The sequence below is a fragment of the Podarcis liolepis genome (assembly GCF_965112155.1).
Source record: "Podarcis liolepis genome assembly, chromosome: 3".
Classification (NCBI taxonomy): domain Eukaryota; kingdom Metazoa; phylum Chordata; class Lepidosauria; order Squamata; family Lacertidae; genus Podarcis; species Podarcis liolepis.
The window spans coordinates 76,504,799-76,576,887 of record NC_139557.1 but is presented as its reverse complement, the minus strand read 5'-3'; the positions used below and the strand labels follow the sequence as shown (position 1 = coordinate 76,576,887).

Below are 72,089 nucleotides of genomic sequence, written 5' to 3'. Positions count from 1 at the left end.
TGATTTAATACAACTGAGCATGTGCCTTAACATCAATACACTGCATATTGCTCCTCTTCTGTTATTGGTTGCTAGAAGCATACATTGAGAAACACTCAGCATCATGACATCAGGATATGATGTCACACGTTATGGAGGGAAGACAGAACTTTACATGGGGTTGCCATTTTCTGTATCAGCCCTTTGTTTCTTAGGTCATATGCACACCATAAAGCACTTTTATACCGTTTTAATTGTAATGGAGCGTCCTGTAACTATAGTTTGTTAAAGGCACTGGGAATTGTAGGTCTGGGAGGTCAGCACCTTTCACAAACTGCAGTCCCTGAATTTGGGAGAGGGGAGCCACGACTGTTAAAGGGGTATGACAGGGCTTTAAATATGGTGTGTTTGTGACTTTAGAATATGCACTTAGTTTTACACTGAGATAATTCAAATTCTCTTTACTTTCAGTATTTAACACACTCTCCCCAAATAACAAAGCAGTTCTTTCATGAATAAGCTATTTAAGTATTATATGCAACCAAATTATTTTTAAAACATGTTGTGAAAGCGGACCAGGTCATTAATATGCATGAAAAACTTGTGGATTATTTATTCTTTCCAAGCCTTAGCAGGTGTGGCTAAGAGAACATTATCTCAGCAGGCTTAGTTTATTTGAAATGTGAATTCTATTGCAATGGGCAGCTGTTTGTAGCAGAAAGCTAAGCATTTCCTACCTAGAAAATTGTTTTCACACATAAATAATGCAACAAACTGCTGGTTTTATATTTAGACGCAAACTACATTACCAAAACAAGTGTGAGTGAAAATATGTTAGCTTAATACTTTAGTCAGAGGGAAAGTGTTTCCTATATAGCAAACTATTTTGACCCATAAATATTGCAAAACGTACAGATTTTTATATTGGCAAGAAATATGCACCCTCAAAGCTAACAATGAGTGCGTTTTTGTGGGTTCAGTCCTTAAAAAAGGAAAAAGATGTGTTCTTGACCTTTTATGTAATTGATGATGCAAAAGCATCACTAAAAATCTCTCCCTAGGTTTTCTTATATTTTCTCACTGCCAGCTGGAGGGCATGTGAATAGAAGGTAGTTTAATTGTAGTTCAGCTGTCACCTCCCTTGAGAAGCTTTGATACTATAACAAAGCACTTTCTTATGTCACTATTTAACCATCTCTTTACTTCACAAGTGGCAATATTGCCAATATAAATCTCTCTCTCCCTCCTGAAGAAAAGAAGAAGTTGCTACTGACAGTGAAATCCTATGTATGCTTACTGTGTTACTCCTAAGTAAAGTTGTGATCCTGACCCACCCCTTACCTTAAATAGCACTTACTTCCGAGAAGACCTCTTTAGGAGTGCACTGTAAATTACAACCATACCTAATGGAACTTTAGGCTTGTGCAGTGGGTTAAAGGGCTCTGTCACTCAAGTAAAACAAATCCGCTTTTAAAAAGAACTTGCATGTATGACTAACGAGAAGATGTATAAATACCCCACAAGCAGATCAGGATGAATGCAGGAAGAATAGTCATTGTCATGTCAATAACTCAGTCAGTAGAGCATGAGCAGGGGTAGGCAACCTAAGGCCCGGGGGCCGGATGCGGCCCAATCACCTTCTCAATCCAGCGGCGGACAGTCCAGGAATCAGCGTGTTTTTACATGAGTAGAATGTGTACTTTTATTTAAAATGCACCTCTGGGTTATTTGTGGGGCCTGCCTGGCAGTGGCGTAGCGTGGGGGTGCAGGGGGGGCCGGCCGCACCGGGCGCAACATCTGGGGGGGGGCGCGCTCACACTCGAAGCTCTCTGCCCCTAGGGCAGAGGGGGTGCAAATTACTTGCATTGCCCCGGGTGCTGACAACCCACGCTACGACACTGCTGCCTGGTGTTTTTACATGAGTAGAATGTGTCCTTTTATTTAAAATGCATCTCTGGGTTATTTGTGGGGCATAGGAATTCGTTCATCCCCCCCCAAAAAAAAATATAGTCCGGCCCACCACATGGTCTGAAGGATGGTGGACCGGCCCACAGCTGAAAAAGGTTGCTGACCCCTGAGCACGAGACTTAATTTCAGGGGCATGGGTTTGAGTTTCATGTTGGGCAAAAGATTCCTGCATTGCAGAGGGTTGGACTAGATGACCCTCATGGTCCCTTCCAATTTTATGATTCTATGCCCAGAAGGAAGAACAAATGCTCAATAAATATGGGATATAATCTAACCGCCTTGTAAGCTTTGTGCAAGTGAATGAGGACGAGTGCTCAGTCAACAGGCCATATGGAGGGGCCCATTGAATGCCATTCCACATCTAGCAAACGCATGATCTTTCCATTTGCCGTTTGTTCCGTTTGCTTCAGTTTCTCCCTTTGCGTAGGCGAGGGTCATACAGAAGTGGGGTTCATTTGGCCATGCAGCTTCATCCTGGCTCCGAGCCTCAGGGTGATTGAAATCTTGAAATGGCTGATTGTGTCAGCTCAGACAAGAGATTCTAATTACACAAATGCTTTTAGATGTGGAGCTGTGAAACATGTTTGCTTTGCATCAGCAAGATCAACACGGTCTGATTCTACAGGCTTGTATTTTAGGGCGATAGCAACCAAATATTTGAAAAGAGGGTGTGTTGGCAGCAGAGTCTGAAATAACATTCTAAAATCTCGCATTTTCTACAGAGCTATGTGTGGCTGTCAGCATGGATGCCACTGTTACTCAAAGTAAGGAAGCTGGCTCAGGCAGCAGATACTAGAATTCACTCTGCCATAGAATCATAAAGTTGTAGAGTTGGAAGGGACCCAAGGGTCATCTAGACCAACCCCCTGCAATGCCGGAATCTCAGCTAAAGCATCCATGACAGATAACCATCCAGCACCTTAATGAAGGTGCCAGGTGAACCTCCCTGAGGAGTGCATTCCACAAATGGGGAGCCACTGCATTTTGTGATGCAGTTTTCCTTAAAACGTGAAGGGAAAATTGGCATGAAAATGAATGTATTAATGAAAACATACATGCAAGAATTCATTTTATTAGGAGAAAATGTGTAGATTAGTCAAAACCGCTTACAAAATGTATTTATTAAGGAAATATAGACTAAAATGCCCAAGAATTTCTATGAGGATTTTTTTTAATTACTGTACACATTGCTGCAGAAATTAGGAGAATGAATTTCAGATTAGAAAAATGAGAAAAGCAGAAAAATGAAATTTGCAGATGTTTCCATTTCTGCTGATTCTTACTCTATCGATCTATCACCTTCACTCCTTACCTGTACCTAAAAAAAGAAATATGCTCCTCCTAAATTATATATTAATTAATTAATTAATTAATTAATTAAATACAGGCAGTCATCATTTTAGGTGCATCTGATATGCGTCCAACCATGCAAATACCTATGTAGAATTGTACTGGAAATTATTGTGGAAGCATCTCTCTGGTGACTTTCTGTGCTCTTGTGTTGAAAAATAATAAGAAGAAAAACACACACAAATCAGTTACAGGTAGGTAGCCGTGTTGGTCTGCCGTATCTGAAGAAGTGTGCATGCACACGAAAGCTCATACCAATAACCAACTTAGTTGGTCTCTAAGGTGCTATTGGAAGGAATTTTTTAATTTTGTTTCAACACACAAATCAGCTAGCTTTAAATATGCCACAGGACTTTCCCCATTTTATTGTGTGCTTGTGAGGGGTTCACCTACAGCAACTTCCTGGTGACGCTTAAAGCACCAGTTGGGAGCCATCGGTTTACATCACTTCCTTTTTCCTGTTCAGCCAGTCCTCAAGCAGGATGTTGTGCATGATAATTGCTGGAACATGTTTGCTTAACACAGCCTCATTAATGTTAATGTTAAATGAATAAATAATGAAACATTTAAGGTGTTAATGGAGCATTAATTATTACTGAACTATGGTGGGGTTCCTGTGGAAGGGCGGATGACATCCGCATTAATGCCTAATGACATTTTTTATGACTAGCGTAATTACTGTGAATGTTAAATGAAGTATCTCATGATGGGGGCTGTTAACTTTAATTATCTTATGTGCATAACATGCTTCATTCCTGATATTGTAGCAACACAGGTTAAAAAAAATCACAAGAGATGAATAAGATTTTATGTATTTATTTATAAAAGTACTTACATGCCGTCTCTTGGAGCATAGCCCACTTAAAGCTACTCATAGTATCATAAAAGCACAATACAGTGCAATGATTCAAAGTAATCAAAGTTAACAAAGTTTGCAGCATTCATCATTATTGAAACGGCTAATTAAATCAGTGACGTAGACTAATAAAATAACCAAGCAGAGTTACCGAGCTTTGTAGAAAAAGCCTTTATGAAAAACAAGGTAGAAAATGGGCTTTTAGAACCTGTTTGAAAATCTGCAGCATGGAAGCCATGAACACCTCTGGTGAGGCACCTGGTTCCTGGTTTTTGTAATTGTAGTCGACGCCCCCAGCTGGACCAACAGGGAGATCCTGGGAGACTCCTTCCTGCTACTGGACTCCAGAGCTGGGGGTTTCCTTCATTCTCTGAGATGCTTGGAGAAATAAGTTATGTAGAGAAAGACATTGTATACAAGGAACAGGCAAAGTGCATTGGCACAAATAAATGTGGACAGCATTCTTACAGTGGCTAGAACAGAGGTAGCCAACATGGTGCCCTCCAGATGTTGCTGAACTACACCATTCATGAACCCTGATGACTGGCCATGTGGACAAAGGCTGATGGAGTTGGGAGTCCAGCAACATCTGGAGGGTGGTACCATGTTGGCTATCCCTGACCTAGAAGAGAATTCACCTTTTCTGCAGGGTGTTTTCTGCAGGAGTTGTTTCCACTCAATAATGCACCGAAGAAATGAAGGCATCTCTCACCCTGTCTCTTGAAGTGTGCAGGTGATGCACAAAGAAAAGCAATGGTTGGATTTCTGCAAGGCTTTTTCATCATTCTTATTGTAATGCAAACTTTAAATGGGGGGGAACTATTAAGAGGGGTGAAGGAGTAAACCACTTTTAGAGCATCTCATCCTCTGGTCCGAACTGGGATTTGAATTCAAGCCTCAAAGGTCCAGGCCTTTTGAGTTCCAAGCTAGAAGTAAATGCATTTCAGAAAAGCCATTTTTATTGTCTCATGGAGACTGCATTTATCTTTCACACCAGGGATGTCAAGAGTCCAGAGAAAGACATTTGAGCAAGTGCTGTGTTCTGTTCTATTAAAGAGCCACCTGCATATCATTGCCTTGATAGTGATACAGTGTGGGACTGATCATTGCCTTGATAGTGATACAGTGTGGGACTTCCTGGATAGAAAAAAGTTTGATATTGAACTATGTAGAAGTATGAGCACAATATTTTATTAAGTCTCCATTTGATCATTTCATGTTGACTTAGCCCAGGAAACAATACCCCATGGGAATAGTTATAGCAAACTCTATCCTATTCCAATGCACTTTCTCCACGCATGGACAACTCCATCAACAGATTTTATTCAGTTGATGTTACAGTGAGATGTAAGCATAAACCTTGGACTGCCATTTTTGGCTGCTTTAAAGCAGTTTTTTCAGTACCTCTTTGTGTTGGCTTAGTCTTGTGTTCTTGGTGACTATACAAAATACAGTGGTACTTCTGGTTAAGAACTTAATTCGTTCCGGAGGTCTGTTCTTAACCTGAAACTGTTCCTAACCTGAGGTACCACTTTAGCTAATGGGGCCTCCCGCTGCTGCCGCCGCACGATTTCTATTCTCATCCTGAAGCAAAGTACTTAACCTGAGGTACTATTTCTGGGTTAGCAGAGTCTGTAACCTGAAGTGTCTGTAACCAGAGGTACCACTGTACGTTCAAATGTGGCAGGGAAGTGATGTCCTCAGACCATTGCGTAACAGACAATAGGCATGTATCCTTTCAGTCTCTTAGTAGCCATAAGGACTCACAAAATCCACCTTTGTTATCCTAGCATTAATCCCCATACTACATGAATGAATGCAATTTATAAGTGCATGAACATTTGCCAATATCAAGGATTTTGACAATACACAATTGATGCCGGAAACATCTTACCAAAAATGACTTACTACTAGACACGCCCACATCGTAAGCCACAATGAGGCATTACAATTCCAGCTACTATCTGTAGCGAACAGTGCCTTCCTATGCAAATTTTTTACAGTCCAATGCACTTTTTCCACAATACATCTGCAATAGTTTTTAAGTTGCAATTGGCTACAATCTCACCTGAGTTGTGCATTTTTATTCTCTTGAGTTTTCAGTTTGCTTTTGTTTTCTTTGTCTGTCTTTGACTTTAGATGAAGCTGTGTTGTTGTGCTGTTGATGAATAAAAAAAGTTAAAAGCTTAAAAAATTCAAAGACTGTCACTTGCATCTTTTTATATATGTATAAGCCTTGTCATCCACAACCTGGTGGTAGAAGTTTTCTGACAAACTGTCTCCTGGGCTATGTAAAAGAGCTTTCAATATTAATCTCTGATTTATATTTGCTAATTCACCACTAGCATGATACAGGGCTTCTTAGTCTGAAACCTGTCTCTCGCTCTCTGTGATCCTGCCTTTGATGTCATAGTCCATGCCTCCAGGAAGCAAGGGCCGCTTTTCTGAATGAATATATACCTTCAGGCACATCTTGCTCTCAACCTCACCAATTGCAGTGCCCAGAGTATCTGCCCATGCAACACCAAACAGATTCAAATCATCCAATGCAATTTCTTGGTACTTTAGGTAAAGATAAAGGGACCCCTGACCATTAGGTCCAGTCGTGACTGACTATGGGGTTGCGGCGCTCATCTCACTTTATTGGCTGGGGGAGCCGGCGTACAGCTTCCAGGTCATATTGCCAGCATGACTAAGCCGCTTCTGGCGAACCAGAGCAGCGCATGGAAACGCCGTTTATCTTCCCGCCTGAGTGGTACCTATTTATCTACTTGCACTTTGATGTGCTTTTGAACTGCTAGGTTGGCAGGAGCAGGGACCGAGCAATGGGAGCTCACCCCTTCGCGGGGATTCGAACCTTCTGATCGGCAAGTCCTAGGCTCTGTGGTTTAACCCACAGTGCCACCCGCGTCCCTTTCTTGGTACTTTAAAAGGAGCTTTATACCAAAGCTACTGATGCTGATGAATCTAACCCAGTTAGTCCAAGATGCTGTAGGATAGGGTGCTGCAATCAGCAATGTAGTTTTAAATTTTGAAGTGCAGCAGTAGATCATTCATGACAGTCCCCATAGCCACAATCCCAATAAGAGTTCATAGACATACCCTCAAGTAGAGTCCAAAAATGCAGGCAGCTATAAAAAGGTAAAAGGGTAAATGTTGTGTATGTGCACTTCTTTGGCAGACTATGTTTGGGGCACCTTTTCTAGCCCCTCCCCTTTTTTGGGGTGAGCAGAGTGGATTCTAAATAGGACTGGATACAGCTGCCATCCACCCAGGTGTCAAAAAGGGTTATTTATGTATGTCACAACTGCAGCTCATGTTTTGTAAGACCAAAAATGGAAAACTAAAGAAGAATGGCAACATAAACTGATGGAATATGCACAGCTTGCAGGTCTAATTTATAGAATAAGAGAACAAGAAGAACATACGTTTAAAGACGATTGGAAAATGTTTATTGAATACATGGAGGAAAATTGTGTATATCTGAAAGATAAATTCATTAAGATAAATTCAACAGTGTAAATAGGTTTTGATGGATGTAACAGTAAATGGAATACTGAATGGTTTAGTTTACATAAAATATGCAGGGTTTTATGTTGTGCAAAATGAACCATGGAAAGAGAAGAGGTCTTTGATATTTTAAGGTTGTTTAAGTGAATTTTCTAAAATATAATGAAATTTAATAAAAATTATATATATAAAAAAGATACAGCTGCCGAGCTACTCAACTCATTCCTTGAGTCATAGCGACTGAATCTGTATAATACCCAATTTATTACAACCCACTGACTTCTGACTGCATAGGCCCAGCTTGTAAAACACACTGAGCTGTAACAAGAGGTCTCCCGCCTGCTGAAATGCAACCTTTCACTTTTGATTAGAAATGCATACGATATTGCAAAGAAATGTTACCATTTAAAGTTCTAGCGTGCAGTCACAACCCCATTCAAAGGAAAGGTGAAGGCCTGTCTCTGACTATTTTCTTCATTCTCTGTCTTCCTCATGCTGCTGCAATCTGTCACAAGCAAACTTGGAAGCCTTATTAACACCTCATTCACTTGCCAGAGTCAGGAAGGTCCATCAGTGACCCTGGTGCTTCTGCAGATGACATCATCGAGGCTGCAGAGCTGCAATCCTTTGTGTTCCCCCTCCACTGCACCATGGATTAGAATTATACGTTCCTCCCCTGACGTATGGAACGTGGGTGGCGCTGTGGGTTAAACCACAGAGCCTAAGGCTTGCCAGTCAGAAGGTTGGCGGTTTGAATCCCCGTGACGGGGTGAGCTCCCGTTGCTCGGTCCATGCTCCTGCCAACTTAGCAGTTCAAAAGCACGTCAAAGTGCAAGTAGATAAATAGGTACCTGACATATTAGACTGAAGGAGGGTATTTTTTGTTTCAAGCAATCAGGTACACAACTGTTTATGTACACAAATGGTCCATGTTCTAGTCTGAATGAACATTTGGCATGCATCTGGCTCTGTCTGAGCGAAAAGGAAGTAAGAAGGTGCCTGTTTGCATAATGTGCCATTAACTCAGAGCCATTAGACCTCTGAGAGTGTTCTTGTCTTGGGGAAAGCCAACATTTTGATTGTTCTTCTCCTTCCTAATGGGGAAAACTCCCCCCACCCCTATGATGACCTGGGTTCTAAAAACAGATCTTGTGCAAAAGCACAAAGGGATTGTGGTTTTCTTGCCATCTGGACCTTAAAACATATTCTCACCTGGAAACACACAGTAGTTACATGGATGGTTTACAGAAGCAGAGCCATGTTATTCTGCTGCAGCAAAAACAATCCAGAGACCCGTAGCACAGTGAAGGCTTAACAAACTTTACTGCTTCATAAGGCTTATGCCATATGCTTTCATCGACAATAGAAACACCTGACAAGTGAAGTTTAATCCACAGGCTTCCACAAAAATTTAGGCCTGATGAGTACCCAACATGGTGCCCTCAAGTTGTTGGGACTAGAACTCCCATCATCCTCCCGCCATAAGCCCCAGTTCTAAAATACATATCTCCTGCCAACCTAGCAGTTCGAAAGCACATCAAAGTGCAAGTAGATAAATAGGTACCTCTCTGGCGGGAAGGTAAACGGTGTTTCCATGCACTGCTCTGGTTCCCCAGAAGTGGCTTAGTCGTGCTAGCCACATGACCCGGAAGCTGTAGGCTGGCTACCTCAGCCAATAAAGCGAGATTAGCGCTGCAACCCCAGAGTTGTCCGCCACTGGACCTAATGGTCAGGGGTCCCTTTATCTTTAAACTACTTCTAGACTTAAAAATGAATGTTTTGTCATTGTTGTGTCTGCCCCCCTGGGCTCCTTCAGGAGGAAGGGCAGGCTAAAAATCTGATACTTCATCACTGGCCAGGCCTGACATGAGCTGGAGTCCTGTAACATCTGGAGGCTACAATGTTAGCTACTCTGGCTTACAGCATAATATGATTTGTCAGCCTTTAAGATGAATAGAGGTGGGAAATGTTTTTCCACCCAAGGGTCCCATTCCCATCTGGGCATGAAGTAGGATGGGTGAGGGGAGTGGGGAGAAGGGGTGGCAGCTGTGGAGGGAGTATGGTCTGGGGAGAGTCCCAAAAGCCAGATGGAAAGGCTTGGAGGTTGCATTTGCCCCTGGGCAAATCCCTGGGGGATATCATCAATTTGTCCCTTGGCACCAGGACATTCTCAGGGGAACTGAAGGAGGCAGTGGTGCGCCCGCTCTTAAAGAAAACATCATTAGATCCCTTAGATCTATCCAATTACTGCCCGGTTTCGAATCTTCCATTCCTGGGTAAGGTGATTGAGAGAGCGCTTGCTGAACAGCTTGGTAGGTTTCTGGATGAAACATCAGCTCTGGATCCATTCCAGTCCGGCTTCCGCGCTGGTCATGGGACCGAGACAGCTCTGGTCGCCCTAACAGATGATCTCCGCAGGCAGCTGGATCGAGGCGGGTCGGGGCTGCTGATTCTTCTAGACCTGTCAGCAGCCTTCGACATGGCCGATCACGAACTCCTGGACCACCGCCTTGCCGATGTGGGGATCCAGGGCACAGTCCTTCAATGGCTGCGCTCGTTTCTCTGTGGTCGGGGACAGAGGGTGGCGCTTGGGGGGGAATTGTCATCGCGCCACTCCTTGGTGTGTGGAGTGCCCCAGGGTGCTCTCCCCAATGCTTTTTAACATCTTTATGCGCCCCCTCGCCCAGCTTGTCCGGAGTTTTGGGCTGGGCTGCCATCAGTATGCTGATTACACCCAACTCTATCTGTTGATGGATGGCCATCCTGACTCGGCCCCAGACACACTGACCAGATGCTTGGAAGCTGTGGCTGGATGGATACGTAGGAGCCGGTTGAAGTTAAATCCTTCGAAGACAGAGGTCGTCTGGCTGGGACAGGACGATATGGGATTGAGGGGGCAACTCCCATCTCTTGTGGGGGTGCAATTAGTGCCAGCACCGTCCGTTAAGAGTTTGGGTGTAATCTTCGATACCTCCCTCTCCATGGAGGCGCAGATTGCAGCTATAACAAAGGCGGCATTTTTTCATCTCCACCAAGCTAAGCAGTTGGCTCCTTACCTCTCTCGCCCTGACCTAGCCACTGTGATCCATGCGACGGTCACCTCCAGACTGGATTATTGTAACTCGCTCTATGTGGGGCTGCCCTTGAGACTGACCCAGAAACTCCAGCGGGTGCAGAATGCCGCGGTGAGACTCCTTATGGGGTCTTCGCTGCGAGATCACATTCATCCGGTGCTATACTAGCTGCACTGGCTCCCGGTGGAGTACAGGATCAGGTTTAAGGTGCTGGTTTTAACCTTCAAAGCCCTATACGGCCTAGGACCCTCGTACCTACGGGACCGCCTCTCCTGGTATGTCCCACAGAGGAACTTACGGTCTTCAAATAAAAACATCTTAAAGGTCCCAGGCCACAGAGAGGTTAGGCTGGCCTCAACTAGAGCCAGGGCTTTTTCAGCTGCGACTCCAACCTGGTGGAACACTCTGTCACAAGAGACAAGGGCCCTGCAGGACTTGACATCTTTCCGCAGGGCCTGCAAGACAGAGCTGTTCCACCAGGCCTTTGGTCAGGCGGAAGCCTGACTCCCTCCTTTGGCAATCTTTACAGAACTTTAGTATGGTTGCCATCAATTTTGATTTTAATTAATTTTTATAATGTTTTTAGAATGTTGCACTATTTTAGTGTTGTTAGCCGCCCTGAGCCCTGCTTCGGCTGGGGAGGGCGGGATATAAATAAAAATTATTTATTATTCTTATTCTTATTAGTATTATTCTTATTCTTATTCTTATTCTTATTATTATCTGAAAACCTAAGAGTACAGTGGTACCTCGGTTCCCAAACACCTCCGTTGTCGAACTTTTCGGTTCTCGAATGCTGAAAACCCAGAAGTAAATGCTTCTGTTTTTGAACGTTTTTCCAAACTCGAATGTGCGACGCAGCTTCTGCTGAGTGCAAGAAACTCTTGCAACCAATGAGAAGCTGTGCCTTGGTTTTCAAACATTTCAGAAGCCGACGGTCTTCCGGAACGGACTACGTTTGAGAACCAAGGTACCACTTGGTACCTTATATATTTGTCTGTGTACAATGATTACTTTGGTGCTCGGTTAGTAGCCCTGGGAAAGGCCTCTTCCACTTATCAGAGAAGATAGTAGTGGGCTGGATGATCTGAATTTGAACAAGGCAGATGTGTATCTTCTCCTTGGTTGGGCACATCTTATGGCAATTGAAAAACCCATTTTAAAAAGTGATACATTTCTTGCTGCATGCTTTACATTGTGAATTTACCTTCCATTTCCTGCAGTTGTTTTGGGGGGCTTCTTGGCACATAAAAACAAGAGACACTTGATGTTGACAGTCTTCATGTTGGTTTTACTTAGCACACCAAAGTGACTGAATGGAACAGAGCAGAGAGGATCTGCTAACGGGAGGGGAGGGGAGGGGAGGGGAAGAGCCCAACAAAGCAATTAGGAAATGGTTGGGCTCTGTGTCACTTTTATGCCGTGCCTTGTACTAATAAACACAGCTGCTGCTTCGGAAGGAGCCTCTGAATTTGCTAGATGTGAGCAGTGACATTCGGCTCTTGCTTTTGCAAAACGAGCAAAAATAAAAGCACGTTAATAAATAAATGGATGTCTGCATCACGCTGCAGCTATGTGCGTTTGGCTCGGCTGTGTTTGTGAAGAGTGCTTTACAAGAGTCAGATGTGAGATTATTCTGGGAAATCTGTGGGGCTCATCGTGTCATCCTCCCTAACACGAGCTGCAGCCAGATCAATCCCAGATCCACTGATGTCAATGGGAGGTTTCGCAACTCACTTCAGTTGGATCCAGAACACATTATCTCAAGGACTGTGCGTTCTGATTCATCTGTGGTTTATGGGTTTATCACGGTGATGTGCTTTCAAGCACAATGCTGTAAGGCAGGGATGGGCAAACCGTTTAGGCCCACGGGAGCATTTTAATTGTTGAGAGGGTAGTCTTGGTGCCACCCCCTGCGGTTACTTCTCAGCCCTCTTCCCCAGATTAGCCTCTCCACCTCACTGAGAGACAGAAAGAGCGAGACTTTGCTTTTTCAAAAGATCTGGGTAAAATTAAGATTCAACAGAATTATTGTGAGCCTTGAAAAGCACCTGGAATTGAAAGAGGAATTGGGAAAGAACAATTTTATTAAATTTTCTGTTTTACAATTTTGAATACCTTATTTAAACATCCTTAAAATATCTTTCCATGGTTCATTCTGCATACCATAAATCCCTGCATATTTTACATAAACTAAACCATTCAGTATTCCATTAGTGCATCCATCAAAACTTATTTACACTGTTGAATTTATCTTAATGCTGCCAGCATTTTCAAGTGTACACAATTCCCCCCCCCCCATATATTCAGTAAACATTTTCCAATCTTTTTAAACGCATGTTCTCCTTCAAGCTTCTTCTTTCAGCTCTATGTACATTTCAAGGGAGAAACATGGAATCACCTCATGACCACTGAGTGTGTGGCAGGGAGGTTCAGAGGCTTCCTGGGCACCAGGGGAAAATCTCAAGGGTGCCATTACACCTATGGGCACCATGTTGGTGATGACCTCTGCCATAAGGCCAAAATCTCTCTTGCAGCGGTTTTGTGGTGATTTGGATGAGTTGATGCACTATCGTGGCTTGGCACATGAGTTATTTCAGCCATAAATTCACTAGGTGGTCTTAGGAAGACGGGTCAGTCTGCAGGCACCCTGCCTGCCCTGCTACCTCTGCCAGTGCATAGCTGTCAACTTTCAGATTTGAAAATAAGGGATCAGCAGCCTCACCTGTCCTGGGGACAGTCTACGGGATATCTAACAATCTAGGTTAGCAGCGGGAAACGGCGCTGGAATAAGGGAATTTCCCGCAAAAAAAGGGAAGGTTGATAGCTATGTGCCAGTGGTGCCAATTTCAGGCAAGATCTCACAGAAATTGCATGAGATCTTGAGGAGCGTGTGAGGTCTCACCCTCCTAGTTTGGTCAGAATCAAGTATACACCTCCAGAGTTAATGCTAAATACGTTACTTCTGGTAAATGAGCCACATACCTGTTAGAGGGCCATGAAATTTTGTGTCCCTGGCTGTTTAGACTTGTCCACCCACGTACTTTCTGAAACCAAAGGGGTGCATTGGTTGCTGGATGTGATTCCTGCCCCCAGCTCTCCTTCGTATGTCTGCCTTCCTATGTTCTTATGTTCTCATGCTGCAAGTCTGCTCCCTCACAGGAGCGCCACATTGCATCTGCTTGTGCTCTGTTTGTATATAAGCTTGTAAATAAAGCAAATAAATATATTTTTTTAATGTCCTAAGTCTCAGAGCGCTCTCGTCTAAAGAAAACCAAACCTAATAGTGTTGCCCTGGGATTATTATTTTTTTAACCACCTGAGCAAGCTGGTGGCCGGCAACAAAGCATTATTCCTGCACTGTGCATGACCTTTGTGTTCGAATTGGCTATAACTTGTGCCTGGGGCTTAGTGAAGCAGTTACCCTAATTTGAAAAAAAGAAGATATTCGGTGCTTTAAACAGAAGAACATGGAGGGTTGGTTTACAGTGAAGAGAACTGCATATTTTTTTTTGTCAAAGCAGATTTAAGATTCTCATGAATATGGGTAAGAACATCCCATAGGTCTCCCGGACTCTTTTCTCTGAGAGAAACTGATCCTGCAAGGGCTGCTCTGAACTTCCCACTGTGTAGGGAAAAGGAGAACAAAACCTCACCAACTCTGTGGCCTCTTAAATCCCAGCTCCTTCCTTCTATATGTACCTTGCTGCTTTGTGCCTTTGATAGTTGGTTGACACACATAATGCATTTCAGAGCAATCCATGTCCTCTCTTATTTCTCTGTTATTACTTCTGATAAGCCAGAGTCAGGAGAAAGAGACTATATTGTTAAGAAAGGAGAGTGCATTCAGGCAAAATCAGCTGGAAATGAATGATAATTATGCTTTGCAGAGTTTTTCCTGTAGGTCTAGGAGAGATAATGAAGGCCTGTGGGAGAAAATTAGCCTTTTCATTCGCCTCAAACAGTGAATTACAGAGTAATGGGCCTCCTGTCTGGCAATTAAGGTAGTTGGAGCAAGAGAGGAAGGAGAGATACAGAGATCCGTCAAGGCGACAAGATGAGTAACTTTTGGGTCTTGGATATTCAAGTGCCCCAGAAGTTTTAAATCGACAGATTTGACAAGCAAGACATGTGTCAGGAAAAGAGAGCACCAGCCTATATTAAAAATATTTGAGCTCAGGAAGGCAAGGCTGCAAAGAGGATGAGATTGCTCAGGAAAGATTTTTATTCTCTCTTGAGAGGCTTTCTTTTCCCCATGGAAGCCATTTTACATTCATTTACAAATAAATAGGGAGGCACTTATGCATTGAGGAAAGGCATCACCAATAAAGAAGGGCAAAAGAGGATGTGAATTGGCACAAAATTTACAAGTGAAAATGTGTATGTGTTGATGCAAATTTAGAAGCAATTACTACAATTTAAAGTACATCTCACCATACTGGGGGAAACTGTGGCTAAATCACCTCTGTGTCTGCTTTGTAGGTGCTTTGTGTTGATGGGTCAAGACCCTTGGTTGCCCTTTTTAGGGGGGTCTATCTTTAAAGCCGACTTGGGACATGGGTGGCACTGTGGGTTAAACCACAGAGCCTAGGGCTTGCCGATCAGAAGGTTGGCGGTTCGAATCCCCGCGATGGGATGAGCTCCCGTTGTTCAGTCCCAGCTCCTGCCAACCTAGCAGTTTGAAAGCACGCCAAAGTGCAAGTAGATAAATAGGTACTGCTCCGGTGGGAAGCTAAACGGCGTTTCCGTGCACTGCTCTGGTTCACCAGAAGCGGCTTAGTCATGCTGGCCACATGACCTGGAAGCTGTACGCCGGCTCCCTCGGCCAATAGAGCGAGATGAGCGCTACAACCCCAGAGTCGTCCGCGACTGGACCTAATGGTCAGGGGTCCCTTTACCTTTATCTTTAAAGCCAACAAACAGAGGTGGTCCCTCTGATAGCCCTCCAAACAGAGAGATCTCCTCTGTAAAGTCGGACAGCTGAAAGCCAAACACAAGTACAAGTAGATTATTAGCTAAGCAGCCACTGACATGATTGACATACCTGTTTTAAAGTGAGTCCCTTTGGGTTACTTTGTAAGAAAAGCAACTAACTAACTAACTAACTAATAATAACAACAATAATAATATCTAATAAAAATAAGAACAGCGATAACAACAATAACCTCATTTTCTATTTATTTACTGAATTTATATCCTTCTCTTTCTCCTGAAGGGGCTCAGGGCAGCAAACGGATACACAATTCCAAATCAAAAACATTCTAAGATGGTTAAACCACTGCATTCTAAAAAACAATTACAATTAAAAACATTCTAAAAGCTGTTACAGTTAAAACGTCATTCCATCCAATGATCTCTGGGTTGCCAGGAACAGCATTCTTCAGCCACCAAATGTCTGAGTAAACAAGACTATTTTCAAGTTCCTCCTGGAAGTTAGTAAGGATGGGAACAGGGGCACTTCCCTAGGGAGGTGAGGGCATTTGCTGAAGGCATGGCTCTGTTAAGTTTTCTACAGGGGCAGATCTACTATGAAACGAATGAAGCTTCAGCTTGAGGGCCCCTAATCCCAGAGGGGCCCCAGAAGCGACTTTAGGCCACACTGCTTAAAAATATTGGGTCTAGTAGCCCTAATTTGAGTCATACGACTCAAATCGATAATTATTTTTATTGTTGTATATACAGTCAAACCTTGGCTGTCGAACGCAATCCATTCTGAAACGTTTGACAACCAAGGCGTGGCTTCCCACTGGTTGCAAGAGATTCCTGCACCCAAGTGGAAGCCGTGTCAGACGTCTGGCTTCCAAAAAACGTTCAAAAACTGGAGCATTTACTTCTGGGTTTTCGGCATTCAGAAGCCGAAACGTTCCAAAACGGAGCCATTCATGAACTGAGGTTTGACTGTATTTTTTGCATTTAGTTGGGAATGATTAAAAACAGCTCCAAGGAATAAATAAAAAATAAAAAATAAAAAATGGAAATATCTCTGAACTCAAAAGACCTTCCTTTTTCACCAAATGAACATTTTGTTTAACAACAGTGCAACAGTTGCAAAAACTGCCTCTGTGTTTTATACAATTGCATTCTGTCCCTCTCTGTCTGAACCAATTTTTCCATCTAGCCTTCAATTCTTGTTTCTTTCACACTGCGGACTGTGCTACCTCTTACTCAGTTTCTCCCCCTCCTTCCCCCCCTTTTTTCTTTTTTTTTACCATAGTCATTAATCTCCAGCCTGGAATCCTGTCTGATGCTTCTGGGTAATCAAAATATTCTAAATCCACTAAACTCCCCTTATCTGTCAGGGCAGGAGTATCTTCAAAGAATTCCAGCGGGCCGGTTAAGCACGACATGACCTTCCCATGCCTTAATGTGTGCTGCTGGCCCTTACCTTTAATCATAGTGAGATTTCCTAGATGGTCCCCCATCATGACTCTTAAAACCCTTTCACAGCAGCCTTTCAGAGCAGATGTCAAGCTCATTGGCTGGCCTTTCCTGGTATATCTTTTTTTAAACTGGAAATAGGAGCAAAAAGCAATGGGGCAGACAAAAGAGATATTTATTATTCCAGTGCATTTCAAACCCTACTGGTCCTTCTTTGAGGAAATTAAAAGAAATAAAGATTCAACATTTAGATGTGCTGTGTTCTCTTTGGCGTGAGGGGGTCCTCACTTTTGTTGCACTGTATATCTTTTTAAGGCAACAGAGACACATCTATATCCCCCTTCTTCATTTCAAGTATTCATGCTTTTCACATTTAAATATCTGTTTCATGTATGATGCTGTGGTTTAGGTTAGGCAATGGCTTGTTTTAGACTAGTGCATCTTACCTATTTTGCATCTCTTATTCTGGTGGGTTAAGATGCAGCAGGGAGCCCAAATCTCAACATATTCATGAACTCACCATTCTTTTGAAAATAGTCTGCAAAATGAAAGGAACAACACTGACCTACCATTCAGGATTGCTAAAAGCTTCTTCAAATAATCTAGGCAAAGTGCATCGAACACTTGAAAATATGTAGTGCAGATAAATAAATAATCACACTAGCTATCACCACCACCATTATTATACTTTGTTGTTTTTCATACAAGACACCACAACGTGCATCTGTGAAAGTTTCTAATACTGGCCCAAGCAGAAGAGCTATAAACACTCTAGGTTTCCAAACTGGATAGAGTCACTTGGTGATTTACCATGTGTCTGGTGGTTGTTCTGATTTTCTTTTACTATAAATCTGGTTTTGAAAGCCACTTTTGTGGTTCAACAGCAGTTTACAAATATAGACAATAAATAGTAAATAAGTGAGTGTGTCAAATGCTGTATGGATCCACTCAAGTCTTCTTCTCAATGCTCCTGTTTATTTAAGAAATGGTTACATCAACTATTTTAAATAGAAAAATAGCCTATAAATGTTTCAATACATGGCTAGAGTTGCTGCAGAAAACAGCATCCTAGTGTTCAGATCCTCCTTCGCACCTACATGCTGTAGAATTCACCTGAAGTGTCACATTGTGATGTCACAATGCGGTTTCTCCATGTCTGTCAACGGCAGCTAATCACATGGAGCAGGGTATGGAGAAATGTTCCATGTCATGGTATCATACCTTGGAGTAATGGCACTTCCAGATGTCCTTTTTACTGTGCATTCATGATGATTTGTGCTGTTGATGCGACTGGGGCAGTCATACATACACAATCTCACTTTCGATACTACTTGCATCTGCAAAGGTTTTGGGGTGGTCATATAGCTTCATTTCCAAAACACGCACAGCAATGTATATTCTGTAATTTCCTGTTGAAATCCTATAACTTTTCACACCATAAATGTGCTGTGGGTAGGAGGTTTTGTTGTTGTTGTTGTTGCTGCTGCACAATAGTCCTTCCAGGCAGCAATAGTGTGGTAGTACTGGGGAATGATTGCAACACAACTAATAAGAAAATAAGAAAAACCCACCACCGATGTACCATTATTCTGCCAAGAACATGTTGCAGAGCATACCTAAGTAATGGTATCTATGTTACAGAGAGAGGTGTTACAAAAGCCTGTGCCTGTCCCTCTCTCTGCCAAGACATGGCAAGAGTGCATGGGATCTCAGACACCCCCACAGGGTCTGTGTCCCTTTTGACACGGCGGAGGCTGTCGTGCTTTAAGAAATATTTGCCTATTTACACCCTCAATCTGCTTGGAGGCACTGGTGGAGGAAGAGGAGTGCAGGGGGAGCGCACCGCCCCCGGAAGCGCGATCCCAGTGGGGTGCCATTGCGGCTGCCCCCCCGCCTACGCTGGGTGCCATGCCCCAGGACATGCGCCACGCCCCTATGGGTGGTGTGCCACGCCCCTGTGGGCGGCGCACCATGCCCCAAGGATGCACGCCACCCCTGCCCCCACCTGCTCTCCGCCCACCCCCACCCCCCGGTGCTGGAGCATGAAGCTCTGCCACTGCTTGGAGGGGGTCCAGATCTTACAGCATAGCCCAGAGCACTGCAGGCAGTCCTTCCTTCACCCTTGCCAAGGTGGATCTCCCCCTTTCTTCCTCATTCTTCTTCCCAGAAGCCCCTTGCCCTCCCCCAGAGAAGTTACCCTGGCAACCTTCCAAATATTCAGTTTTAGGTCACACCTGGGACAAGGAGTTGTTGATGACCCTCCATGGCTCTCTATTGTAACACTAACAGCTCTACTCTTCCGTCAGCCAACCAGACTGGTTTGCATAAGGCAGCCCAGGAATCCCCTTGCAGCTTATATTCTCTCTTCATATCACAAAGAACACAAAATCCTAGCATTTATTAATTTCCACGGTTTACCCCAAATCTCTAACAGAGGGAATAAAATGTCTGTATAGGGATGCAGCTCTTGGAGGTGGCCCCATGTCTCCCCCGAAATCTAGTTCCTCCTATTAAACGAAAGCAGAAGTTGAGAATGGAATATAGGTTGGCGAATTGTGCAGTAACAACATAGAAGGTCGTGAAGATCTGGATATAATATAAACTTTCTCAAAGTTGCTTAATTATTTGCCACAGATTGCCTTGGATCCATGGCAGAGTCATCCCAGATTGAAGTGAAACATGTTGCTCCTCAGTTGCTTCAAAATCTTCCCCAACGAACATGGATATTTGATCTCTGACTGCTCCACTGAATGTTGCACTGAGCCATTTGTTTCCTTCTGGTTACATTTCAATAGGATCAGAAAAATCCCAGCTCTCTGGCAAACAATGTTTCAGCACATTTAAACTATTAGTTGGAGGATCAAGTATGCCATTTTTGACCCAGATTCAAGTGTTAATTAACCCTCTGTATAATATTCTCATATCTATAACTCTTCTGCTTCAGTTTCTCGCCCTAGGAAGGGTTGACCTTGATATAAGCACTTAATATTTAACTGCAGCAAGAAAGCTGGTGTAAAACATTTATGAATTCTGGATAAATGAATGTAAATACAGGCTCTCTGTTTGACTCATGTTTATGCATTATGCTAATAGGGGATTTAGCATGAATCTCTGTGGGGAAAAGCTGAATAGTCAATATCAATATCTAGTCTGACGCTAAGATCCTTGCAGCGGTTCTGGCAGACAGATAGGTACGCTGAGCCACCCAAACCAGGTCGGATTTGTATGTCACCGACAGGTGGCAGATAATCTTCATCTTGTAATTGACTGGGCTGAATAGGTCCAGTACATCAACTTCTGCTCTCCTTTCTCTGGATGTGGAGAGGGCAGGGTCCACGGTCCCCATCTTTTATCTACACTCCAGCATTTTGTATACCTTGGGAGTTTGTGCACTGGGTGCGCACTATGTATTTCATGCCCAGATCCAGAATACAGCATAATGGGTTCTTCTCCGCTTTTCCCCTAGTCAGGGTTGTCCCCTCTCTCCATGGATTTTTTTATCTTTGTTTGGAACCACTGGCAGCTACCATTGGAAAAACCACCCAGATTCACAATTTGCGGTAAAGGAAACTCCCCATTTACGTGCATTCAAGGCATGCATGACTACACGCACACACATCACCATAAACCTAGAAGTGGCACGAAAAGGGGCAAAAATGGCCCTAAAATAGCACAAAAATGGTGCGAAAACAGCACCTAGCAAGCCCAACTACTTTGTTTGGACCTGAAGCACTAAGCACCTCAGAAATATTTTCATCGATGCGTGATGTAAAGGCTTCTGAGCAACATCCTCAGCCAGATGGGTGGGGTATAAATAATATATTATTATTATTATTATTATTATTATTATTATTATTATTATTATTATTATTATCCTACACCACTGAGACATCATTACCAAGCCCTAACAAATAAGCCAACATGAGATTGATTTCCAAATCTCTGGCAATACTTGTGGAGTAAGCTGCATGGCACACCAAGCTCTGCCCTCCAGGGGTGTAGAAAGGGGGGGGGCGGTGGGGGCGGTCTGCCCCAGGTGTCATCCATGAGGGGGGTGACAAAAAGGCACACCGCGGGGGGGCTCGCCCTGCCACCACACCATGTGCCGGCGGATGGTCCCACTGCCACCACCACACATGACAGATCACCCCCCCCACACACAGCTTGCCCTGCCCCCCCCCCAGGTGCACGGCATGGTCGCGCTCCGGGCACTCATGCAGCTAACTCCACCACTGCTGCCCTCAAGCACCTCACCACTGCTCTATATCCACCAGCGCCTGCAGCCCGAAGCAGCTGTGTCACTCTGCCTAATAGCAGGGCTGGCCCGATTCAGTCCATGGAGAACTCTAGATTGATGCCAAAGTCCTGACTCTTCACTTCCCTTTTTCCTAAACATCAGTGAATACAAGAGATCTAGTTGTTAATGATATGAACATATGCCATTCTTTTCTATGGGGAATGTAAATAACCCTTTCATGCTGATGGATGCTTTGCTAATCCAAGTGGGGGGAAGTAAACAGTGTAGTAAAGCTTGGGAATGGTTTGCTGGTAAGCCTCAATGTACAAAAGAGCTAGTTTTGGCAGAGCCAACGGGCTGGATGCTTGCATTCCAGAAATCTTAGTTACTATTGTCACTGTGGGTCTTTGGAGCTGTTGCCACATCATATGCATCTGCCATATTCTTTAATGCCGTGTCAAAAGAACCAGTGCAAAAATCAATATATTTCCTTCACTCAAAGTGGCTTAGATCACTGCACGTAAGCTTCCTTGTACAATTACTATATTTCAACCATCCACTTCCTTGTTCCATGTAAAGTCATGGTGCTTATTTGGGTAGTTGGATGTGCTTGTACCGAAACCATTGAAGAACCACGAAAACACTAATTTTCATATTTAATAACTGAATATCAGTCCCACCTCAGTCTTGTTTGGATTTAATAAATATTCCTTGTGACATCTTTTCCTTTGCATTCATAAACTTTTATGAGATTTAATCTAGGTTGTGATTGCTTTCATCCTTTCACCACTTTTAAAGAATATTAATGGCAGAGCTATGATTTACTGCTATTACAAAGGCATAATCTAGCAAAAGTTGCCCTCTGGTTTTAAACCATTATGTCAAGTTGTTTCTATGGTTGGTCTCATTAAGGTTACAGTTTGGCAGCCTTTCATTATAAATTATCAATTTATAATTTCAATTAAATATGTAATATGCAGATGCAGCTTAGTAATTGCTATGAGTTTGTGCCTCCCCCCTCCCCCCCCATTCCCAATGGCATGCCTAATCTCATATTCCATGGGTATAGTCACACATTAGGAACTCAATCTCATGTTGGCTCACACATCAGGGCTTCAGGGAATGAATTAAATGCACTATTTTGTTGTGTAGGAATTTTGTTTAAAAATTGTTGTCTTGGCCCTTTGGTGTGTTGCTTGGCTAGCTTGCTCAAGCCACCTTAAACTATAGATGTACGGTACAATTGTCTTCTGATGGTGGCACATGAAGCCAGATTGTGTAGTCCGATCAGAAGGTGAGAAGGCTGCTGGATGGTCTTGGGTTTGAGACAGGGGGTGTCAGGGTTGGGCCAAAGGCAGTAGTCTGGGCTGTTACAGAAACTGAGAAGCAGTCAGAACTAAAGTATAAGTAAGACTGAAGGAGAAAACAGAAGCCAAATATCAGGAGCATGCCATGAATAACCAAGGTACAGGAACACGCCTGAGCTCAGAAAGAACTTGCTGCTCAAGCTAAGCTCAACTACAACAGGAAAAAGCCGTTTTATACACCTTCCTGCCTAGGAAGATCTAACAGGCTGCCTGATAGGCAGTCTGGGGTCTGAAGGTAGCAGCACATGGGCCCAGAGGTTTCTGACAGACAAGCTAGAACTGTGAGATCTCATGTTTCTGAAATAGTGAAGACAAGGAGGCACAACAGAGCCAGACCCTCACAGGATTTGAACGCTCTGCAATCCCTCCATCTAGGTGCAGGTTGTATATATACATAAATAAAACCTTATATCATAAAGACAGCACAGTCTCTGCTGTGCCTCATTGTCCCAAAAGGGAACACAAACCCTGGTCAACTGCCTACAACCCCTGGAATCTCGCACCGCTCATGGAGATACGAGTGGCATGTAATAATATTAAAAGCTCGTATTTCCCACCCCCCTTTCAATCTCTCCCCTGCTTGCATTCTCTCTCCCTGCCCCCATGTAATGAGTGTGATACACTAACACACAATCCCACACTGTTTTCACTCCTGTTCCGGCCCTTTCCTTGGAATGCTGGGTGAGGGTTGCACATGTCTTTGGGGCCAGAGGTCTGTGAGGTCCAGAGATATGGCTTACTTCAGAGGCCACCTCAAGGCCACATCTTCTTTGTCCTCTCCTTCCCAGATGCTCTTGTGCCTGTTCTGAGGTGAAAGCAGGCAGGGGAACTGCAAATGAGTGCCATTCTGCTTTTTACCTGCTCTGGAGCAATTTGAAGCATTCTTGTTACGGGACAATAATTTCATCTGCTCTTAGGGTTGCACTTTTAAATATATGAACAAACTTCCTCTCTGCAACTAGATTCATGATCAAACAAAACTTTTAAATTAATCTCCTAGATTTCCTCTCCATTCTGGAGTCGTCTTTCCTCTGACAACACCAGGATGCTGAAAAAACAGGGACTCGAATGTTCACAGAAAAGAGAGACAGAGCAGAGGCCTTGGCAGCTCTGTAGTGCCCTTCTCAGGTTTCTGTTTCCTTTTTAATGGCTCACACACACCCCTCTCAAGGCCTGTCTCTGATTTTCAGGGCATGACCTTGATTTTACATCAAACATTCTCCTCATCCTGCTGTTGTCTGGCCAGATTACGGATGTTAAAGCTGATCTTTCATTAAAACATTTTGGGTTTTATTGTTTTCCTAAACTAAGACTCATCTAAAACTTTAAAACCCCTATGTTCATCCTTTCCAAAATCTCCCAGACTTTGCTTCTTTGTCTCTGACTTAATTATCAGACAGCTGCAAGGTATGATGGTGAAGAGAGAATTTAACTCGGGGAAGAAGCATCCGGTTTAAATCTATCTGAGGAACTACAGCAAATTAATAGCTTTTTTTATATATGCCCGTCTTTTCGTTCATAAGCTAACAGAAACTATTCTAGTTTTCTCTGAAATGATCTGGTTTATTATGACTGAAGCAGCATTTGTGCCGCTATTTGTTTGATCTGTCTACTCACTAGGCCATTTGCTAGGCCAATTCTTGCACATCTATCCACAACTTTATTAAGACAGACTTTTGCTGAGGCCAGATTCTTAAGCCCCCTCCAATCAGGATTGGTTTGGGGTGGGCAGCCCTCCTAGCAGTTTTTTGGATTACATGGAGCTCATCCCAAAGAACAACATTGTAAACAGACACTGAACTGTTGGCACACATAATCCACTCTATTTTATCTTGCTCTCAACACTTCAGCCTGAAATAAAAGAGGCTTGCATTGCTTAAGAGCATTTTCCATGTTAACTGGGTAGCGCTTGTTCCTTAAAGCACAACAAACAATATGACAATTATGACAATGACAACAGGTTCTTCCCTTAATGCCCTCCCAGATGACCTGCTTATTGAATGTTAATCCTGACTTGCTTGCACAAACTTTATATGGAGCTTATTATATAGCATCACTACTTTCCTCCTAGACTTAACTAGGTCAGGCCCCCTCAAGTTGGAAGGAAGTTATTAAGTTTCTCCACCACATGAACCTGACCAGACACCTGAGCTTGATTGCTTCAAGCTCAGACCATGTGCTTGAAAACGTTTTACCATATTTTGTAACCCAAAATTTCTGCCTGTGTTTTCTTGCTGCTGCATGGAAAAACACATGAATCCGACATTTGGAAAGTTTGTAAGTAAAAAACCCCCACCATGTTAACTTACCAAACTGTGTTGTCTATTCTAGGGTAGAAAGGGGAAGCATTGTAAGCAAACTAAAATAGGGTATTTTAAAGGTCTAACAGCCTCTATTCCCATGCTTTGCTGCATGTTTTGTATTTTAAAACCTCTGTTATGGCTCTCTCTTACTGGAGAATATTCTGCCCCATGTTTGTATCTAGGGATCCAGCAAATTCTTCTTTATTTAACCAATCATAACTGACACATTTTAGTACCAAGTGCTGGTAAAAAGAAAAACGAAAAACCATACCCATTGGCTGCCTGTTCCCTGCCAAGTGTGCTTCAAAGGGAAGTCAAAGGTGATGTAAGAGGAGTGAATCACATAACACTAACAGAGACAACATTAAGTATCAGTAACCTGCTTGGTTTGAATATGCTAGTAAGAATTGAGCAGGGGACTTTTACACATGCAACCAATAGGGATGAGGGAGACATTTGATGCAACACACTTTTAAAGGCAAGCCTGCCTAACTCATGCTTTATGAAACTATATGCAGACCAAAACAGAGTTATCCTTCAGGGCTCACATCTCTCTGAATTTTGAAGTGCAGTTCTCCAGCCAAGTGCCAATGGAGTTACTATGTCAGCCTGAATTACTGCTAGGTAGAAAATGGACTTTATTAATAAAACTGAGGAATGGTAGTTATTAATGAAGTTAAAAAATTATGACCACTTTTGCCTGAGCTCAGTGGGATTTGCATCTGAGTAGACCTGCTTATGTTTGCACTGTAGAACTCGGACATATCACCTCGCAGTGATTCACGCAGCCTCTTCTTGGGGTTCTCTCTCCCTCTCTCGACTCCAGGCTTCAACATGCTGTCACAGCCCCCTGCTAATTGGATACATCTGACATGCGTCGGCTTCTTTGAAAGTTCTCCAAAGGCACCGTTGCAAGGAGCCCATTTGTTTCACACTGAATTTACAGAGTGAAAGTTTTACCAGCTGGAAATCTCTGAACCAAAGCTGTTCTTCCACAAAGAACAAACAAATAGATTGGATCCAGACCATGGAGACTTTCAACTTTTGCGTTAAGGTATCACACTCATTACAGTGGGGGGGGGGGGGGGAGACAGAATGCAGGCCGGACTTGTTGAGTTTCAGTAGCAGATTTAAAAGCTGAGACCATACAAGCTTTTAATATTATTACGTTTTCAGCTGTACTTTTCGCTTAGCTTCCAAAATTGGTTCACATTTTCCCAAGGCTTTGCCTTCTGAAAGGAAGGGACTGGAGTTCAGTGGCAGAGCACATGCTTCACCCAGAAAAGGTTCCAGGTTCAAGCCCTGGTGTCTCCAGACAAGGCTAGGAAAAACTCCTGACTGAAACCCTGGAGAATCACAGCCATTCAGTATTAGGGATCATTGAATTGTAGAGTTGGAAGGGACCCTGAGGATCATTTAGTCTAACCCCCTGCAATGCAGGAATATGCAGTTGCCCCACACGGGGATCGAACCAGCAACCTTGGCATTATCAGCACCACGCTCTGACCAACTGAGCTGTCCAGGCACACACAAAGGAGACATTCATTTCAGTTCACATTTATCATTATTATCTTGATTTATTATCTGTCTTTCATCATAAGATAATCTGTCCTTCAACAAACATAGTCAATGTGCATTTTCCGAAACAATACGCAAAGCGAAACATAGCCACCCATCAAAATTCACACTTCTCGTTGAATTTTTCAATGCAGTTCTCTAGTCATTCAGTGTAGTTCCACGCGCCACCAACTTCATTTATTTATTGCTGCTCCAGATGATCAATTTATTGAGCATTTGTCCTGATTCGCTTGCACAAAGTATACACAGAGGTAAGAATGTATCCCATTTTTATGGAGCGCTTGTTGTTATTTGTTTGTGGGGCAGTTTTGCAACGATTAGCATTCATCCTGATTTGCTTGCAGGGTGTTAAATCGTTCATTCCTCCCACACTGTTCGTTACATTTCCTGCAAAGTCCTGCAAAGTCTGTTTCTTTTTTAAAAGTGGATTTGTTGCACTAATCCGCTTGAATTGCGCAAACCTAAATTTCTGGTATGTGCTTGAAGCTCTCCTGCAAAATACTGGAGGCACTTTTTGTTCTCTCTCAGACCTTCAGCAATCATTCATTTTAAGGTGGCTGAAATTGTGCTTCCCTGCACCTGGCCACTGTCAGTATAGCTGCCTGCCTCTTAACTGATTCAGTACCAGCTCATAAAAGATGCACGAACTTTACAAAATTTAGACCGCCTCTCATTTATTCCAGCTACGAAAGAGAGACAGTGATAGTTTTGTAACTCTCCTAGGATGGGAAAAAGCAACCTCAGCTTCAAATATATTGGTAGCATATTCAATATACGTAGTACTCATGTACCTGATACCTACCAGAAGACATTGTTGAGTGGTGTGTGGAGCAGCACATTTTAGCAACTGGGAACAAGAGCAGAAAGATCAAATCTCTCTCCAAAAAGTTCATTTGGTTCAGCGCCTTACTGTCTCATGATCTTTTTAAATCACCTTATTTTTTGCAGTCGAGCCTGTAAACAGTGTAGTAAATTCATTACCATCTACAATCAACAGTGCCCACTAGGAGTTAATTTTTCATGAAGATATAGTACACAGCATACCAAAGTTTCAGAGAAGTGGCAGTTGTTTTATTACTCACCCCACATATTGGAAATGCCAAATGTGTGTGATATGTTGATTCCCCTTGGGTAAAAAAGGAAGTGTCATGGAGCCCACCAACCCTCTGAAGGCTCTAACCTTTAGGGATTTTTGCCACTGCCTTCCTAGCTAGTGAGATGCAGGGAAGTTCACAGCCTCTCAGGAGATTAACTTGGAAACTGGAAAACTGCCAGCTTACTCTTGCTGGGAGAAAGACTCAGCTCATCTTGCCTTGATATTCTGCTTGCCCAACCCTTGTAATGTACAACCTGGAGAGCTTGGCTCTTGGGATATGTTCCTGAGGGTGTTCTGGAACCATCCTCCAGGATCTGAATTAGAAAGGTTTTCTTTTATTTTTTACGTGAGGAAGGAAGGTATGTGAGAAAAGGGGAGGGGTTAAAACAAACAAAAAAGTGCCTAAATGAGGGGCTAAACCACGGGTAGGCAACCTAAGGCCCAGGGGCCGGATCTGGCCCAATCGCCCTCTAAATCTGGCCCGCAGACAGTCCAGGAATCAGTGTGTTTTTTACATGAGAAGAATGTGTGCTTTTATTTAAAATGCATCTCTGGGTTATTTGTGGGGCGTAGGAATTTGTTCACCCCCCAAAAAAAAAATAGTCCGGCCCACCACAAGATCCGAGGGACAGTGGACTGGCCCCCTGCTGAAAAGGTTTGCTGACCCCTGGGCTAAACTTTCCACACATGGTGGACCTGAAGGGTCTTAAAAAGGTTTAGCCGCAGTCAAAGCTATTATACATCATTCTATCCTTATCTTGGGTAGCAGGAGGGCAGATGACCGACAGCTTGAGAGAGCCCAACCAATGGGAAGGCGACATGAGAGACTAGGCGTGTCCTGTGCACAAAAAAATGGGAGCTTATGGGCTGTTATTGTTCTGACTAAGCAGGAAGGAGGGGTGAGAATCAGCCCTTTTGCCAGAGCTAGTCTTTGTCTTTGTGGATTTGGAGGAAAAATAAATGCTGCACAAGTCTTATGGAAATTTAGTCCTTGGTCTATGGAGGTTGGCAGGGCCTGTGCAGAAATGTTTTTGCATGAGGTTACTGACATCTATGTAGGTGACCAGAAGTGAACTCAGAGCATAGACAAGTCCTATTTTTGCTTTTGTCATCAATGGAAGTCTTTAAATTCCAGGCATTATCTTGCCTGTGTTTATTTGAGTCAAGACACTTTTATTTTGATCTATTATTTAGAGGCAATCATGTTTATTAATATTTTGAAGTTGTACAAAGCCCCAGATGCCTCATTACACAGTCAAACAATAAACAAGTGTGCGTTTAGTACATTTGACATAATCCATAAAGAAACCAGTTTATTGTATTAAAAGATTAGATACGCACACTGCCTCTGGCTGAGCTCACGGCCTAACAATATCAACTACTTGCCAAAGACCCCTGCGATGAGCAGGATCTTATTAGGAAGCCAAGTTTGACAGATAAACTCATGCTGGGAAATCAGTATAAAACAGCATCTGAGCATGGAAGGGGGGGAAAGAACAAATTTAAGTATTCATTGCACATATTAAAATATGTGGATTTACATAATCAGCACATTTCACCTGCCCCAGCACCCCACAGATCTTATTTAGAGTGAGGCAACACCCCTAAGGCATTGTGTATCCTAACTCCAGGGATAACCCTGCTTTATAAGCAAACACCTGCTTCTCCTTTGGTTCAGGTCCAGCCAACAACACAACCTAGAAAATGGTCTAGAAAATAGAAATGAGGTAAATGTGAAATGGAAAAAAGGAGAATGAAAGCAAAGGGACACTCTGTAGCACTAATGTACATACACAACAGGGGTATCAGGTCCATTAATTGACTGGTTGATTAAAAAAAATACTTATATCCTGCAATGTCATAAAAAATATCAAAGCTGTTTACTATACAATTTTTAAAAATCACATAAAAACTAAAACCACAGATCACTGGCTAGCTAATACAGAAATGTTTTCCTTCTGATTTGAGTCTGGACATCTGTGAGTGAGAGACCCAGGTTCAAATCCTGGCCAAGCAATGGCACCCTGGCCATCTCCCTCGCACCATTTTTCTTGACCTGATCTATGCAAGCCAGTGGGAATTTGCTTCTAGGCTCCATAAGCAGGGAAAAAATGTTGCTTGTCTAAGCATTCTCTATTATTGCAAATGCTTTTTGAATTTATCTATGCCCGGGGCATAAATAGTTTTTCATTTCTGCAGGGTACGTAATAACTCTGGAATGTAGTAAAAGGGAGGGACGGCGAGTCTTGTCAGGAGGAGAAACATTCATTGTGTGCACGCGCATGTGTATATGGACAAGGTTAATACCTCAATGGAATCATCTTTTATTCCTCTGCTAGCATCTTTCATTCTCCAGTAGTTTCAAGCACAGTCAAACTCCCACTTTGGGTTTAGATGCAATCATCTTTCTATTATAGGAAGGCTTCATTGTGTTTCCAAAGACCTAGCCAACAGCATCACTTCGAGACCTTGGATTGCTGTGAATTCTGATGTGAACTGACATGATCCACACCTCCTGGACTAAGGTGTGGATTGGGACCAAATTGCCCTTCAAATTTCACACTTCCCTGATTTTTGCAATATAGATCTTGGCTAAAAAAAGTACCAAAGTGCCTTAAAATGTGAACATTGAGATAAAATGCAGCCTTAAATGTGTTTTGTAAATGAAAATGTGCATTTTCTTGTGGCATTTTAAAAAATATTCCAGTGATTTATGTGGAAACCCAGACGAAATGGACTTGTGAATGAACAGGTATGAAATGGACACAGATCAGAAATTGATTGATACATTTCACCTCTCCTCCCAGGTAGAATCTACACACATATAAAAAACATTTTGAAAAATACATCAAATTTCGCATAGCTCACTGTTGCCATCTATTGTCACATTTGTATACTGCACTTTACAATACATTAAAAACGTTTTATTTGTGGCTGTATAGCTGAGTCCCCAGCTACTGCATTTAGATGCACTTTTGATGTAGCAGAAATGCAGTTGGATAAAATAAGATCAGATTGGAAAACCACTTAAGAAATTATTAATAACTATTCACAGTGATAATACTGCTAGCTTGCAAGTGAGATAAATTGGTTAACATTCACAGCCTTGCACTGATGCCTCATGGGCTGAGGCATAGTAACCAAGAGCATTTTCACATGTGACTCTTAAAAAAGCATGTGAGTCTGGAATGCAGTTCATGTGAAAGTTCCTGCAGATGAAGCAAATTGACTATTGGTTCAAAGCAATGTAACTTGTTTTGTTTTATTTATTGGCATAGGACATTGTAAAAACCTACTTGAACATTACTTCTGAATATATCCTCTGAGTCAGTTCAGTTAGCCAACCAACCTAGAACCTCACTGTTGTGGTGGCCTGAACTGCGAAGGGCTTATTTCCATGTTGAAAACCTCACATGTGATGCACATGAGATGATAACATGCGAAATTTGACTGGTTTAGTCCAGAGATGGGTCTTGCTAGATGACAAAGATCTGTGGATTTGCATGTGCTACAGAGGCGTCACTCAATAGAGGGAGAAACCACATGGTGAGTGACTATGTAATCCGCACTGAGCATGTTTTCGGGTTTCATTCAGTGTTTGCTGCTGATTTCACATAGAGGTGCCCCCAAGAGATCACTGAGTTTCTTGGCAAGTCAATTTGCACGATGAGCTGGAAAATACTGCTGTTTCTGCCAAAATCCACACAAAGGGCTGAGACTTAACAATGCTGCATCAGCAGCTCATAATCAAGTGAATGCGCAGTTGATTGTTTATTGAAATGGGGTTGGGGAGGAGTTCAGCTCAAATGTATAACAAGCTGATCACTGAGAGGTGAAAACTTGATTTTTAACCTGGACAGTAAATCTTTCAATTAAACCTTAAATGTGATCATGTGCCCCCTTCGAGTTACAAAATTGCATGTGCGTAACTTGCAGAGCAAAGCAAAATTCTATTAAATGATAGAAGGCAGCATAAGGGAATTCTGTGAAATTTATCTCACAAACTATCCATCACACACACATTATCTATCCACACACACAGCAAGTGTGAGAGAAAGTCTCTAAATATTTGTGTGCACCTACACACAAATGTTAACATGAATGGAGTAGAAGATCATCAAGATTCTGCCATCGCATACGATGAGTTATATGAAAATGTATACTGCATGTTTCTTAGAAATCTTGATGCCATGGGTCTCTCTTCCATGGAAAATCTATCTGTGCCTGGGTTTGCCACATTCTAGAAACCGTTTGTTTCAAAATGCAGCTGTATATTCTAAGTAAAACTGAGCAGTGTACAAAATATAAAAGAAAAAAATTAAGAGCCAGAGTCCAAGAAAGCGTTGGTAAACATATACTGTATATTTTAAAGAAGTGTTTAAAGGTCATTCCTGTCTCTGCCTCACAAATCACCTGAGGGAGGGCATTCCAGAGGGTGGATGCTATCACTGAGAAGGTCCACTTTGGAATTATGAATTTATGAAACTCTCCAAGATTGCAAAGTTGCTGAAGAGTCAAAACATGTCTGGCAGTTTTAAAATTATTAATGTTTCTGAAACATTTGTTTAACTATAGACCTGGATGAATTTTAGATTCATAACATTTTTTCCATATTTAAGCTCCTCCCAATCATATCAAATCAGAACAGCAATTGGGAAACCTGATCTTGAAACACTGGAAAAATAAATACAGTCCAACAATCCGTCAAGGGGCCGAAGACATGCCCTTTCCCACCACGTCTGAACTGGCTATGTGATTGAACCAACTAGAGGCAGGAATGATGGTGGTTGTTTGGGTTCTACCTTCTTGATGGGCACCAGAAACTATCCTCCAGAATTCCTTGCTGTCCTTTGCTTGAATTGCCCTGAGCAGATGATGCCAATGGCCTTCGTAGAAAGATTTCTTTTTCTTATGGAAGAGCTCTGAAAGATGGTCTTTCATGTTTAGATATTATTTTAAGTGGCTTGGGTTCTTCCTGGATTGAAATAGCTGAAATGCTTGTCTCAGAAGAGATTTCTCATGATGGCATTCTTTCTCAAACCATGAGACAGCTTGATGTGTTTGCCTGCTCACGGGTCTCATACTGCCTGTGTATTATAGACTGCAGAAGCAAGATGTTTACCGAAGCTATCTTGACACTCAGTGCTTAGCTGACAAAAGGTTGTTGTTGCCAGTTAAAAAAAGCAGTCCCTCAATGGCAGGGTGCGGTCTTTTACCACCTACTATGTTTCAAACACTGTATGAGGTCAGGAGAAAATCTGCTCCTATTTCCACACACACACACACACACACACACACACACGTATACATATACAGTGGTACCTTGGGTTACATATGCTTCAGGTTACAGACTCTGCTAACCCAGAAATAGTGCTTCAGGTTAAGAACTTTGCTTCAGGATGAGAACAGAAATTGGCCTCTGGCAGCGCAGCAGCAGGAGGCCCCATTAGCTAAAGTGGTGCCTCAGGTTAAGAACAGTTTCAGGTTAAGTATGGACCTCTGGAACGAAGTAAGTACTTAACCCGAGGTACCACTGTATATACATACCATTTTCAACAATCATTTAACATATTTTCTTATCTTATACAATATTTTGGACTTCCATCAACCACCTCTGAAGATTTTTCAGTCTTTATCACTTAGTTTACATTTCTTAATTTCTCTATTACTTTTAATCATCCTTAACTAATAAATCTCATCATAGTCTTCATTGCAATATTTTGTACACAACTTCTTGCAGTCCTACTAGCGTAATTTGTTTATTACAATTGCTTTTCAAATACGGTAGTTCAAATATTTACTCCAGTCCTCTAAGAATCTCTGGTCCCGCAGGTTTTGGGTCCTTCCTGTCATCTTATCTAATTCTGCATAGTCCATTAATTTCATTTGCCACTCTTCTTTCGTCGGTAATTCTTCTTGCTTCCATTTCTGTGCCAATAATATTCTTGCTGCCATTGTTGCACATAAAAACAATTTGCTATCCTGAAAATCTGCTCCTATTTCCAACTCTGAGCTTGGAGTTGGAAACAGGGGCACAACACAAGTCCCCCCACTTTTAACAGCTCAGAGCTGGAGGAGGGCAGAAGCTTGAAATGGCTGACCAGAGGAAATGGGAGCTTGTTAGCTTGTACCACATGTGTCCCTGAAGGGCACTTTGAGCTGAAGAGGGAAGGAGAGACGTGGTGCTCTTACCACTTCTTAACTTTTATGAAAGGTTTTTGATAGTTTTGTATATTTTCTTCTTTTTATCAGTCTTGGAAGTGAGCGAGATAAACAGATCCAGCAGATCAATTTATCTTCCTGATATGCAGACAAAAAAGAGAGAATAAAAAATGTTCTGTTCCTTGTTTCGAGGCCTGTGCCAAGCTTATGTCCAAGAGAGGAGTACTTTTATATCTTATCTGTATATTGTTAGTACGTGGGGTTCCGACTGCTCTGCCAAACCCTGGGGATTCCATGGAGCCTTATCAAAGGTTACATCAGCCTTCACCAAGCTTGTGCCCTCCAGGTGCTTGCTAATTAATTAATTAATTAATTAATTAATTAATTAATTATCTGCCTTTTGCTCCTATGGAACTCAAGATGGCTTATAAATTACCTCTCCCATCAGCCCCAGACAGTACCTGAAAACCAGCTTGTCTACGGTTACTAGACTCTTTCCGCACAATGGCAGCCACAGACTATAGCACATGCCTTTATTTGTGTGGAGTAATGGCTCTGTGCATCCTAGAATTTATCTATAAGAACATTTATAGGAACATGCCTATTTCGATACAGAGGTACCTTGGGTTAAGAACTTTGCTTCAGGATGAGAACAGAAATCGTGCTCTGGCAGTGCGGCAGCAGCAGGAGGCCCCATTAGCTAAAGTGGTGCTTCAGGTTAAAAACAGTTTCAGGTTAAGAACGGACCTCCGGAACGAATTAAGTACTTAACCCGAGGTACCACTGTATTATAACTTCTGTATGTTTTAAAGTAGGGTTGTAAATCTTTCTTTTGTAAATTATCTTTTGTAAACCCTTTTGAGGTGTCATTTTGTTTTGACAATCAAACGGCGTATAAATTTTATGAAATAAAAAAATAATATCTCTACTCTACTTTTCAGCCCAAACAAAGCCTCCTCTCCCGCCTCCGGTTTACAAACAATACACAAAAACAATAATGTCATTAACGTTGCAGTCCTAAAGTGCTTGGGAGGGTGGAGAAGGTGGTTCACTGTGGTGTCTAAAGCCTTCCTGTTCCCCTGACATGACCTGGGAACGGCGGGGAGGAGAATGCCAGCCCTGTATCTCATGTGCTTCCCCCTGCTCCCATTGCTCCCAATTCCCAGAGTTCCCTGTGAAGAGAGACTGGTTGTTAAACCACTCTGGGAATGTTCACACTGGGAGGGGAATAGGGGTCTGCTAACAACGCTCAGCACCCTTAACAAACTGCAGATCCCATAATTCTTTGAGGGAAGCCATGATTGTTTCAAATGATACCATAGCACTTTAAATGTATGGCCTGAATGTGGCCTAAATCTCAGTTAGCCCTTGAGTTCCATAGGCTTGGGCCCACAACACTGACTAAAGAAATCTTCCGTCTCCCCAACTCAGTGTGTTCCTGGGTCTTATGGGGAACAGAACATCTGCACACGCCTCCTTCAGGCATCCCCTTCCCTCTCTCCTCTGTGCACCGCAACTTGCTAGCAGAGATCCAGATGCTGATCAGCACATCTGGAGGGCTGGATGGATGTGTGGAAGATGCATATAGACCTCCCCATTCCTTTTGTCAGCACATGCAAACTGAAAAGTACATGGGGTGGAGAGCTGTTTTGAGTCCTCTCCTTCACCCAGGAAAAAAAATAATACCTTAAACAGAAACAGAAAAAGAGAGCAACTGAAAAATACATCAAACGACCATGAGGTCCGAAAAAGAAAAGGAAAAAAAGACATTTAAAATGGAGCAAGTTCTTCAAAGTAAAACAGACGCAACAGTGTCGAAAAGCATTTAGTCCTCCATGTCCAAGGCCCTCAGAGCAGGAAGGTTTGACCACACTGTCAACTGCTGACAGTCAGCAAGCCTGAGGGGGGTCCCTGCGAAGGGATTTCGGTAATCAGGACTCCACTAGTAGAAAACGCTCCCTGTGGCTGACAATAAAACCTCCAAAGAGAACTAGTTTCATTTGATAGCTTTAGAGGTGATCAGTGAGGTTCACAGGGGACCAGGCACTCCTTGACATATCCTGGGGCTAGACCCTTTAGACTGAACTCTTATGCATAGTTATCCGAGTAAGCCCCACATAGGGCTTATTTCTTAGTAGACTTATTTAGGATTGCACTATTAGAAATTTAATGTTTTTATATGTGATCTTCAGATGAAAACTGATATAGAAATTTCATTAACAATAATAATAAACAACAATAGGTTAGCTAAATTACTGCTTAAACAACTATGCCTAAATGTACAGAACTGGAAAACTTGATGTGATTGTGTATATGGATTTTTGCAATTTTTGTTTCGTAGTTGTTTACATGAGCAAGTGAAGGTTGGTATGGAGCAAGACGGTTTGGGCAGAAGGATATCAAATGTTTTCATTTGCATCTCAGCTTTCTCTGTTTGTTTGAAAGGAATCTTTAAGGACAAGTAAACACTTAACCTTTGTAAAACAGGGGAAGAAATTGTTTTCAAATTCTATCTGAAGCTGTAATCAAAATATACCTCATAATATTTGTATGTGGTGAAACCATGTGAAAATGACACTCTGTTAGGCAAAGTTAATAACAATTACAAAGGAAATTACAGTGTTATCTTCTAGCATTACAAACGTGGAGTATTATTTGGTTTTGTGGTGGTGGTTTTTAAGTAGGTGAAACTCAAGAGATATGTAAATCCTTGTGTACCCACTTGCTAACACTTGCCTTTCTGGAAAAAACAAATAAAAGGAAATCTAAAGATTTTCTGTTTGATAATAATTGCATTTTTAAAGCAAGTATTATTGCTTTAATTAATAAAAGCCAAGTTCCCCTAAAGCAGTGAGGCATTTCTAGAAGACTAAGCTCCTCCTCCCATATCCTGTAGCTGCTCAACAGCTTCTCTCCACCATGTTATTGGTGCTCGAGTAATACAGCTGATCAAAATTGAATTACATGTCAACTATATTATTATTATTATTATTATTATTATTATTATTATTATTATTATTATTATTACTTTTTACCCTAACAGGGACTCAAAGTGGCTTATATAGAATTCAGGAAAAAACCAGAATCAATTGTTTCAAGTTATTCAGAGGAAAGCCAAGCTATAAAGGGCTTCTTAGCTATATTTAAGCCTCTGTACACATTGCCATTTACTGTGGCTGGCTTTTGAATCTGTGTACAAATGCTGTTACCCAGAATGCTGAAATATCCTGTGTTTTCTTGAGAAATAGTGCTGTTTTATAGGGCTGCCAAAGCTCAACAATTTTCAGGGTGTCCTGGTTTTCACTCTTTGAAAAATGGGCAGCCCTATGTTTTATGCATTTGCCCTCAGAGCAGCTTCACTCTGAAAGGAAAAAGTGAAGCCACATTCACTTTGCAGTTAAGCTGAGGCGTGTACACTTGAGACAGCCATGTGCAGGTAAAAACACATGCACAGATAACAACTTCATGTGCAGGAGTTTGGGGGGTGGGTTGTAGGGGCAGGGAAACCAAGTAGGTAACACACATAAAAGGCATTCCTGCCCTCTCTCTGGTGTGTACAGCAACATGCAAATACATTGTGAAACTCAGCAGGCGGCAAACCACTGCACTGCGTTTTTAAGCCGTTAATGTGCACCTAGACTAAGTGACCACTTTAAATGAGATGCAGTTGGGACTGGTTCCTTCCTCCCAGCCCTCTTCATTCATAAACACTCATTCAAGAAAGCCAAGCTAACCCCCAGCTGTGGCCTCTTTCTGTTGGCTCTCTGAGCAGAGAACTTCCTTGCAACTTGGCTCTGGCTATAGAAGTCACAGCTTACAACAACTGTTGCTTTGATGTATTTCACTGGTTTAACCAATATATGCAAAGAAAAGAAAAAGTAAAGCACAAAACAAACATGAAGAAAGTAAGAAATCTAAAAGAAAACACATCATTTCATTTTATAACAATATCCTCTGCTCACAGAAGTTACAAACAGAACCATTTTCTTTTAAGTGAATTACAACAGTCTCTACTTTTTCTGCCATCCAAACCAAATAAGCTGCTTCGAAGCCCCAACTATCAGCTGATTGTCAGTGCTGCAAATCACAGCCCTGGCAATCAGCTGGGATTGACCACATTAGGTAGATCCCCATTGAGACTACATGAAGAGTGCAGGTGGTATCCAATGTGAGTACAAGAGATGTCCATTTGCAGCATGAAATTCCCCCCTCTCCTATCCACTGCAGCCTCCTGCATGCTCTCAATAACAGCTCTGGAAGGTTTGGGGACCAACTGGAGCAGAATTGGGGGACATGTGATGGAAGGAGAGGAAGGCGAAATCCCATTGTACTAGCAGAGTTCCACTTTCAGAGCATTGGCTACAACCGCTACAACCCTCTCCCCTGACTTCTGAATTTATTGTTGCAATGGTGCCTCGCAAGACGAAATTAATTCGTTCCGCGAGTTTTTTCGTCTAGCGAATTTTTCGTCTTGCGAAGCACGGTGTCGGAAAAGTTTTGGAAAAGCTTCAAAAATCACCAAAAACCTCAAAAAAGGCTACCACACCACGTTCTATGAGTTGCTCCTCGAAGTCAAGTCGCAACTGTATTAACGGTGTTAAGAAAAAGGAAACAAACTTGCAAAAATGCAAGACGTTTTCGTCTTGCGAAGCAAGCCCATAGGGAAATTCGTCTTGCGAAGCAGCTCAAAAACCGCAAAACCCTTTCGTCTAGCGAGTTTTTCATCTTGCGAGGCATTCGTCTTGCGGGGCACCACTGTATTCATGTTTTATACTGTATTTTATGCTGTTTTTTGTTGCATCAATTAAGTGTTTTAAATTTGTTGTTAGCTGCCCTGAGCCTGGTTTTCTGAACCGGGAAGGGTGGGGTATAAATAAATTATTATTGTTGTTGTTGTTGTTGGGTGTTTTGGACCAAATAAAGACTGCCCCATTGTTGCCATGAAGTCTCAGACCAGACCAACAGCAGCCTCTGAATGAATGGTGTTGGTGCAATAGTCAGAGGGTTGAAGTAGGACCTGGGAGACCAGGGTTCGATTCCCCACTCGGCCATGAAGCTTGGGCCGGTCACTACCTCTCAGCCTAACCTACCTCACGGGGTTGTTGTGGGGATTAAATAAGGAACAGAAGAACTATGTAAGCCACCTTGAGCTCCATGGAGAGAAAGGTGGGGTATAAATGCAACAAACAAACAGCATTAAAGGCCCCCAGAACTATTGTCCTGGGGTCCTTCAACACCACACCAGAGACCACTTCAGCCATCTCCATCAGTGAGACCACTGGGCAGCATGGTGGTCAGTACAGCAGCAGCATCCCCTGTTTGTCCAATAACAAGTGCAAGCCCACTAAATTTGCCCCAAGATCAAAAGGTTTCCTGGTAAATTAGATGGAACTCCTATGGAAGATGACACCCCCGCTCCTCCAGCCTGGCCTGGGGCTGCACCAAGTATCTGGGTGGACACAGCTCAGTTAGATCACACACACCCAAGTCTATGATACTTGCCATGTGGCCCCTTCATCCATGCAGGGGCATCTTACCCATAGAGGCCAGTGGCGCAGGGCACCAGGGTGCCAAATTCTGGAGGGCGCCAGGGAAGAGGTGGAAGCTGGATGTGGTGCCTCCCGGCATCAGCTCGCTGCCCTCGCCCGCCTCCGTGCCCAGAGCCTCCACCTGCAGTGGCCACCATGGCACGAAGTGGCCAGCTAAGCCGGGAGCTGCCGCGCCCAGACTCCGCCTCTTCCCTGCTGGAGGAGCTGCCCTCCAGCCGCTGCTCCCCTCCTCCAGCCACGCAAAGCTGGGCATGTTGCCAGTAACGCCGTCCTCCTTAAAAACGTTGGCAACTCTGGGAAACGGGGGGTGGGGCACTGCGGTGCCGGATATGCTTAAGACGGCCCCTCCATCCATGATCACAGATGCTGACTTGGTACTGACCTTGCTCCCTGATAAGGTAGCAGAGGGCTTCCTTTATTCTGTAGAGCCAATTCATGTCTTCCTTTCCCTTTAAAGAAAGTATCCTAGAATACCTCTCTATGAAGTTGTCACATCTACTTTTTATGATCTTACGTCTGACCACATAAAAAAATTGAGAAGGCAAAGGCTCAGGTGACCTTTTCATTTGGGTATGTGAAATAGTTATCTTCAGTGCTTTTTTTTCTAGAAAAAGAGGTGCCAGTACTCACTATGAAGTTATCACAGAAAGTGCCACACTTTTTAACAACAGAAAGAGGTGGTGGCACTGCGTACCCTTGAGTACCTCCTGGGGGGAAGCACTGGCTTATACACATTTATTTTTCCTGCAGACTCCATATATAAATTGACTTCCAATGGAAACAGGCATATTATATGTTTTATGGCGGCGGAGGATAATTGCAAATATTGCAGAATAAAATAATATTGGAAATTCACTTGGGAAACTTCAAGGTTTCCTCACACGCCAGCTGGTTCTTGTGTAGTGCCATGTAAATAATAATGAAACGAAACAACCCCAAACTGCCATTGCCAACTTGATGTCAGTGTTTTATTAGCAGCTTCCCTATGTGACAATGTGCCCAGCACAGCTTGTATATGTCTGTCATCCTCCCTCAGTGCTTGTTTTGCGTACCTTAGGGGTGCCAGTCAGAAATGAGAAGACTACGTCAAAGAACACACATATTTTTGAGAGCTGTGGTTGTTATGGTTCACACATGTACAGAAGACTCTGGAAAAGGACATTGTAGAACTTTCTTTTTCTTTTGGTATCACACATTGTGCTAAATACTGACCTTAAGCAAATCCATAAAGTGTTAAATATGACACTTAGGGTATGTACACATTAGCTTAAATCACAGCAAGGTTGTTTTTCTCCACTGTGCTTCAAGCCACATTTGCGCAATGTCATGCATATCAGGGAGGAGCTAAGGATGTCTTCACCTCACACGCATGAACTTTTTGGTTTCTCTGTCCCCTAACTCCTATGAATGAAGCTGTTATCTGCATCTGTGCATGTGTGACAGCTTTCTCAAATGGCTTAAGTACGAAGTGAATGTGGCTTCAGTTTTCTAGTTAGTTTGAAGCTGGTTTGAGAAAAATAACCACCTTAAACAGTAGTCTTTCTCAAGAAACTATAGGATCGCTACAGATTGTGGCTGATGTCATGTGTATTCAGCTTCAAAAACTAGCAGTGGGAGCGCACTGGATGTGGAGTAAGTGGTAATGTGTACATAACTTTTCCTAACGTACAAAGCAGATTCCTGTACACACTATACATCTCTGAAGGATATTCGTATCACATTTCTGCCCTCAAAGAATTCCAGGCACTGTAGGTTACCCCTCACAGTTGCAATTCCCAGCACCCTTTACAAACCACAGAATTCTCTGAGATGCTTTGAATGTGCTTTCAATGTATTGTGCGTATGGAGACGATTGCATGGGATATTATTTACAAGGGCCATCAAAATGCAGGATAAGAGTGTTTGAAAATAGAAACAAACAAAAACAGATAGAAAATAGAAACATACTGTACAGATATAAATATAGATATAAGTATTGCAGGGGAATGAAAGCTTTTCCTCAGACTTGAAAATTAAAAGTTAGTATTAGATTGGAATGCATTTTTTCCTCGTTTCTTTGCTTTTGCATGAGATGTTACAACAATGTTTCGTTGCATATTTTTTTCATTCTAGTATGTTGGTTGGAACCTAACTTTTGGTTCTTGTAAAAAATTCTATTAAAAAAATGCATCCAATAAACATAAAGTTTAAAGAGGAGGCTGCCATTTGTCTGTAGCACTTCATCACACTGGTTGTGTCACTCCCTTCTTTGTGCTTAACTTTCATAAAATGGGAATACTCTTACTTTTTTTCCAGAAAGACACTCTGATCTGGGTGCCTTTGAACCTCCAACACTGAGGAGTGAACCCCAAGAACAGGTGATTTTGAGCCTTCTAATAGAAGGAAGCTCCAAAGCTGAGGAATAAAGAATAAATCTTGGCAAACTTCTGCTATTTCATTTGGCACATGGAGTTCAGCAAGAGCCTCTTCTGATTTGTTTCTCTGCATTGTGAACATGCAACCAACATGTTGGCCGTAGAAGTTTGTAAGTCTCAGGTATGTCAGAATTGTGCCCCAGAATGCTCAAGAAAGAAAAAAAGTAAAAGCAAAGCAAACACTAGAGAAGATATGGAATTTTGAGAAGGTGCCAAGGGCTGCCAAGGGAAGGAGGAACCCCAGGGATCCCTACTGTCCAGTGTCCAAACTTTCACAACTCGGACTTCATTCAGTGGCTAAGAACACTGGAGCAGACAGGTTAGCTCATTTCACACAAAACCTGCACATTTTGCTCCATAACTTTCTTTCTAGGAGAGCTTGAGATTTATTTAAAAAAGAAAAGAAAGAAAGAAAGCTCAGATTCTAGGTCCCTCCTGGAGACACCAATGAAGGTTTTTGTGGGCACCATGACACCACAGGCCCTAGGTTAACAATCTCCACACTAGAATACTGGCACAGCATATCTCAACAACATGTCATTTTAAACATTTTGCATTATCTCATTTCTCTGTGCACTTTTCCAGGACATCCCCGTGCATCACATTTCAGTTGTTGCTTTTACGGCTGCAAGGTATGTATGTAACACATGTATTTATATCATTTTATCACTCTTTGGAAAACTAGAGGGTAAAAAAATGTTGCATGAAAAGTTACGAAATCTGCGAGTTTGAAGCATCTCAGGCTGCATCAAGAGCCTTTATTCGTCCTCGGGAAAGCAGAGCTAAGTTTAGGAATGGAATAGGCCAAGCCCACGAAACCAGACAGGCATGTTTTCAGAACTCAGTCGAGGAGAGTGCTGAAGAAATGCACGTAACAGCCAGGAGAGCAACAGTTCATGCAGGCAGTATTTCATGTGAATTCCTCCTTTATATCTTAGAAGGCTGGGAGGGGCTTGGCTGCCTACTTAGCATCTGTCATCCAGAGGATAGTATGCTAAGAGTAGAGGAAGTTAAGTGTGCATCATGCCAGAAACACAGCCTGTAGATCTTGAAAAGGATTTTGCAAAACATACCCCTTTGGCTCAACCATGGCACCTTCATGGAAATGGCCATAAAGAGCTGCCAGCTCTGAATTACAGTAGCAACAAGGGCAGGGTGCGCATATTTGGGATTTCAGCAAGCTGGTCACATCCCCCCCCCCAATACTCCATTCTATGAACCTCCCTTCCATTCTGTCCTCTCTCCCTGAGTCAGTCAGCATCTTGTCCCCCTGGGATGCTCAGTCCTCATTAATCTGTTTGCATGTTGCTGCCCAGCAGGGCTGCCTTTCTTAAAAACAGACTCCGGGCACTTCAGGTAAGCTCAAACAGAAGAAGAAGAAGAAGAAGAGTGGTAGTTTGGATTTGATATCCCACTTTATCATTACTCTAAGGAGTCTCAAAGTGGCTAACATTCTCCTTTCCCTTCCTCCCCCACAACAAACACTCTGTGAGGTGAGTGGGGCTGAGAGACTTCAGAGAAGTGTGACTGGCCCAAGGTCACCCAGCAGCTGCATGTGGAGGAGCGGGGACGCGAACCCGGTTCCCCAGATTATGAGTCCACCGCTCTTAACCACTACACCACACTGGCTCTCATGTAAGCCCATTCCACCCCTTTCCCAGCGACTTCCGGGGTCAGTGCGATGCACACATTCATGGCCGCCCATCAATTGGTCACATCTACTTTCTCTTGACCAAGGAACTAACTATATTCACAGTTTGAGGAAGTTTTCTCCATCCTCTGGGACCCTCTCAATATTATTATTTTTTGCACTTCCTCCTAGTGTGTGAGTAGTGTTGTTTTGGCTAACTAAGGATGCCCATTCAGAAGGTGAGTACGCTAGAAGTACATACAATAGGATGTGCTTTTGGTGGGCAAGAGAATGATATTCACTCATATGATGATGGCCAGAGTGCTCAAATTTCTGATTTTGTTCAAAGGGATGTAAGATTTGCTTGATTTTGATATTACAGTATGTGGTTTCATTTGGATATTTGTGTTTCATTTTATGTTATTGCTGTAGCCTTTGGCTGCATCTATGAATAAATATTTCATTTCCAATTATTTCTGCTGCATGCAAAAAGTGTGTGTGTGTGTGTGTGTGTGTGTGTGTGTGTAACCTGGCCCTGTGTCAATGCTGATCTTCAGATACAAAAATAATCCTGTTTAAATGAGTTAAAGTAGCTCGGTATGCACATTTCTATGCAAATAAATCAGTCACAGACAATGCAGAATACAAAATAGATGTATTAGATTGTATCTTCTTAACAAGTACAGTAAACACATCAGTGGCGTATATAGCAATTTGCAATTTTTAGAAAGGCGATACAACTTGGAATATTGTGGTAACTTCATAAGAATTGGCTGCAGATTTAGGGCCTAACTGCATGCAACACGAAATGCATTCCTGACAATCATACCATGGGGAGTTTTAACTGTGATTGCAAAGAAAATCCTCCCCACCCCAGTACAGTGGTACCTCAGGTTAAGAATTTAATTCGTTCTGGAGGTCTGTTCTTAACCTGAAACTGTTCTTAACCTGAAGCACCACTTTAGCTAATGGGGCCTCCCGTTGCTGCTGTGCTGCTGCTGCACGATTTCTGTTCTCATCCTGAAGCAAAGTTCTTAACCCGAGGAAATATTTCTGGGTTAGCGGAGTCTGTAACCTGAAGCGTATGTAACCCGAGGTACCACTGTACTGTGCTTCAAGTGCTGTATTTGGTCCTTGCTCCACAGTTCAGTGTTAGTACTTGCTTAGAGGTTCTGTGCTCCATGTCTGTTTCAAGTCACTGGCGTCACAATCCTAACCCCATTTACCTGGAACTAAGGCTGGTTGAATTCAGTAGAACTTACACCTCAGTAGACGTGGTTAGGATTGGGCTGTAAACAGTCTCTGTTGTGGCAATCTACATGCAGTCAGCCCACTCAAACCTATTTCAGAGAAGCCTTTGCCATCATGAACTCTATATCAAAAACAAAGGGATTTCCTAAACAAATGCAGAAGCTGGATGGATATTTGGCATTGTGCAGAGCCTAAGAGTGAATCCAATATGATACTCTCAGAAAAGGAATTCTTACACGTGGAAGTAGGAAAGTGTTCATCTCTGGATCCATGGAGACACTCCTTGGGGCTTTCCCAATCATAAAAAGATAAACCAGTTTTTATCACTGTACCTGTACTAGCCTCAGTCCAGCAGAGCAGTAGCATAGCAACAATAACACAGCAATTATATTGCATGTTTTACAACATGGCCAAAGTACTCTCCATGCATTTGATGGTTTTCAGATGTCAGCTGTTTGCACACGCTTTTAAGAGGCTTTAGTGCAGCTACGCTTTAAAAAATAGTTTTTCAAGCAGATTAAAAATTTCTTCTGTGTCATCTTTTGTTGTTGTTGTTCCACTTTGCTTTTAATTGCCTTTCTGTTGTATTTTGTCATTTTATATACTGTGGGTTTCCCTTATATACCTGATTCAGAAATTACAATACCTTTTGCAGCTCAGACAAGGCAGCCCAGGATTATTATTATTCCCATATTACAAATGGAAAACTGAGGCTGAGAGATGGTGGCTTTTGTGAGACCCTCCGTGGTCATAGTTGCAATCCTTAATATATGGCAGGGGCAATCAACATGTGCCTTCCAGATGTTTTGGGATGGACTCTAGCTCCGTTTTACTTTCTTGGGCTCCATGATCACTGCAGATGGTGACAGCAGCCACAAAATTAAAAGATTCCTGCTTCTTGGGAGAAAAGCAATGACAAACCTAGACAGCATCTTAAAAATCACCTTCCCAACAAAGGTCCATATAGTTAAAGCTATGGTTTTCCTTGTAGTGATGTATGGAAGTGAGAGCTGGACCATAAAGAAGGCTGATCACCGAAGAATTGATGCTTTTGAATTATGGTGCTGGAGGAGACTCTTGAGAGTCCCATGGACTGCAAGAAGATCAAACCTATCCATTCTTAAGGAAATCAGCCCTGAGTGCTCACTGGAAGGACAGATCGTGAAGCTGAGGCTCCAATACTTTGACCACCTCATGAGAAGAGAAGAGTCCCTGGAAAAGACCCTGATGTTGGGAAAGATGGAGGGCACAAGGAGAAGGGGACGACAGAGGATGAGATGGTTGGATAGTGTTCTCGAAGCTACCAGCATCAGTTTCACCAAACTGCGGGAGGCAGTGGGAGACAGGCGTGCCTGGCGTGCTCTGGTCCATGGGGTCACGAAGAGTCGGACACGACTAAACGACTAAACAACAACAACAACAACTAGCTCCCATCAGCCCTAACTGGCATGACTAAATGGGAGTTGTGGTCCTTAGCATCTGCATGGCCCTACATTGCCTACCCCTTGTGTATGGGCAGTGCTGTACACTCTTAGATGGGAAGCCACTGATTCTAATATGGCACCACTTATGGACCATTGTAAAAAAGACCAGGGTCATAAAACAGCAAGGAATTCTCCTGCATAAATTCCTTTCAAATGAACAGGAGCTGTACTAGGATGCTGTCATCTCCTTAATTTCAGCAGGGATTGCACAGAAGACCTAGCCCATGGATTGTGCCCCAAAAGGACGTTGGTCCCATTGACACTCTACATTCAAAGCACACTTACACCACTGGCTTCCTCCACATAATCCTGGGAGCTGTCATTTACCCCTCAGAGAGCTATAATTCCCAGCAACATTAATAAATGATAGTTCTGAGGATTCTCTGGGGGAAGTAACATGCTTTAAATATGCTTTAAATGTATGGTGTGAACGGGACCATCTTTAAGTGATTTTTTTTTTAAAAAAAACCTGGACAACTTTTCCCCTGTAAGCAAAATCTCAGTAAAACACTGGCAATGAATCATGCTATTCTTTGGAACTGATAAGAACATAAACAGCTGAAATTTATGATGCAGACAGTGAAAGATTTATGGAGCTGTTAACTATTTTCCTTGCATTTAATCTCTTGCTTTAAAAAAATAAATAAAAGAGCATACTATAGACATTGGTGTTACCTAGTGACAATGTGTGTTTGTGTTTAAAAAAAGCATTTTATTGTTTATGGAAAAGAACTGTCAATGATTGTAGATCATTTGTAACTGGGTGGGAAAGAGGGTCAGGAAGAGAAAGGTGAGTACCTTTAAAATACCCTGTGAAAGCTGTCATAGTTGTCTGTATGCACACATAAATAAATGCTTTGCAAATAAATAAAATTAACAGGCAATCTGCTACAAAATCCATCTTGTGGAAGAGAGGTATTAATAATAAATTTATATTTTGAAAAAATACAGGGCATGATCCTATGAAAACTGTGATTCCATGATGTATTTCCAATAAATGCCAGTATATGTGAATGCATTAATTCTGTTCTTGCTAGACCTTCCTGTGTCATCCTAAACACATATACTCAAAAGTAAATTAAACTGATGTAGGGATGGGGGAGAAGACCAACCCAGTTTGCATTCAGAAGTGAGCCTACCTAATTCACACTTTCCGAAGGAATGTGACAACTGAAATATCCTTCAAAATTTGCAGTTATCTGAATTTTGTAACGCTGTTCTCCAGCCAAATAATGTGTTTAAAAATGCATATATGAAAGGCAAGCTATGCATAAAGATGCATATATAACTGAAAACAACATACAAAAATGCATCATATTAAGGGAAATATGCATGTATTAGGAGGAATTTGCACTAAAACACTGACAAATTTTCATGAGGTTTTTTCCCCATTTTTTAAAAAAATTGCAAACTGATGCAGAAATATGGAGAACTGAAGACTGGAAAAACAAGAAACTGAGAAAACCCAACCTTTACGAATTTGCCCATTCCCACACTGATTTCAGTTGTGCTTACTTCCTAGCAAGAGTGATTAGAATTGCTGCCTTATTCTTGAATCTAAAGCCAAGCATGACTACTGATCATACTTTTGATTGAAAAATCAAACTATTGATTTTTAAAAAATAAACCCCTTAATCATAGATCATAGAATTGTAGGGTTGGAAGGGACCACACCTCACTCCCAAGTGTATATTTCAAGTATATTCATCACCTGTTAACCTGGCCCCATTTTCTCCTCGTTTCTCTATGCTATCTTCTCCATCAATTGCTTAAAATGGTGTGTAGCCTTTCTCACTTTGTTATATAAGAGACTTGGATGCTGCCATACTTTTTATACATTTGGCTTTTCCCTGCTGTCAAACAGAGCAGTAAGACAGTAACAAACTGCTTGGTGTTTATTAATTGTTTTATTTGGTAAATAAATTTACACCCAGCTCCCTTCCTCCCGAAGGAGCCTGTGGCAGCAAACAGCAAGTGATAAAACAAAAAAAAAAAATGTTTTTCAAAACAATTCCATTACAGATGTAGATTTGAAAAAGATCTCAGCTTAGAGGTTCGCTGAAAGAGGAAGGTATAAAATGGAAGCCTCGAGTTCCAGCATGCGCCAGCACTCTCACGACATTGACTCTAATTGCATTAATAGAAGGAGGGACGTTGGACCTGTCATGGGCTACTAATTGCGAGCTTTTGTTTCTTCTGTTTCCTCAAACTTTCACGGATGTCAAGGTTTCCTCTGGAGCTGTCGGTTCCATTTATCATCTCTTGGTTTTCCCACATAACTCTGAGGTAGTAGGTGGGGGGCCTCATTAATGCCTCACTTTTTCTTTGCGTGACTGGAAACTGGGCTCGCCTACAATTTGGGGTGGATTTGTTTGTTTGTTCCAAGATGAAGCATGTGTGAAGGATCTAGTCATTTTTCTCCCATTAGTAGCCCCGGCATCCTCAGGCTATTGACAGAGCCCCTGAAGCCCAAGCAGTGCCCACTGCTGTCACTTTCCCTGGGCCTGTGCTGGGTGACTGGAAGCCGCCATTTTAACTTTCCGCAATGCCCCAGAACAACACTACGTCACAGACATTGTGGCCACATCTGAAGCACATGGCTCCCCCCCACAAGAATCCTGGGAATTGTCATTTACTCCTCTCAGAGCTACAATTGCCAGCACCCTTAAACTACAATTCCCAGAGTTTCCCTGTTGCTCTTTCCTGTCCCCTAAGGAAACCAGCAGGGTAAAGACAGAGCAAAACATGGAGCATGCCATCCAGGAAGGAGCACAGGGTGCCCATGTCTAGAGCACAGTCTTTGCCTCTCACACGGCAGCCATCTTTGCAGCTGAACATACACTGTGGATAACATAGCTGCAGTGCAAAAGGAATTAGTCTTAACACTGACACAACTATATGTTTTTACATCACAGCTTCAGATAAGCAGTTGCTGTAACTGGGCAGCAGTCCAAAGCTGGAGAGGAAAATGTTTTGGTTGTTCCCTTCCCAAGTTAGTGCTGTGGGTGTACATCGCTTAAGGGCCTGACTCAAAGGTTTCATGCACATCTCATGACAATACAGTACAACTTCTTTAATCAGAACAGCCTGGAAGAAGATATCCTTAATTTCTGACTAATCAGACATTTGGAAGTGGTATTTCCATAGGGCTGAACTGACATGGTGGTCTGGTGGAGAATGCCTTAAGTTGAGGATGTTTTCTCACAATGAGACTTAAGTCAGTTTTTGTATTTCCCATGTCTATAACTTAAATCTAAAGTTTACATTTGATACACACACACTCTCAGTGGCTTGTTTCCACAGTCCTGTATTTGCAGCCTCTGAATGCACAAATACCACAAAACATTATTTATTTGTTTAACAATATTTAAATACCACTTGATTACAGTAAAACTTCCAAGTGGTTTACAAGTAGACTGGCCCCAAGCCACTAAGGGCTTTATACACCAATAGTAACACCTCGAACATGGCCTGGTAGCAAATCAACAACCAGTGCAGTTCTCTGAGCACAGGTGTTATATGCTGATAGAGTTTTGTACTCTGTCATAGAAACCACCATAAGTGCTAACTCCCTGAGGCACCCACAAAATTCCCCATGAAGGAGCCAGGCACCCACAAATTTTGGTGCCATGACCATGCACACTGCATGGCACCCACAACCCCAGGCACCCACGGTCGCAGGGCCAAGTTGGCATTCCTGGCAACCATGCAACAGCATTCTGTACAAATTGCAGCTTCGGGATCAAGCAGAAAGGAAGTCTTGGGCAGAGAGCATTGCTAAAATGATCCAACAATGAATTCCCAATGCCTGAACTGCTGTGGTCAAGCTCAACTGTGTGAAACTTCAGATTCCTGGTCATTAATGGATTTTGTGGCCCAACATCTGAGCTTCAGTTTTGTTACCATGGTCTACAAAATGTGCATAATGGTGACCTACCCCAGAGGTTGGAAGTGAAGGCAGGTGCTGGAGAAAACAAGGAATCTTGATGTGCTATGGATCATGTAAGTAATAATGGGAAGTAAACCACCACCACCACCAACAACAACAACAACCCACTGGATCTTCCATTGTGGGCATGTATACTAAGATCACAGTCATAAACACTTTCCAGACTGTCACTAGTTTTTGGGCAGGGAACTTAAACTGGATGGGGGCCATTGACCACAATCCAAACTGAATCTGGCATCCTTAAGCTAACTGAAATTAATTGCCTGAGGCACACCTGTGTTGGATTATGGCTTTTAAAATTAGTATTACCAAAACTAAGGTGTGAGATAAAGACGGTTGCTTCCAACTTTACGCAATGACTGAAGCTTGTTTCCCATTTCCTCAAAATCCCGCCTTTGCAAAGCCGCCTGCCAACCTTGTGTACACTGTGCCTTTCTCCACACATGTGTAAGCACTTTTAAGCCATGGCCCCATTAGGAAAAGTGAAGTTTGTTGTGGTGAAACTGTTGCCTTTAAAATCACTTTGTTCTCCTAACCGCAGGAGCACCGAGACTTCTTTGGCACATTGGCCGGGACAGGCTTGATTTATAACAATTTAATTGGTTCACTCAACACATGTGGGCTCTACATGGGTCACACAGGTTTATGAGAGTGCACTGGTGGTTTATAGGCACCTTGTGCTAAACCAGGGCTGGTACATGAATTCTATGAGCTAAATAATGCCTTGTTTCCTACCTAATGACATCTGTTTGTTATTTCTAAGCCATATCCCAGCTTCTTTTGATTATTCTGAAATGGCTTCCTCCCTTCCTCCCCAAGCCTTTCATGGTGCTGCCATTTATTAGTATGGTTCGCCCCACCCCTCAGGAACATTTTAATGCTTTTTACATTGATCTTTTTTAGCCAGCTTGCCCTTTGGGATTTATAATACACCAACAAGAATGCCACCTATTCAGAACACAGAAAGGGGGTGCATAAAGAACTACACTCAGCACCGTGACTGAAAGAGTAAAGTTCTACTTGAAGGCCTCCCTAGCACGGTGACTCAAGAAAGCTGCCATTTTGCTCAGAAGAGTGAGATAATACAGAACTGGCCTCACAGGACAAGTCAGAATGTAAATATACACACATTTTTTCATCATTACTCGGGTGGGGAACCTATGACCATCCAGATGTTGTTGGATTACATCTCCCATCAGCCCCAGCCAGCATGGCCAATGATCTGGGATGATGGGAGTTGTAATCCAACAACATCTGGAAGACCACAGGTTCCCTACACATACTCTGCTGACAGGAATATTATTCCTGCGCAGAACACTCTTTGGCAAAACCTTTCAGATGCTCTTGTGTAGTTTTTCTTATCCATTTGGTTTTCTTTTGTATCCATTTTGTGATGGTTCCACCACCGTAGCCTTATTTCCATAGAATTCTGTGCCATAAAGGATTTAAGAAGAATTCAAGGACTTAACTAGGCCCATGTTCCTCCATCACAGCCTTTTATCAGAATACTGGCAGGCCATTAGTACTGGATGTCGATGGATTTCAAATTTTCTGACTTGTCTGTTTCTTAGGACCATTGCTTATTCCTTCACATCACTGCTGAGAAAATAAAAAGGACAGCACCCTGATTCACAGTGAACAACTGAAGGGAAAAGACCTTCACACAGCCATCAACCTAGGGCTATTCCAGACAACCTGTTTATTGAACATTTATCCTGAATTGTTTGCAGAGAGATTAAGGTTTAATGATTATTCATTTGGATTTGTTTACGGGGACATTAGCTGATGTTGTGTCAAAGCAAGTATTATCCCAGTGAGGTGATACTTACATTTTGGCTCCTTTCTTCAATGTAGCTCTTGTCCATCTCACTTCTTTCCTCACTCTTCCTCCTTATTTTGCAATACTTATATCTTCTTATCGGGTCTCCCTAGAGCCTCTGCCTGTCCTTTCTCTCCTCTCTCATCCAATCTTCTCAATGCCTGCCTTCACATGGATGGAATTCAATGTTGCACTATGACAAGCAAGCATTTCAGTTGGCTGGGTGAAACAATCCCTCTTCTCCTTCCCCTGCATGCTGAGAAGGGCATCTCCCTTGGAATACACTTCCAACAGAAAAGGCTGTTGAAAGAGGTCAGTTTTAGTTTACTACTCCCATTAGCCCTAGCAAGCATGGCTGTTTAAGTCCAAAACATCTGAAGAGCACCAAGTTGGTGAAAGCTGGACTGGAGGTTCAGTAGAAGATCTTGTTGAAGTCAGAGTAGCAAAATCATAGCTAAGAAACTTATGACTAACACCCTTATTTGGAAATTAAACCAACTTCCAGACTTTAACATTCAAAAACTTTACTTGCAGGGACTTATATTTATAGTGGAATCAAAATATAATATTTACAATCATATGCTTCTCCAAGCATGGGCTTACAGTTTCTCCTTCTAACTTCCAAACAATTGTATTTTCCTCTCCTTCCAGAGCTCAGCATTTTCAGACTTCTGTGCCTCAGTTAGGCCATGCCTTAAAACTCGTATGAAAAAAACCCACTTTTCCCTTCTCCTGCAACTTTGGCCTCTTTCATTCAAGCAGAGAAGTAGCAATCCAACATTCTATTCAACTTAGCAGTGCTCACAGTGGATTCTAAAACACACTCATTTTGCTTCAAATAAAATGGAGTTTCTCCTTCACTAGATACCGCCTATGTGACCAAGGTTAGCTAATCACATTACAGTGGTACCTTGGTTTACAAACTTAATCTGTTCCGGAAGTCTGTTCTTAAACCAAAACCGTTCTGAAACCCTAACCCTAACGAGGCCTCCCACCGCCAGTGCCCTTCCACTGTTCAGCTTCCGTTCTTAGACAGAGGTACAGTTTGCAAACTGGGACACTACTTCCGGTTTTGCGGAGTTTGTAAACCAAATAGTTTGTAAACAGGGCTGTTCGTAAACTGAGGTACCACTGTAGAACTACTAGAGAACTCTCTAGAATTCAGACACCAACCAATCAAATTTAAGCACATAGAAATGCATACAAGCATTAATGGTGAAATATGAATGAACTTGGCTATAACCATCAGAATGTTACAGAGGTGGAATTAGGAGAGTTGGGTCACACTGGGTGCTGAGCCTCTGGGGTGCCACAGGGGATGCAACAACTATAGATTTATAGTATAATTTAGGATGGAGCATGAAAAGTGGGGGGAATTTTGGCATCACGCAGGCAGTGTCGGAGCTTCATGCTCCGACACCGGGGGTTGGAGAGCAGGTGGGGATGGGCTAGCGTGCATCCTGGGGGCATGGCACACCTCCTGCAGGTGCATGGCGTACATCCTGGGGGCATGGCGTACCGCCCACAGGGGCGTGGTGCATGTCCTGAAGGCGTGGCACGCCGCCTGCAGGGGCGTGGCGCCCAGCACGGTCACCCCACCAGGATCGCGTTGCCGGGGGCGGTGCACTCCTCCCGCACTCCTCTTCCTCTGCCAGTGCACAGAGGGTGCTGCTGAAATTTGAGACCCAAGATCCGCCACTGAATGTTGCCAACTATATCTTGTACTAATTGAAACTTCAAGGTAGTCCTAAGATTATATGGAGTTAAATGACATATATCAGTAAAACAGTCGATGCTTCCAGCCTGATAACTGGTATCTGCACTGGTGTGCCACCACCAATAGTAGCTATGATCAGAGTGTGTACATGGTGCTGTGGTCTAAACCACTCAGCCTCTTGGGCTTGCTGATCAGAAGGTCAGTGGTTCAAATCCCCACGATGCGGTGAGCTCCCATTTCTCTGTCCCAGCTCCTGCCAACCTAGCAGTTTGAAAGCACGCCAGTGCAAGTAGATAAATAGGTTCCACTGTGGTGGAAAGGTAAACGGCATTTCCGTAAGCTCTGGTTTCTGTCACGGTGTTCCGTTGCTCCAGAAGTGGTTTAGTCACGCTGGCCCCATGACCCAGAAAGCTGTCTGTGGACAAACGCCGGCTCTCTCAGCCTGAAAAGCAAGATGAGCATCACAACCCCATAGTCGCCTTTGACTGAACTTAACCATCCAGGGGTCCTTTACCTTTACCTATATGTGCAAATAATACCAGTAGTACTCAAGGTCACTAGTATTACATGGGGCTTAGAGAAAAATAGCCATTAACAACAAATACCCTCAGTTTCCTCTTGTTAAAGAAACACGTGTAAGGTAACACCTAACGGATTGAATCTGAAAACCATGGATTGTATCAATTTCTAGGAAGGCTGGATCTGACTCCAAAGATACTGTGACGACCCTCCTCATACCCACACTGGGCAGCTCCAACCTCCCTACAGCCTTGCAGCAAAAAAGAAGAAGAAGGGGGGAGGAAAGGAAAAATAAAAAGGTCGCAGCTCATTGATTTTTGCAAACCAGCTCCTGTCATCTTCTCTGTAAAAAACACCATTGAAAGCTCCCAGCTATGCAGTCAGTTCCAAGTGTAGTTTTAAGTGGCATATGCAAGTTCCCAGGCAGGAGCTTAATCTAGGGCTTTCTAGCCTGGAGGCAAATACAATGCCCACTGAGCTACAGTAGGCACCAAAAAGCAATTTGAATTTTACATGCTGTCTCACAAGCTTAAGCCACATGCTTAATATTATTGATCTCTAAGAGTATCTTTTTTTCCGAGCAAATCTAGCTTACTGGTATCTTACTTAGCAATTACACACAACAACCCCTTGTTTACTAAAGGCGGATATATATATATATATATATATATATGTTTTCGTAGATTTTCACGGGTACAGGAATGCAGGTTTTGGTGTCCTCGGGTGTCTTCCCGTGTAAAAGTTGGGGTGTCTAGGCGACGTTTCGACGAGGTCTCACTCGTCATCTTCAGGCTGGTGCTTTCGGCTTCTTGTTACTGGAACAGAGCGGGATCTCAGTGTTTGAGTTCCTATAAATACTGTAGAGGGGTGTGGTGTATTGCCTCAAAAGTTCTGGGCAGAGGGGAAGTTCCCAGGCTAGTGTTCTTTTCTTCTTTTGTTCCTTAATTACTTGAGGGATATCTTGAGTGATTTCTTGAGTGATATTCTGAGTACCACTTAGGTGGGTCATTAGGTGTGGATTAGTTGCTAAAGCCTTCGTGTCTTGACCTCTTGAATTTGTGAAGAGTTTTTCTGGGAAGATGGCTGTACTGCACTTAGTTGTGCTTTGGCTTGGCTTCGTGTATAGGGGCGAGCTGTGGTTTTGTGCCCTGTGCCGGCCAGATCTGTGTAGGGATTGCAGGGGGGTGCAGCATCCGGAGGTGCCACTATGGTTTGGTTACTGGATGGTGTCTGTAATTTATCTGTGGAGAGGGTCTGGGTTTGGGTCTGGTGTGGTTGATTGGTGGTGGCGTTCTGTGTGCCTCTGGATCTGGTGTCGGTTTTTGTGGGGAGGGCTAATTTCCAGATGTCTGGCAGGCGGGACGTGTCGTCACGCTTGTTCATGTTGTGAGGGTGTTTCTCTATCTCGAAGCCTTGACAGCCATTCAAAACAAATACAATCCCCCCGAATACATCCTGGACCTGACCAACCACTGCCTAACCAACACGTACTTCATCCACAATGGACAAAGATACAAACAGATAGAAGGAGCACCTATGGGATCACCCCTCTCACCGGTCATCGCAAATCTGTACATGGAACACTTTGAAACCAATGCTTTAGACAAGTCAGAACACAAACCCAAACTTTGGCTCAGATATGTTGACGACACCTTTGTAATTTGGCCACACGGGAAAGAAAAACTAGATAGCTTCCTCACACATCTCAACAGCCTACACCCCAAAATACAATTCACTATGGAAATAGAAGCCAACAACCAGCTTCCCTTCCTTGACGTCCTAATCTACAAAAAACCTGATGGCTCCCTAGGACACACTATCTACCGGAAAAAAACACACACCAACCGCTACTTACATGCTCAATCACACCACCACCCTGCACAAATAAACTCCGTAGCCAAGACCCTCATCTCCAGAACCAAACGCCTGGCTGACAAAGACCACTTGACAACTGAGTTACAGAATCTCTCAAATGTGTTAATCGCCAATGGATACCAGCAAAACAGGGTTAAGAAGCTAATCCAAAAAGAAACACCCCCCAAAAACCAAGACACGGAAGAAAACAATGGCATGGCCCTCCTTCCTTATATCAAGGGCACTACAGATAAAATTAGCAAAATCCTCCATAAACACAATATCAAAACAGCCTTTTGCACCAACCAAAAAATAGCCAATATCCTCAGAAACCCCAAAGATAAAATCCAGTTGGAAAACCAAGGGGTCTATGAAATACCCTGCAAAGTCTGCCCAGCCACATACATTGGACAAACAAACAGACGAATAAATGCACGTATCGCAGAACACAAGAATGCCGTCAAAAAAGAAGAAAAATCTTCCTCTCTTTTCCAACACATGAAAGAAACAGGACACGAAATTAATTTTGCAGATTCCAAATTGCTCTTTAACATGGAACATCACCACAAGAGAATAATCATGGAAGCCATCGAGATAGAGAAACACCCTCACAACATGAACAAGCGTGACGACACGTCCCGCCTGCCAGACATCTGGAAATTAGCCCTCCCCACAAAAACCGACACCAGATCCAGAGGCACACAGAACGCCACCACCAATCAACCACACCAGACCCAAACCCAGACCCTCTCCACAGATAAATTACAGACACCATCCAGTAACCAAACCATAGTGGCACCTCCGGATGCTGCACCCCCCTGCAATCCCTACACAGATCTGGCCGGCACAGGGCACAAAACCACAGCTCGCCCCTATACACGAAGCCAAGCCAAAGCACAACTAAGTGCAGTACAGCCATCTTCCCAGAAAAACTCTTCACAAATTCAAGAGGTCAAGACACGAAGGCTTTAGCAACTAATCCACACCTAATGACCCACCTAAGTGGTACTCAGAATATCACTCAAGAAATCACTCAAGATATCCCTCAAGTAATTAAGGAACAAAAGAAGAAAAGAACACTAGCCTGGGAACTTCCCCTCTGCCCAGAACTTTTGAGGCAATACACCACACCCCTCTACAGTATTTATAGGAACTCAAACACTGAGATCCCGCTCTGTTCCAGTAACAAGAAGCCGAAAGCACCAGCCTGAAGATGACGAGTGAGACCTCGTCGAAACGTCGCCTAGACACCCCAACTTTTACACGGGAAGACACCCGAGGACACCAAAACCTGCATATATATATATATATATATATATATATATAATCAGTGTTTTTCAACCTTTTTTGGGCAAAGGCACACTTGTTTCATGAAAAAAATCACGAGGCACACCACCACGGTGTGCTGAGAGGGAGATGTCAGAGCCCCGCTGCTCTCTATGGGGAATCGGATGAGAGCGGACCGCCTGTCCGCTCTCATCCGAAACCATCCGATCTGATCCCCACCCAGGATGGATGGAAAATAGGGTGGACACAGTCCGGCGCCCGCCTAGTGGGCGAAAATTCGACTTTTTTTTTTAAAAAAAATATCTTTTGAATTTTTCCCACGGCACACCAGGTAACATCTCGCGGCACACTAGTGTGCCGCAGAACAGTGGTTGCAAAACACTTATATATATATGTGTGTGTGTGTGTGTGTGTGTGTGTGTGTGTGTATATATTATCCAAGAGTACAAAAAAAGAATAAAAGCAAGAAAAGATGGTGACTATTATTAGTCAAAGGTTGAAAAGCCTACAAAAAAGAGTAAAGATTACAAAGAGAGAATTCTAATATGACTTGATTGCTCAATATGGTTATTATACTCAACAGGCATGGAGTACAAGAATGATCATTATATTCAAGAAGTCATTACTTTTACAGATGACCAGACTTAACATGATTGCTCCTACTTCAATATTATCCCACATTTATCATATGAATTATACAACTCAAAAGGACATGAAATCTATGTCAATCCCAACAATACGATTTTTGAAAATTGCAATAGTGATGCACAGCCTTGACAGCGTGCAGAATACCTGCATCCTATCAGTGGCGAGACTATGGTGCTCCAAGCCTCTCTCCCTTGACAAAGGTTCTGTTTTGTTTCATTCTACCCCAGATCTTTCCGCTCAAAATGACTTTCAACTCAGGAGCGTGACTAACTGTGAAATCATCATAGGCTACAAAATCCTCCAAAGACTTGGTGATAAGATGCAAGCAAACTCTCTCGCACAAAGCCGTAAAATCCATCAGCTCTTAGGATTCAGCCAAAATAAATCAATTAAACCTGTGCTATTGTCTAACAGATAGATGTGTCTTATGTAAATGCCAGATGCCTCACTAGAAGGCAGTAAATCTTGATAATGGAGTTAGCCTGATTCATCAGGTCCATTGAACTCAGCACAGCATTTGAGCATTCCCACAACTTTTAACCCCATATTTTGTTCGAAACACAGAGGCTGTGCACACATTACTGGCTTAAGACACAGCTAGGCTGTTGTTTTTCCAAATTTGGATCAAAGCTGGTATTTCAAAAGAAACAATAGGATACCAAAGATATATGGATTGTGGCTAAACTGTGTGTATATTGCTTCCCAAAACAGCACACAAGGTGCAGAGTAAACAGGAGCATGTGCACAGCAAGAAACCCATCTCCAGATAAAATAAAATAATAATAATAATAATAATAATAATAATAATAATAATAAATTATTATTATTATTATTATTATTATTATTATTATTATTATTTATACCCTGCCCATCTGGCTGGGTTTCCTCAGCTGCTCTGAGCGAGGTCCAGCAAATTATTCCCATGTTGTTCTTTGCAGTAGTAAACTGGAAGAGTAAACTGGAAGAATTGGTCTTTTGTGTGACAATCCTTCAGGTTGAATGATTTATCCAGGTCTACCAGTGGAACTAGCAGGGAAGACTGTTGTGAATGGCGTAGTCTCCATATGCTTTTGATTGTCATGGGTACAGAATCGGTGTGTCAGGCACTCAGATTCCTCTCAAACGGAGAATTATAACCATATGAAAGTCTTCTTATACTGAATCAGGAAAGGCTCAAAAGAGGCAAGGCCACAAAGTGCAAGTATTGCTTGGCAAGTAATTCCCAATATATTTCAGTTTCCTGAATTAATACTGTTCTTCGCTGTGCAACGCAAAACTGAAAGATTGTTACAGGTTTCCTGTTCGATTTCTGTGAATATAGCCACCATTGTGGGTTACCCTGAGGCAACACCTGGCCAGAGTCTTGAACTTGACAAAGGAGCATTAATAGGGGACAATGCCATGAGGCAAATCATGTCAGATTATTACCAAGGAAGCAGTAACTGCACCTCATCAATCTTGCCTTTTCCCATTATTGGCATGTCAGCCCTTCTGACCATCATAACCTTTCCTTTTTCCTTTTTGCTCATATCAAGTCGGCAGGTCTTTGGTCCATCTACAGTAGATTAAAGGTGCTTAATCTGTGGCCCACACTGGTTGTGGCTGATGGGAATTATAGTTCAACAACATATGGAGGGCACCTGGTGGGCTTCCTCTGAACTAAATTGTGGCTGCCTCATAATAGGTACTTCTACCTCCAGGCTGACTCGATTGCAACAGAAGTTCCAGACTGGTGCTTGGTAATATCCATTAAAGAGAGAGTTAAAAGGATGTCTTAAATTCACTTTCATGTTATTTTTGTCCTACATGTGCCCAGCGCCCTGGGGGGAAAGGGTCAGCAGCTCAGAATCCGAATCGTGGTGTGTAACCCATTAGCCCAGTGGCTCACATTATGTCTGTTTAAATGACTTAATAATCTGATTGCCATGCTCCTTGTTATTTTTTTTCTTCAAGCAGGAATACAAATTAATTCCCCCTAAGGAGATCAAAACCAGGAAACATTTAAATGAGACTTCCTGCCCAGTGTGAAATACAAATCCTTTTCATCCGTGGCAAAGTGAGCGAGCCAGACAATGGTGCATTGAAACAGCTTATGCAGTAAAGTTGTATTTGATCAAAGCTGATTTTCAGTTTTAATTAAGATAACAAGGTACCTGGATTAAGGCAACTGGCATCCCACTGACAAACTGCTTAAAGAAACACCAAAAATTCTCCATTAATTGAACGCGCAGAGACCATATGTCAATATTGCTACTAGGCTGGGAAGCCAGCAGCTGAAGCTAATAAATGTTCTCTTCCTCTGCAATGATTGGGGCCTCATAAAAATAACCACCAGTGGTACATCAGCTGTGATATTCCTTCTTTTGAAGTCTGTCCACTGCCAGGTGCTTGGCAATTGCAAACCACATTAAGTCTGTGTACACCAAGAGCCCAGCAGAGTTGCCCAGTCATACTGAGAGACAGGGCCTTCCAAAGACATAAAAAGTGGCAGGTGCTAAGCCTGGAGTTCAGCATGAAGCCGCCGGATGTCCCATGGAAACATCTCTAAGGGACTTGGGGTCCAGAAAGTACACTGTATCTTGCTGCCCCAAACGGCAGGAGTATGTCACCCAAGAAGTGTTCTGCAGACGACATGGAATAAAGTGCCAGCTGAGATGGCAGAAACACAGAATTGTAGAGTTGGAAGGGACCCTGAGGCTCAATTAGTTCAAGCCCCTGCAATGCAGGAATGAATATGCAGTTGTCCCATACGGGGATTGAACCTGCAACCTTGGCGTTCACGCTCTATCCAACTGAGCTGTCATGTGTTTAAATTTGGACTGTAAACAAGGTGGATATATATTTCTGGATACTTTCATATACAAAAGCTCCCTGCATGTAGTAAGCTGGCACCTAATTCAGGCATGGCCAAACTTGGCCCTCCAGCTGCTTTGGGACTACAACTCCCATCATCCCTAGCTAACAGGACCAGTGGTCAGGGATGATGGGAATTGTAGTCTCAAAACAGCTGGAGGGCCATGTTTGGCCATGCCTGACTTAATTGAATAGTCTATACCTGGGATCTCCAAACATGTAATTGAATAATCTATACCTGAGGTCTTCTCCTCTTTGTGGATTTCCCGAAAGCATCTGGGAAGTTACCATGGGAAACAGAATAACCATGTGTCCAATCAAACAGGGCTCTTGTGTCTGTATGGCCCTAGTCCATGACGTGGACACAGATTTGGGAAATGGTGGTTCAAGCTCCATATCTGCCATAGGTATTGAGTGAACTTAGGCAAGTCAGTTACTGCCAGACATGGCTCCTAAAAGACACAAGAGTGTAAGGAGAAGTGCAATTAAGTTCACATTACTGCCTTAGAATGCACTGAAGTTGCTCCCCTAATCCCGTATGTTTCACAGCTCTCTTCCATCTAGCTGTTCACATCAGCACCACTTTATTAGTATCAGATTCATTTCTGTTTCTTCACACTGGGGGGGGGGGCATTGACAGGGTGTGGATATGCAATTACAAAAAAAAATTATTCAAAGTTATAACAAAACATATTTTCCAAAAACATATCCTTATTCCCCCCATTTTTCCTCCCCTCCCCCCACAAACCCATCCCCCCCACCCCACCCCCCGACTTCCCTCAGTTCCAGTCTTTGGTTTCTCCAATATTTTCTGCATGTTACAGAGTTGTATAGATCCTCCAACTGTTTAGCTAATTATTATCAGTAAAAAAAAAAAAAAAATTGTGGATGTTTATTCAAAACCTGCCAAGGAGTCCAGTTCACTTTGATGCGTCTTCAAATACTTTGTGAAAGGTTCCCATTCATCCTTAAAGTCACAGTTATCCTTGTCCTGTAGCTTATGTGTCAATTTTGCCAGTTCTGCATAATCCATCAATTTTTCTTGCCATGATTCTTTAGTTGGGATTTCTTCAGTCTTCCATCCTTGTGCTACCAGAACTCTCGCGGCCGTTGTCACATACATGAAGATGTTTTTCAACTTTTTTGGCAGGTCTTTCCCTACAATCCCCAACAAAAATGCCTCGGGTTTTTAAACAAATGTTAAATGGAACATTTTCTTCAGTTCATTGTATATCATTTCCCAAAATTTTTTAATTACTTTACAATCCCACCACATATGATAAAATGTTCCCTCCTTTTCCTTACACGTCCAACATATGTTGGAACTAGTTTTGTACATTTTCTCCAACTGCACTGGTGTTGTGTACCATCTGTACATCATTTTCATGTAGTTCTCCTTCAGTAGTGAACAATCTGTAAAGATATGCAAAGTTTTCACACTATGGCAACTAGAGATGAATTAGCTTAAGGACTCCAATTGGTATGAAGCTGCTTTGAGAAACAGCAGAGTCGGGATGATGCACGTGCATTTTGGGCAACACCATGAACACCAATTAGAAACCCAGCACTGGAAACACAGTGAGCGCACAGTAAACAGGAATGTGAACATAGCCTAAGGTTGGAAATATGTATGCCGGAACTGAAACAAAACAATATTTGTTCTACATGTACAATGAACGTTCCTCTGTGGGTTTAGCTTGAACATATTTCAAAAAAGCAGTGTAAGCATTTCTATTTCTATTTTATGTTTTAATAACATTTTCATCTATCCTGAGCTATGGGATAAGGACAGGGTCAAAAAAAGAGAGCAAAATGCTGAATAGCCTGATAAAGCATTGGCTGGTTGGAGAATGATCAACGTGGGGAGTTCAGCTCAATGACCTTCAGATCTTTTTTGGACTTATGAACCTATGTTGGTGACGTCCAGGCTGAGTAAGCTACACCCAGGTTTTGCTTTGAATCTCTGGCCTGGAGGTTGCGGTCTCTCTTATCGGCCTTCTCTATTTTCCTAGGCACACAGCACCAAATCATTGTGCTCTTTATTGTGGTAGAAAATGTATGGCTAATTGAGAAATAAATTTTAAGAAAACCAACAGCAACCAGGAAAGGCAGGGGGAGAGAACATAATGAAAAGAAAAAGAGCATTTTTGTGACAGGGGAATAATGTGGTCTGCATGTTTGCGTGCAGATTTTGTGCCGTGACCAGTAAAAGCTGGAATAAATAAGGCAGTGATCAATAGAGACTCCAGTGTAATGTTACTCATTACCATTCTGGGAGCAAAAAGGCCAGAGATGATATCAAACATCAGCCCCCGTTCCCCTCGAGAAAGCCTACTGATAGGGCAGAAGATGCCAACTGTGAGTCATTCATCGCTGGCTTCAGGTTTCACAACAAAATGATTTTGTGTTTGCAAAAGATCGGCCTGGTTGCAAACAGAGCTCTCTTTCAGCACTGGGATTCTTGGAACGTGCATCGTATATTAGCCTTGAGATGCCATACACCAACACCACAGATTAGCAAGCATAGGAGGGGGCTCTCCATTACACACATTAATATGCTGTTCAACTTGTATAACAAGAGTTAACGGGAGGATATTTGCTGTGGAGCAATTCTGTAAATGCAAGCATAAAACAATACTGAGAGACTACCCCACACTCCAAAATCCAGACAGGTATATTTCTCTGCTAAATCAGTCATTTCCCACAAGGGCCACCAGGCTAGAAGGTGAGGCCTGACTTTTTGGTCAGCTTGCAGGTAGCACCTGACAGTTCTGGCAGGCTAAGGGGCAGCGTAATAGAGTCTCACAGAGTTGGAAGGAAACGTGGAGGCCATATAGTCCAACCCACTTCTGAATGCAGGATACAACTACAACATCCTTACAGATGGCCAGCCAGCCTCAACTTATAGACCTCCAGCAAAGGAGAGAACCTGTCATCTTCCAAGGCAGTCTGTTCAGCTGTGGAATGGCTCCTATTGTTAGCATGTTTTCTGTTGGGATTTTGATGAATGAGGACCAAAACTTATTTGGGTAGGGTGTGAAGGTCAACAGAAACAGACTACAGTTGTCAAACCAACTTCCACCATGGCTGAGGGTTCACATGAGGAATCGGGCAGCTGAAGCTTGACCCAGAAAAAGCTTCACCTGCTTCATTGCTTCTTGTTACGCTGTTAAAGGAATCGCTTGCAGCAGGTGCGCCACTGCCACCGCCTACCCTCTCCTGCAAGGTCTCACAGAAGACAAATCCTGTTCTGCACAAGCAGAATGAGATGATAACAGCCTGTAGTGGATGTACTGCTTCAGATGGCAGGTGAACAGGGCTATTTGGAATCCTCCGTTATATAAAAACAAAGAGAGAAATAATCCTTTCTGAAATTAAAAGCAGAGGTGAAAGTTTATAGCGCAGTCCTTTTCTTACTGTGCTAGTTTCCCACATGCCAATAGGTTTTGCTTGGTTTTAGAATTGATGCTTTTGAATTATGGTGCTGGAGGAGACTCTTGAGAGTCCCATGGACTGCAAGAAGATCAAACCTCTCCATTCTTAAGGAAACCAGCCCTGAGTGCTCACTGGAAGGACAGATCCTGAAGCTGAGGCTCCAATACTTTGGCCACCTCATGAGAAGAGAAGACTCCCTGGAAAAGACCCTGATGTTGGGAAAGATGGAGGGCACAAGGAGAAGGGGATGACAGAGGATGAGATGGTTGGACAGTGTTCTCGAAGCTACCAACATGAGTTTGACCAAACTGCGGGAGGCAGTGGAGGACAGAAGTGCCTGGCATGCTCTGGTCCATGGGGTCACGAAGAGTCGGACACGACTAAATGACTAAACAACAACAAAAGGTAAAGGGACCCCTGACCATTAGGTCCAGTCGTGACTGACTCTGGGGTTGCGGCGCTCAGGGAAGCATTAAAAATGAGATACCCCTAGCTGCAGTCTGAAGTGGTACAATTCATTCTACCACCTCTGGATTCCCTTCATTCTCAACTCATTCTGCTCCATGTGGAGATCAGCCCAGGGTGGGAGTTAATAGCTACTGACACTGGCTAGAGTAGCAGCTGGAGAAAGGGATAGAATTACTCTCTGCTTCCCAGTTTTTCTTTCTGGGGATTTTCTAATTTTTCAAATATTGAAATTTGGATTAGGGTTAGAACTGGAGATGCTTCCAGATGGGTGCCATTTGGCTATCTTATAACACGCACCAAATCCCGGGGTTTTGTTTTTTAAAAAATAATAATCAAATTGTGCTTTGGAAAGTGATGACGAAATGCACTGAAAATTGTGGGATGAATGACTGGAAAGATGTATGAACACCCCACAAGCAAATCAGAATGAATATTCAGTAAAGACTGGGCATAGTCCAACCTCCAAGGGAGCTTTGCGCAGGCGAATCGGGATGGATGCTCAGGAGGTCATCTGCAGAGACCCCTAAAGTAGAGTGAAACCCCACTTAATAGAACAAATTAGTCTAGCTAGCTCCCAACCATAGAAAAGTCAGAATTTGAAAGCCAGAGCAAAAGCACCCCCAATTTTGGAGAGTAAATTTCTATACCCTTGTGGAATTTGAATGAGTAGATTAGAACAGAGAATCACAAAGGGAAATATAGGAAGGTGACACATAAAATGCAGCCTAATAAATACCCATTTGTCTGTTTGCCTGGAAGCTAGAGATAATTGTGAACTACGTAAATGCCTGTTCTAGCATAGAGTGTGAATGATCAAAGTGCTCTTCACATCATGGGAAGTAAATAAGCTTCTAATTTGACATTTCATTTGCAGGCCCAAGTGCATTATTTGTAAGCTTTTTTAAAAAAAAATGCATTCCTCACCCTCTGAAATTATTGGTTCATTTGCCTGACAGAATAAGGAAGAGTAAAAGGAAAGGAAATTATATTACGTTCATCTGCGCTAAACAAAACTCAGTTTGCATCAGCCAGGATGAAAGGTTTTAATCCAAAACTCTCCCCATATTATTTGTGTTTATTTATTTATTTCATTTATATCTTGCCTTTTCTCCAAGTACATGGTTCTCCTCGTGTCCATTTCAACTTCACAACAACCCTGTGAGGTGTACTGAGGAGGGGAGAGAGGACAAACGGAATGTTCCATGCTATTTTCTACACAAATATGTTTTCTACATAGGAAACATGAAACAGCCTTTGTTTAGTGTGCTGTGTTAAAAAAACAAACATCCCTTTTTACCAATGCAAAAGAGCACATTCCCATCATGAGCTCTGTTTTGTAGGTTTGGGGCACAAGTAGTTACAACTCAGTGGAACAGAACATGCTAGAAGGAAATAAAACAGCTGACGCCGAAATTGTCACACAGAAGCATAGAATCATTCTTCAAAGGATACTGTGAACATAGGAAAAAGAAAATTTATGGTGAACTGAACTGCAAATTATGCCAAAGGGTTTGTTGTAATGAAGAGTTGTTGATGTTCCTTAAGTGGCTGGAATGAATGCCTGCAGTTGTCTTCCAAACAGATCTTGACTGTATCACAAGCAACAGCTGAAGTTCAGGCTTCTAGGTATTTCTAGTCCAGGCTTCCTCAAACTCGGCCCTCCAGATGTTTTGAGACTATAATTCCCATCATCCCTGACCACTGCTCCTGCTAGCTAGGGAGTTGTAGGCCAAAAACATCTGGAGGGCCAAGTTTGAGGAAGCCTGTTCTAGTCAGTTAATGCTGTTTCTAGTTCTGTTCAGCTGAGGAGAATTTTTTTAAAGAAATAACTAGGCTATACAGTGGTACCTCAGGTTACATACGCTTCAGGTTACAGACTCCACTAACCAAGAAATAGTACCTCAGGTTAAGAACTTTACCTCAGGATGAGAACAGAAATTGTGCTCCGGTGGCGCGGCAGCAGCAGGAGGCCCCATTAGCTAAAGTGGTACCTCAGGTTAAGAACAGTTTCAGGTTAAGAACGGACCTCCAGAACGAATTAAGTTCTTAACCCGAGGTACCACTGTATAAGAATTTATTTCCAAGTTCTGTAATATTTATTTCATTCACATTCCCTCCAGTTTTATCCTTACATCCCACCTTTCTTTCCCTCTCTCCATTTTATCCTCACAAGAACCCTGTGAAGTAGGTAGGCTGAGAGCTAGACCAGCCTAGGGTCTTCCCTGTGAGCATCATGGCTTGGTGAAGATTTGAACCTGAACCTCCCCAGTCCCTCTCTAACCTCTACACCATCCTGGCTAGCATCAGAGTGTTATGACAAACACACTTGGGATAAACATCAGCTTTCCCTCTTTGACCCATTTTGCTCCTCTTTCCTATGCAAACTCCTCCTGCTGCTGCCAACTTTTGGTCCCCTGCTCACATCAGCACGCTACCTTGTGAATAGCCCTCATTTAAACCTTCTGGTGAATACGACACCACACTGCACCTTGCTGTCTTGAGGTTTGAAATAATATTTATTTAAGCTGCGCATACTGATAGCCAGCTCTAGCACTCTCCTCTGCTTATATGCAACTGAGCTGGTCTGAAGCCATTTCATCTCTGGCAGAAGCAGTAGTCTTCCTGTAAATTGCAACATGATTACCGACATTTCTTCCAATGCAAACAGTCATTGTCAACTGGTATGGCAGAAAAAGGAACAACATCTTTATTACGGGGTGCAGTTGGGGAGGCATCAGTTTGCAGCTGCCGAGCACATGAAGGTGAGTGTTCTCTCTGTATAATGTGCATGGCTAATACAAATCAACAGGTGTTAGACATGTGCTTATTCAGGTGGGGCGCAGGTGGTGCTGTGGTCTAAACCACTGAGCCTCTTGAGCTTGCCAATCAGAAGGCCGGCGGTTCAAATCCCCGCAATGGAGTGAGCTCCTGTTGCTCTGTCCCAGCTCCTGCCAACCTAGCAGTTCAAAAGCATACCAGTGCAAGTAGATAAATAGGTACCGCTCCAGCAGGAAGGTAAACGGCGTTTCTGTGTGCTCTGGCTTCCGTCACGGTGTTCTGTTGAGCCAGAAGCAGTTTAGTCATGCTGGCCACATGACCTAGAAAGCTGTCTGTGGACAAATGCCAGCTCCGTCGGCCTGAAGCAAGATGAGCGACGCACCCCATAGTCACCTTTGACTGGACTCAACCATCCAGGGGTCCTTTACCTTTGCCTTATTCGGGTATATACCATACTTCTGTGTATTTATTTATTTTCCTCTTTTTCTCCAAACAACTCAAGGTAGTTATACACACTTCTCCCCACCCCCATTTTTTCCTCGCAACAACCCTGTGAGGTAGGTTAGTGCGGCAGTGACTAGTCTATGATCACCCAGGGAGCTTCGTGACTGAGTGGGGATCAGAACCCTAGTCCAGCACTCGTAACCACTGCACCACATTGACTTTCTGTTGCTAAAGCCACATATACAGTACAATGCAATGCAGTGCAATGCAACTAAAGTAATTAATATTAATCATATTACTAAAATCACTTGAGCCACTTCCTAAAATGACCCACAACCAACTATTTTAAAAGGATGCGTCTCCTCCTAATAGAAGTCTATCCAGACCATCTAACAAAGATACATGTTGTTGTTGTTGTTTAGTCGTTTAGTCGTGTCCGACTCTTCGTGACCCCATGGACCAGAGCACACCAGGCACTTCTGTCTTCCACTGCCTCCCGCAGTCTGCTCAAACTCATGCTGGTAGCCTCAAGAACACTATCCAACCATCTCGTCCTCTGTCGTCCCCTTCTCCTTGTGCCCTCCATCTTTCCCAACATCAGGGTCTTTTCCAGGGAGTCTTCTCTTCTCATGAGGTGGCCAAAGTATTGGAGCCTCAGCTTCACGATCTGTCCTTCCAGGGAGCACTCAGGGCTGATTTCCTTAAGAATGGATAGGTTTGATCTTCTTGCAGTCCATGGGACTCTCAAGAGTCTCCTCCAGCACCATAATTCAAAAGCATCAATTCTTCATGGATCACTGCCTTGCCCTTCATGGATCACTGCCTTGCCGTGGCGAAGGGGCTTGAATAACTCAGAGAAGCTATGAACTATGCCGAGCAGGGCACCCAAGATAAACAGGTCATAGTGGACAGTTTTGACCAAACGTGATCCACCTGGAGGAGGAACCGGCTAACCACTCCGGCATCCCTGTCAAGAAAACTCCATGGGCAAAGACAACAGGCATATAAAACAAAGATACATATTCAGGAATAAAATCCTGTTCCATAGGCCTGTTCCAAAGCCTGCTCTGTGATGCTTTTATCTCTTCTGACAATATTACTGTCCGGGCAACTGTAAAAACATAAAATAAAATCTGAATTTAAAAATAATAGCATACTACTACCAGACCTAGTAACATTAGCCATAGAATTAATAATCAATTCATCTGCACTTCCAGAAATGTCCTATATTACATCACTTGCCAGCAACGTCTTCATTTCAGCATCACTGTCACTAAGTCAAAGATGCTTTGCCCATCGTATTTTTCTTACACAGAACTATGTGTGAGAGAGACACGTATTATGCAATGCAATGGGGCTGTTCTTTTTTGCCCATGAGCACACTGACTGGGAAGTCACGCAGGAATCTCTGCATAGGAAATTGTTACAACTCTTTGATAATGGATGTGAAGTACATTATAGACACTTTTAAATAAAAACAACAGGTAGAAACTGAGGTACCTGCAGTCACAATATTGGAAGCTACCATATGAAATCAAGATGGAAGCTGTATTTCTGAGCAATCTATCTTCCCTGAAAAATAGGTACATGTGTTACCCTACCGAAGTGACTTTGGGTTGCAGTGAAAATTAAAAAAAGATCTGAATTTGCCTGTAGTTAGAGTCTGGTCTGACAGGGATGACTCAAGTCATTTTGCCACCTGAAGCAAAGAACAAAACATCCACCCTCCCTGCGGCAAGATTCTATGCACAGAAGCTGACTGGACGGGCAGCTGAATCTTACTTCCATACTGTGGGATAATGTCCTCCAGTGTGAAGGTAAAGGGACTCCTGACCATTAGTTCCAGTCGCGGACAACTCTGGGGTTGCGGTGCTCATCTCGCTTTATTGGCCGAGGGAGCCAGCGTTCAGCTTCCGGGTCACGTGACCAGCATGACTAAGCCGCTTCTGGTGAACCAGAGCAGCACACAGAAACACGGTTTACCTTCCCGCTTACCTATTTATAGAGCGGTACCTATTTATCTACTTGCACTTTGACATGCTTTCGAACTGCTAGGTTGGCAGGAGCAGGGACCAAGCAACGGGAGCTCACTCCATTGCAGGGATTCAAACCGCCAACCTTCTGATCAACAAGTCCTCCTAGGCTCTGTGGTTTAATCCACAGCGCCACCCACGTCCCGTCCTCCAGTGTACCTGCAGGTAATAGGCTACTTTAGCGGGTGCATGAAAAGCCTGTGCCACGCATAGCTCTGATTTCCAATCAGCAGGTTAGAAGGAATGGCTGGTTAAGGGAACTGCTCCCCAGCACCTCCTGCCTCATTATGCCTAGTGATAGAAGTGGCCCTGTTCAGGCAGGTGGACCGCACAAAAGATTTTGGGGTTAACATACTACTTTGTCTATTGCTAGGTCTAAATTACTTAGAAGCCATCTGGGCATTAAGCAGTGGATTCCAGGTCCCACCTTGTCCTTATTGCTTAGAGTCATTTGAGAAAGCTGCAGCCAACATGGCACCCATTGGTCCTCCCTAATGCCCATAAACAGAATATACCTCTTAAGGCCTCGTTCATGGATAGCTCAGTTGGTTAGAGCGTGGTGCTGTCAATGCCAAGGTTGCAGGCTCGATCCCCATATGGGGCAGCTGCATGTTTCTGCATTGCAGGGGGTTGGACTGATCCTCAAGATCCCTTCCAGCTCAACAATTCTATGATTTTATGTAAAAATGCATCAAAATTGCACATAGCTTCTAAATGTCAAGGTAAACCTGAATTTTTTATTTGATTTGATTTAAAAAAAACCTAATCACAACATTTAATACACTCTTTTGAGAGAGGTGAAAGATGTGTTCCTTATTTGACAGGTTGTTGTTGTTGTTATTTATACCCCACCCATCTGTCTGGGTTTCCCCAGGTTATGCTGTTGAAGTTGGGAGCTTTGTCTAGTTATTGTCTCCAAACTGAATTATATGCCACACATTTACATAACTGTCCCTCCACAACCCCCATCCCTTTTCTCTTTCAGCTTCAGCTGTTCAGCAGCTCAGTCTCATATAAAAGGACCACCTTCCTAATCTAGTTTCATGGTCTGATGACCAGGATGGTGCTTGGTTTGCTTTCAAGGCAGGAATATGAGAAAGAAGATCCTTATTGACAATTCAGACTAATGGGATTGCTGTATGTTATTTCCCTACTAGTTTGGTTTCCCTGCCAATATCCTCATCTGAAAGTCTGGAGAAAATCCCAGTCAGAGGGATGCAGAGCTCCACAATCCTCAGCGGCTTTGCGGAAAGCCAACAGCTTGGAATACTTCTGCCCAAAGTAGATTTTGTTTAAGAAACCAAAACAAATCTATGCCACCGTACAGTGCTTTCCTAGGATCAGTTGTTCCAATTGCCTCCTGCTGTGGGTTACAAGTATGAAAGATCTTCTGGGAAAGCAGTGATCAAGGCATCTTATCCCACTGCCAGGAACAGGATTGTTCAGGAGGCCTTCTTAATCCATCAGAATCAAGAGGTGGAGGGAGGGTTTTGAAGAGAACAGCCTTATCTTAAATTTTGAGAAGCAAGATAAGGGAGAACTTAAAATGCAACATTTTGGTCTCATTCCCCTCCTGGAGATGAGGAAAGGGATGCAAGTTGAAGTCATTTTTTCCAATTCTGATATCCCCATTGAAAATAGACATATATGCAGGTCTACTTCAGAATGAGAAACTGGATAACACTGCAAGTTTGTTTGGTTTATTTATTTATTTATTAGAAAACAGTATCAGTGCAATAATAATGTTTCAATTACACAAACAACCTCCGTCTTCTCCCGCATAGCTGGTTGCTGTTATTGCGAATTCTCCCTGCGTGTGTGTTTACAAAGGTCATCTACTCAATACTTTATAAAAAGAAACATATCTTTGTGTTCACAAAACACCCAATTAGTTTGTCAAATGCCAACATTTCCTTACAGAAAATGCCGCTGTTAGAACCACCTCTTCCGCCTATTAACTGCTCTTCATCTCTCCTTTTAAAGTAAAACTGGAGGCTATCATTTGGTTTCTGCCTGTTAGCGAAGACATTTGTTACCACCTGTCTCAAGTAATTGTATGTTTTGAGAGGTTTCCTACGATAAATTACAGGCCACACAGA

General features: G+C 42.8%; 2 long non-coding RNA genes across 2 annotated transcripts; one reads left to right on the top strand and one right to left on the bottom strand.

Moving 5' to 3' along the window:
• Window positions 1-16,927: 16,927 nt before the first annotated feature.
• Window positions 16,928-18,195, bottom strand: LOC310704062. Its single transcript, XR_014524542.1, has 3 exons — window positions 17,926-18,195; window positions 17,562-17,653; window positions 16,928-17,246 (listed from the first exon to the last, which is right to left on the bottom strand). It is a non-coding gene; the product is annotated as an uncharacterized lncRNA (long non-coding RNA).
• Window positions 18,196-24,952: 6,757 nt separating this feature from the next.
• Window positions 24,953-26,054, top strand: LOC310704053. The gene is made up of 2 exons (XR_014524530.1): window positions 24,953-24,996; window positions 25,849-26,054. It is a non-coding gene; the product is annotated as an uncharacterized lncRNA (long non-coding RNA).
• Window positions 26,055-72,089: the final 46,035 nt, after the last annotated feature.